This window comes from Amphibalanus amphitrite, unplaced genomic scaffold (assembly GCF_019059575.1).
Source record: "Amphibalanus amphitrite isolate SeventyFive unplaced genomic scaffold, NRLGWU_Aamphi_draft 000237F_arrow, whole genome shotgun sequence".
NCBI lineage: Eukaryota > Metazoa > Arthropoda > Thecostraca > Balanomorpha > Balanidae > Amphibalanus > Amphibalanus amphitrite.
In genome coordinates, this window is record NW_024881732.1 from 445567 (window position 1) to 517655 (window position 72089).

A 72089-nucleotide genomic window follows, 5' to 3' on the forward strand; every position below is an offset into this window, starting at 1 on the left:
TGGACGGGTTACGACAAGAACTGATCACCAGTAACTCGTCGGGGCTTAGGATGAGCGTTTGGACGGGGTACGACAAGAACTGATCACCAGTAACTCGTCGGGCTTAGGATGAGCGTTTGGACGGGTTACGACGAGCACTGATCACCAGTAACTCGTCGGGGCTTAGGATGAGCGTTTGGACGGGTTACGACGAGCACTGATCACCAGTAACTCGTCGGGGCTTTAGGATGAGTGTATGGACGGGGTACGACAAGAACTGATCACCAGTAACTCGTCGGGGTTTTAGGATGAGCGTATGGACGGGGTACGACAAGAACTGATCACCAGTAACTCGTCGGGGCTTTAGGATGAGTGTATGGACGGGGTACGACAAGAACTGATCACCAGTAACTCGTCGGGGCTTAGGATGGGCGTATGAAAGGAATGCAGGGCATATTTTAGTCGTTGATCTCATAAACCAACGAACGGATGTATATCCTAATATCTTTAATCCTACTTCCCGAATCCTATCCTGATATCTATGTGCTTGGACAACCTTCGGAGAATTTACAGAAAACCCTCTACTGATTTCGGAACACCGTAACATTACAATGAAAGAAAATCACTCACCTTTCTGGAACTTCTCCGGGCCAGCTCCTCAGCCTCCAACCAGTGCGCGGATGAGTCAGTGTTCGCAGCTACCGTCTTTCTCTGCTGCCACCCATGTTTCTCCCTTTTCCCGATCGTCGCGATTTACCCTCGTGTTCTCCCTCTTTTTCCGTCCCTTCATTTCGTACTGATAACTTCCTACCCTTCCCCGAAATTTCCCTCAAGACTCTTTATGAAAATAACAGATTGATATATTTGTAAAGCGAGGCAAAGCGAGCAAGCGTTAACAATAAAACAGTTAAGAAATGGTACGTTTCTCCGCCAACGACGATAAGCCAATAGTGAACATTTTCCTTTACAACTGATGTCATATTCTGGTTTGGTAATTGTTACCTAACATTTAATCATTCGAAGATTTCCTAACCAGCAAAGCTAAACAGATCTTATCTTATTACACGTTCCGAAAAATAAGCCAGGTCCAATCATTGGAAACAAAATATTACCTACGCTGTATGTGCCAGTTTTCTCGCCAACCCACTAAGGTCCGGATTCCTACGTAAAGTCCTGCCCTTTCCGTAGCTTCTTCCATAGATTAAATCATTTCCCAAGTTACAACGCATTTTCCGAATAATAACCCATCAGGTAAAATCCACACACAATATTCCTAAATAAGCTTCGGTAACCTGCGTCCAGCCTGTACGGTATTGAAATTTAACTGTATTCGTTACGTTGTTAATTCATAATATAAATTTCTTAAACCCAGTTTAATTTACCCCACCCAGCCGCCAGGATAATTTCAGGGAACTTACATGGTGGGATCGGGCGTGTGTCTCTCGGCCGGAGTCCCCCAGGGATCTGTCCGTCTGCCTCTGGCGGCGAGCACTCCTCTGCCGCTCTGATGCGTCATTACCAACTCTTCTCTGATTGGTCCATTTGCTAGGGTACCATCTGGGATGCAATTTATGTCTTGAAATTTTACTGGTTTCTTGTAGTTCTCTTGTATATTAGCTACGATTTGACGTCCAGTATTTGATGTAACCTTTTACTTGAGTGTTTTCAACGTCCCCTTCCATTTGCTGATGAATTTTGCGACTTCGGTCCTGTGCTGTCCCCTGGTGACCATTTGGGGCTCTTCGGGGAGGGGTTGGTGACGTACCCTCGCGGCTCCGCCCCTGGGTCGTTGGAGACAGTCACTCGGCTCGGATGAGGCTGCTGACTCTGCGTCGACGGCGGCCGGTGCTCGGTCCCGACGGTGCTGGCTCAGCTGTGGTTGAGTCGCAGTGAGGGCAGGCAGGTGCCGACGGGCTGTAGCCACTACGCCCCAGTGGGCTGAGGGCTCAGTCGGGGCTTGTGATGTGCCCCTGTCGCTCCAACATGCGGGGTCGTTGAAGACATTCACCTGTTCTGGATCAGAATGCTGACGCTGCGGCGGCGGCGGCCGACCGGCTCTCTGTCCCGACGGCGCTGACACTGGTGGGGATGAGGTGCTGGGATGGAAGGCTTGTGACCAGAGCGCCACGGTATGATGAATGCTGCTGCTGAGTATGGGGAGGGGAGTATGGCGGGCGGCTGGGTCCCGATCTGAAAAATGTTAAGACGCCCCAAGATGTAGCCTTGCTACAGATTTTTGAAATCTTTGGATTTTGACCCCCAAAAATAAAAAAATAGATTTTTTGACTAAAATAGCCGAAAAATCCAAAGTTTTTTGAATTTCGCAAAAACCGGAACATATATGATAGTTCTTACCGCCTTCTATCCACATACCAAATTTGAGATTGATACCTCTGTTTTTGGCGAAGTTATAGCGAAAAAACGGTTCAAAATTAATGACGTCAAATTTTCAAACTCAATTTTTAGCAATTCTAGACCCTGTAGCGCAAAACAAAGACCACCATTAGACTCCCCGTGACGAGCTGCATCGAATTAATACCCATTTTATGCAAAACTATCAACTTTAAAATTTGACCTTTTTTGACCTGACCTTGACCTGACCTTCACCAGAAAGTGGCCTAAGCCGTACCTGATAGTCTTATAACCAACACCATTCAGTTGGAAATGAAAAATTGGCCATAAAACATGCATCGCACAACCTTAGTACCTTAAGTTAGGTTCATGTGACCTGACCTGTGACCCTTGGTGACCTGACCTGTGACCTGACCTGGTAATGTCAGTGACCTCTTATAGCAACATATGTACTAGGCAACTGACGCCCTATCGCTGATTCTCGACAAAATACGTTTTCTTCGGTGTTATAGCGGATTCCCTAGATGACCCGAGAAAGGTGAAACATTTCTGTATTCTGTATTCTGTATTCTGTATTTATTAGATCGCCAACAGGCCCATCGCCCTTTTACTGACGAAGTCAGTTACACACAAGCAATACACAAGATGACAGTACCTACATAAGAATAAACGTTCGATAAAACAAGATCGATAAAAGTAAAGCACGTGAGTATGATGTAAAAGATCACATGAAAGTGCCTTGCGTAATTGTGAAGCCGATAGCGCGTGTTTTAAATGAGTATGAACTACCAGTAAAGAAGTCGGTGGTCGGGTCATGGAGCAAGAATGAGTTGCATGCAGCTGGGATCCTGACAAACAAACATCGTTGCACAGTGTTCACTCGCGCGCGCGGTGTGTTCCACAGAACCGTGCTCCTCGTCCTCCGTGCCGGTACGGCAAGACCGAACGCACCGACTAACACATCATTGTCCAGCTTCCCACGATGAATGTGGAATAAAAACATGATATCGTACTGTATGAATCTAGACTTGATGGAGCGCACTTTAAAATGTGAGAGTAAAACCAAGTAGTCCAGGTCGTCAGAGCGCCTGTCAGAGTAACGAGCTAACCACATCAGAAACTTGTGCTGCACTCGCTCGAGCCTTGTCAGGTGAGATGCAGCCGCTCCAGCCCATATGACACAGCCATACTCGATGATTGAACGCACATGAGCGTAGTACGTACACAACATGGTTTTGTGATCAAAGGCGGCTCTGCTGTAGCGTCGAGACAGTTGCATACTACGGATAATCAGTCCTAACATCCGGTTTGCCTTGGCAACAGTCTGGTCAACGTGGGCGGCAAACGTAAGCTTGGAGTCGAGGATTACTCCTAGGTCTCGGACTTCGGATCGGCGCTGTAGGGTAGTGCCATCTAGAGTGTATGTGGCTAGGATGGGAGATTTTCGTAGGGAGAAGGAGATGACATGACATTTGGTAGGATTTAATTTTAGACGCCATGCAGCAGACCAGGTGGAGAGACGGTTGAGGTCGGCCTGGAGCAGTTCTGTGTCAGAGTGGGAGGTGATGCGGTGGTAGAGTTTGATGTCGTCTGCGTACATGATACAGTTGGTTTGGATAAGGGTGGGCAGGTCGGCGGTAAGACAGATGAACAAGAGGGGACCACAGACACTCCCTTCCGGCACGCCGGATCTGACAGGAGCCCAGTCAGAGCACACGCCGTCTAGCACCACTCTCTGACGACGGTTGGTTAGGTAGGACCTGATCCAGGATAGAGCGCGCCCAGTGACGTTGAAGGATGTTTGGAGCTTGTGGAGGAGTAGGATGTGGTTGACACTGGTGAAGGCAGAGGAATAATCAGTATAAATGGAGTCAGTTTGAGCACCAGCCTGGATGGAGTCCCAGCTGTGTTTGAGGAACACGCTGAGGTTGGATGAACAGGATCGGTTGGGAAGGAAGCCATGCTGACTGGAAGGTAAGGACGGGAGAACGTGGGCCAGCAGGGTGTCACAGACGACTCTCTCCAGGACCTTGGAGCAGAGGGGGAGAAGGGAGATACCGCGATAGTTATTAGGATTCTTTTTGTCGCCTTTTTGTGGATGGGGATAACGTTGGCGTCTTTCCAGACCTTGGGGAAGACAGCCTGAGAAACGGAGAGCCTGCAAAGAATTTCAAGGGGGACGGCCAACTCTGTGGCGCACTCGTGGATAATACGAGCGCTGAGCCCGTCTGGACCACAGGCCTTGTGCTTACCAATGCTGAGAAGCAGCGAGTGAACTTTGCCAGGTGGAATAATGAATTGGTCTAGGATAGGAGAAGGAAAGACAGGAGCATCAGGTAGGCCGTCTACTTGGGGTTCACTAAACTTGGATCCAAAAGTGTCGTTAAAAATGTTGGCGCAGTCAGATGCTTTGGAGTAGGATTGACCGTTGTGAATCAGGGTAGCTGGGCGATGGGAGGATGACTTGAGAGTTTTGATGAAGGACCAGAAGCGTTTAGGATTATCACGGAAATCACGGACGAGGCTCAGTAGATAGTCGCGATATTTGGAGTCTGCGACACGTTTAAAATCAGATCTGGCTCTGGAGAAGGCAAGGTCATGCTCAGGAGAGGGTTGGGATTTTTTCAGGCGATGGGCATGGTCCTTCTCTCTCAAAGCACAACACACGTCCCTGTCAAACCACGGCGGGAGGCGGCGAGATCGCGTCACGGTTGGCACATAGTCAGCAATAGCAGCGTTCAACAAGTCATAGAAGAGTTCAGCGGCAGAGTCTACGTCTAAATCATTCAAAATAGACCACGGAAGACATCTAAGAGCGGCACGTAACTGGTTAAAATCAGCGGCTCGATAGTTAAATCCAGAGGTTCTGGTGACCCGAGGAACGGCTGACAGTTGCACGATAAATCGAGAGCATGTCTCTAGGTGATCCGATTCAAACACACCCTCACCCACAGTCGTATCGATGTCCCCACCCCACGAGAGCACCAAATCTAGCACAGCATCGTTCCTTGTGGGAGCGTGCACAGATTGAGTAAGTCCGTTGATGTTCAGATTCTCAACGAATTGTACAGCTCGGGCGGATCTCACTCGTATAACAGGATCCTCTCCGGCTGGCCACTGCAGTTCCGGCAGGTTAAAATCGCCACAGACAATGACAGGTCTTGTAGTGGCGCGCAACTTGGCGAGACACTCGAAGATCGCGGTTAAATCGCCGTCCAGGTCGGGAGGCCGATAACAGACTGCCAAATAAGTGGGACGGTTAGTGCCGATCTGTACCACCAGTACTTCTGCGGTGTCAGGCTCCAGGTCGCGTCGCCGGGTCGGGTGCAGCTGGGTTTTGACTGCACAAGCGACGCCTCCGCCGTGTGTAGGGCGGTCCCGTCGTATCCAGGTGTGTTGGTCCCAGCCCAGCTGCAGTTCGGAGTCGGCGACGTCGGCTGATAACCAAGTCTCCGTCATGCAGAACGCGTCCTGGGCGCTCAGATCGGGCGCCATGGCTCGCAGCGTGTGTAGCTTGTTGCGCACACTGCGCACATTCTGACAGAGGACGGTGAGCGCGCGCCGATGCTGCTCGGGCCCAGGGTTCAGCTCGACGTCGCCAGCTAATATCAAGCGGCACGCTTGATATTAGCGACATTTCATCTTTGACCTGACCTGTGACGTCATCGGTGACCCCGAGGTCAACGAAATTTGGTTTCCTTCGACAAATTTGACAGGCCTTTCGAACGCCGTTTGAATTTTGCGGATCCGTCCAGTAGTTTCGGAGATACGAGGGGGGGGGGGCAAAAATAGCCCCCCCCCCACCAGGTCACGTTATAAACAGACCCCACCAGGGCGCGGGTTAAGGGGGGGGGGGTGCGTTTTGGACGGTTCTCCCTTATCCAAAGTAAAAACCCGGGCATTTTGCAAAATGCCTATTGCCTATAGGCAGTTCATGCATTTTGCAAACTGCCTCTCCACTCATGTCACTCATGTCACTCCACATTTGATGACATCCTAAGGGGGCCTCGGGACAATTATGGCGTGTGGTGCGCCGTTGGACCCCCCCCCCCTTGCCTTTTTGCCCCTGATAGAGCCGGAGCTTGGCGGAAAAAACGGACGTGCTGCCCGTGACGAGAGGAAGACGATGATACCTAATTTGAAGGTCATACGGCATTGGTTGACCTTCCAGGTCAGGTCAATGACATAAAAGTCGGAAAAATCGGGACCTGTTGGAACGTCGTTAAGTGTGGTTGCAATGAGGTTTTTTGGGGGTGATGATCACAAATATCATGTTAGTTTTGATCACAGATGATGGCTTTATGCATTCAGGCCAGGTCGGGTCAGCTCAGGTCAGGTCAACCAGTAGGGGTCCTGCCATAGGTGTCGTAGTAGTAGTAGTAGTTTCATTTTTTATTGTAGTACTTTCATAGTGTTTCCAAATTTTCAGGGTAGGTGTAAATTTGACTGACGCGAGGGTACTGAACGTTTCGCCGCGATCGGCCGCTTTTAAAGGGACTATCCCGCCTTCTAAAATGTTGTTAAAACCAGTTAAATTGTGCCCGACTTTATAGATTGGATGACCAGGAACACAGTTCTGGCATTTATTTTTCATTAAACATCTTAGGCTTCCCATATTCCAAACACAAACTTTCAAATATGTGACGTCACAGCCCAAAATTACCTCCTTCCCCAGGCCACATTACTGTCATAAAGCTGATTCTTTTTACTCTGTAGGCACCACAACAAAGTTCAGACCAAGTTTTAAGCGATTTTTCAACGAACAAACCCATTTAAATCAGAATGACTAAACAAGGTGACGTCACACTAACGGTCGCTCCATGTTGAAGATAGGGCCTTGTACAAGGCCCATTTTCAAATGAAGGGAACGAATTTCTTCAACACCTAGAGGCCGCGGGGTTTGCAACCTAGATAGATAGTGGTTTCTGAACCTCGCCGCAAACTTGGCTATCTCAACTCAAACTCCATGTTAAAGGTGGGATAGTCCCTTTAACGTGAGGTATTCGCGAAAAACAGAGGGGTTCCGTTCGACCCCCTCCCCCCCCATACGGGCGAGGGCAGTGGCGCGGCCAGGGTGGGGTCAGAGGACAGCTGACCCCCCAAAAAAATCTGTCAGGGGCCCCCTCTGGTCTGAAACCTTCGGTGAAATAGTATAGAGAGTGAGAGAGTGAGAGTGAGAGTGAGAGTGAGAGTGAGAGTGAGAGTGAGAGTGAGAGACCACATTTACCGATTTTAATGATGAACTTTAGTGGTAATTTATTAGTTGACCAATCGTCGTTTTGAACGAAATTTCCTGTCAGACTAGTTCAGGGCACTGTTGTTCACTGTGCCAACATCATTCTGACATATTGCATCGCTTTTCTGCAAGATAAGCTAGCTGTTTGCAAGCAGCTGCAAGACGTAATTTAACCCGCGCGGGGCTGGGGTCTCCAGCCGAACGCGCGGGGCTGGGGGGGGGGGTAAATTTTATCTCCCCTGTTATCTCCCGAACTAATGGTCCGATTTGGAAAATTCAAACGCCAATCGAAAGCTCTCATCACGAACTACTAAAAACATGTACTTAACTTAAAGTTTGAGGTCAAGGTCAAGGTCAGGTCAAGGGTACAAATTGCAAGTTTCTACAGTATCGGCCTTGCACCGTAGTTGCCGAAGAATGGAGTCATGGACTGAGACTGATCGCCCAAAACGTGTTCTTAGGCTACCAAGACAATATTCGTTGCATACAATATCATTCAGAGGTCAAGGTCAAGGTCAGGTCAGGTCAGGTCACCAAAAAAACAAAATATAGAAAAGGGCATGTGCGACACATGTTTAATGGGTCATTTTACTCATAGAATTCAATAGGCACACTCAATAAGTGATATGGACCACCTCTGGATGAATTTCAGGTCGAGGTCAGGTCAAGGTCAGGTCAAGTGAGGTCAAATTTTGAAGTTGGTTGTTAAGGCCTAAAAAGGTGTCTATCTGATGCAGTTTTTCACGGCGAATCGAATGGTGCTATTTTGGTTTCCGTACGAGGTCTAGAACTTCCAAAAAAGTCATTTTTCAAAAAATTGTGTGTCGTGACGTCATAAAATTTTGAATAACTCCCACATTTTTGAACCGATTCTTCTAAAATTTGGTGTGTAGGTGCACATAGACCACTTCTCTGACATATATTCCGGTTTTTTCGATAGACTCAAAATTTTGGATTTTATAATGATTTTACCAAAAAAGTCATTTAAAAAAAAAAATTAGGCCAAAATCCAAAATTTTCAAAAAACCGAGATAGCCATTTGATAGACAAAGTAAAATTACGTATACCCTTTTTTGTTACGTCTTGATTCCTTTAAAAATGAAGATGTTAGCGGCGTTTGAACTTTTGCCGTTTTTGAGGCGAAAATGGCGAACATGACGTCACTAAAACGTCAATTTCTCAAAAATTTTCCGACGGATTTCGCTCAAATTTTCAGGGAACGTGTCAAATTGATGTAAGAAAAGGTACTGAAAGTTTGGCGGCGCTGCGCGCCGCCGTTTTTGAGATATCGCAAAAATTCGCGAGGGGGGGTAAAATTTACCCCCCCCCCAGCCCCGCGCGGGTTAAAATCATATCCAATTTTTTAATTAGACTTTTATGAAAACGTTATTTCGAGCGGCTAAAAATGAACATTTTATACTAGCCTCTGATTACTCATCTTTTGTTCCATATAGGTGCTTTGCTGCTTTTCCCTGCTACTTTTCGAGGTATGCGCCAGTAAACCACATGATGTAGGGGCAATTGTCACCTCGCCGCTCTACTGAAGGCCCGGCGCTCTTTAAAACGCTGGAAGTTGTGAAAAACAAACGCTTATAATCTAAATAAAATATATGTCCCTGAGCTCCGAATTGATCAACGCACACAATGCTGTCAACATTTCTGGGCCAAACTCAAAAATTCAGTCATTATTAACCCCTAAACACAAGTCAGTGATAATCAACATCAGCTCGCTCTTTAGTCAGACTTTTTGAGAAATGTTATTTCGAGCCGCTAAAAATGGCCATGCCATACAAACCACCAATCATCTTTCTGTCATGCCCTACTCGCAATTTTTGCTAATGCCTGCTACTCTTCGAGGTCACGTGACCTCACCATTAAAAGTGAATGGGGAAATAAGGAAACTGTTGTTTTTGCGCATGAAGTGATTTCAAACTATCTCAAGCACACGGAATCGTGATTTCGTGCACTCCTTGCAAGATCCGATGCTTTACTTTTGCATTGTTGACCTTCCGTGACGTCATTTATGACGTCACACCGGTCATAGGAGTTTCTCGTCAATAACTCACGATCAAATTGAGCCAGCGACTCGGGAAAGCCACCAATGGACTCGGGAAGACCTCCCGAATCGAATGATATGCGATACGACCTCCTTCGATTAAGTTCGTGGCCTGATGGGCTCTGAACTGACCTTGACTCGAGGTCAATACCTTAAGTTGACCTCACCCGAACAAAAAGCATACCATTCGACGCGCCTGAGCCAGGCAAACACGATGGTGCCAAAATCGCTGCTCTGCGGCCATTTTTTTGCGAAATTATTTGCCAAAAACCAAACCCTACCTTGGGCTTTTTGACTTCACCTCAGAGGTTACCGGTTGACCTGGGACCTTAAAATCGGGTATCAATCGTTCCGCCTTGAAACGGCGCACACGCTTGTTTTTTCCGCGAGGCTCTAGCTCCATTAGGGGCGAAACGGCAAAAAGGGGTCGTACGAACCCTCCCCCCTCGGCCGGCCGAGGGGGTGGGGGGTCCGACAATAGGTCCGGCGAGGGTTAAGCAGCCCCACTTCGTTTTTAGCATGTTTGCTTGTCACTGAGATCAACGACTCAATCACAATTAATTTCTAGCACTTTTCCGGACCCCCGGCCCAGTGTGCACCGGCCCGCGGGACAAGGGATACACATACAGAATTATCTATCAGTGAACACTTATTGAGCGGCTATTCACTCAGGAGCGGGATGGGTAGGTACTGAAACGCGCCGATTATAGTCCCAGCCGCCGCCTACAGAAGTACAGAAGTGCGAGAAAAAATCTAGACTGAACAGTCGGCAGAATCAGCAGCTGAACGTCCGTGCCAGCGGATCAGAATGGGGAAGCTGTCGATTTTTTTTATATATATTCAGTCGTGACGTTTGTAACGACCTTCCACAAACTATTCGTGACCTATGTCCGCAAGCATTTAAGAGAGCTGCGGAGCTAAATGCTCAACAGCAGATGGCTGTCGGCAACTCCGGGTCGTGAAGAGCCAATTGTTGTTCAGTGTGGTTGGGCTCGTTCCTGTAGCAGGGTAAGTGTAAATAGATGTTCACGGGTCCTGTTATTTTGTGATTTGTTTCAACTTGACACATTTGCACACGTCACATTGGTACCACAAACTGGTTTGAGAGTCCAGAATATGTTTCGGGACAGTACATCTTGATATACATCAAAACAAACGGAATACACCAACATAATTCATGGGCAATCGCATGCGCCGAGGTACTTTATGGTCACCACAGAAAACCAGCAGCATCGGCTATCCTGCGCGTCACAATCAACATGGTTTGTGAAAGTCTGGCAGTTCGAGAGAGAGAGAGAGAGAGAGAGAGAGAGAGAGAGAGAGAGAGAGAGAGAGAGAGAGAGAGAGAGAGAGAGAGAGGGGGGGATAGGCGAATAGCAAGAATATGATTGATCACTTTCCGAGCGAAGGCCGCGGTCACAAACCACTGACTGAACAGTTTCGGACAAAGTCGCACTGCGGATGTCACTAACTGCAAATCCACCACCACACGCGTTGAGACACCGTACCTTTGTCTAATGTACAAGTCGATATATCAGACCAATGCAAGTCGATAATAATGGCGAAAGAAAAATAGCGCGATACGGCTCTGAAGCGCTTATAAACAAGAACAGATCCATACCGTCCAGTCGTGAGCACTAAGCCACCAGCAGATCAACGGTACTGAGCTGTCAAAAGTGCGCGCGGACTAGAGTGCTGACAAATGACCAAAGTTGACTCAACCGTTTCTAGACGGGCCGCACTGCCACCTCTGATGAAGGCCCTCTGTCACAGTTGGAAGGCGCCGCAGCCCTCATGTCAGCACAACTCACTTGCACTTCAGTGTTCGGCGGTCCGTAGCAGTTGGGGAAGTCAAACTGTCAGTGTTCCGCCCTGCAGTCCGCTCACAATACATGCAAATTACTTCACACACAAAGAGCACAGAACATAAACACATAAAAGACGTCCACAGTTGCAAGGCACTGCGCCAGGCGCGCGGGAGCCGTCACAGCAGGGAGCAGCATCCCCAGCAGTGCCTATCCGGGTAGTCGGGGGCGTGCACCTTGTTCTCGTAGCCGTACACCCAGAACCGGCCAGAGTGGGACTTGTGCGTGTAGTTGACCTCGGCCACTGGAACCACGCGAACTTGATGTCGCTGAAAGGAACGGAGACAAACTGAGGACAAGGGACAAAATAACTATTACTTTACATAAAAAACGCGCGGCTAATATGTTGCTTGTGTGAACGGCGCTAGCCTGGCCTGATTTGATAATCACGTAACAGCCAAGTAAAAATAAAGCTCAACAAGCGCCATCCTTGAGCAGCTAGTGTTTATGTAATTATATTATTGTCCTACAGACAGCTGAAACATATCGTGAATCGGAATCCGTCCACTGTTGTGACAACTTAAAGCCCGAACACAGTTTCATTTCTAACGATCAATTAGGGTGAACCGCATTCATACAAGACACTTAACCGGCCGAGTGTGTGTCACTGTCTGTCGCCGTCCGTCTCGGGAGTACAGCATGGCAGGGTGCCAGCTCTGACCTGCGCCAGCACCCGCTGCTCGCACAGCTTCTGCTGGTGCTCCAGGATCAGCTGGGCCGAGGCCAGGTTGATGGCCGCGTCCGGGTAGTGGGTGAGCGGCGCCACGGCGGCCGCCTCCTCCTCGACGGCCACCTGGCCGCTCACCTCGCGGATCAGCTCCTCGGGCAGCGAGCTGTGCTCCACGATGTGCTCCGAGGTGGTCACCTTCCTGTGCACACATGGACGACGGCGGAGCTCAGCAGTAAGTCAGCTCACAGTTGCGTTTGGTGGTACACATGTAACCAGACAGCTGCGCAACGTAAAATAAATCGACGACATCCGATATCGTCGTAAGCATTCGATCATTATTTCACCGTATCCGAACGTGACAACTAATTCATCAATCTAGCTGGGAGAACATAACATGCGAGATAAGGAGGCTGACCTGTCACAAGGCCCATTTATTTTGCTATTAACACGCGACACACCATAACTTCCTAAAGCGTCTCGTAGGCCAAATACCAACGTCTGACCCGTATGTCACACTTGCCTATCTTGTGTTAGAATTATTTAATTTTCAAGAAATGTCTACCATGCAGCAGGGGACTGTTTAAATAGTACTTTATAGACCCTGGTGACTTTATAGACCTTGTCACCTTTGCACCGGCCTTTAATTAGTGATTGGCTGGCTTCAGCCGGTCGTTACTGACCACGAGATGGTGAGTCGAATGTAGCACCGCACTTGGCCGTAGCTGTCGCACGGTGGGCACGCGACGCGGCCCTTAGCGTTGCATTTGAGGCAGTCCTGCTTTCCGTCGCCATAGGCGGACGCCTGGCAGTAGTAGCACCGCTCCCGGTAGCCGGAACTATCCGCACTCCAGCCGTTGCCATGACAACTGAGGCAGCGAGTCTGAAATCATTAGCGTGGCTCGTTACTGAGATGAACGTTGAACAGATGACGCGCGCTACCGGGGAGGTAACGTGGGGCGAGAAAAACGCCCCGCTTCGCCAACGTCGTAGCGATAAGCTTCAAACTATGTCAGTGCAGCAAAAATGCTGAATTGCTCTACTAACCAGAAACAAATACGTAATAAGTTTTGACCACTGCCAATAAGCCGATGTGTTCATAGTGATATCGTGCACGGATCGCACGGATCTCAACCCTCGCACCGACGGGGGGGGCGGATATCCGCCCCCCCCCCCCTGAGGTTTTTCGCGAATAGCGGGAAAACCGCGGCGCGTAGCGCCGCGAAATTTGGTATGACTATAACCTCATCAATTTTACACATGGTGTGCAAGTTTGAACCTCCTACCTTTTAAGGTCAGGTCACCAGGTCACTTTGAATGACCCAACCTCAAGTCACTTTTTTGCAACTTTGTCACCGTGCCAGAGCTACAGTAGATGTCGGAGGCCTTTGAAAGTCGCAGGATATTATTAGGTCATTAGTAGCTACAATTTGTATATCTCGGAATTTTGATATCGGTGACCTAAGGTCAGGTCAATTTCGCGACCTCCCCATTATAAGTCAATGGGGGAAAATCAACTTCCTGTTTTTACCACTAAAACGGGTCGGAATGGCCCCATATACCATACATGACTTCATATACGATCAACCTTCACTACCTTGAGGTCTGTTTTGCTGTTGGGCAGCTGTGAGGTCATGTGACGTCATCAAAGGTCACCAAAGGTTTTTGGCCAATAACTCCGTACAGGAACAAGATACAGACGCGTGGATGGTCTCATTGTGTTCAGCTCGTCAAGACGCATCGAATGATATACATGATGACCTCGAGGTCACGTGACCTGAGGTCAACCTTTGACCTTGACCTTTCGAGGTCAACATATATATCATTCGATGCGGATTGACGAGAGGATCACGATGATGCCCTTAGTTTGTTCCTATCTTGACTAATTCGAAAGTTATTCGAGAAAAACTCTCCATATCTAGCGCCGTTATTTTGACTTTTTCGACCCCTGTGACGTCATCTTTGACCTGACCTGAAAATGACCTTTGTAAAAATTGTAGATCTTGGCCGTGCGTATCCGATGCCGTTTACCGCTTGTCGCTATCTTGCTTCGTTCTCGAGATCTCAGGGGGGGGGGGGCGGTCATCCGCCCCCCCCCCCCGTCGGTGCGAAGTTGGCGCAGACCCCCGTCGGTGCGCGGGTCAATGGAGCTGCCAGCTGTGATGTTATACACAGTACACACATGACCTGTCGTTCGTCGACTACCGTGTTTTGTAAGAACCAGCCGGTGATGGGGCGGTTTTTGAGCGCACGGCCAGAGGTGCCGGCGCTCTACATTCGATAACAGCATAAGGGCATACTAGGTATAGAATAATAATCGTATTACGTAAGGTTAATGCTATGAACGGCAACGATAAACTGACATTTTTTTCGTCGTTGGGGTCATGAATGAAAAAAAGCACCGTACAGTGCAGTACGCGTACTGCACAGCCGTACCCGAGCCTTACAGAAGCAATGATCGGCCGACCAGCGTCGGTGTTCAATTACCGGTTGTACAGGGCACGGCGGGTCGTGGAAAACACATTCGGGATCATGACGCAAACATAGACTGCCGAGACGATCTTTAACGTCCCCCGTGAAACGCGCGTACCAGCTCAACACCATCTGCGTGCTTCACAACTACCTACGTCGCGGCACTCACGTACTCAAGAGATGGCCAAAATTAACGTTGAGAATTCTGGTATGCGTAAAACCATTGGGAAGAAGAGTATGACAGATACATGAAATTTGAACTTCTAAAGCCAGACAGAGATCCACAGACTAACAAAAATGGAAGCCGAAGATCGGAGTGCCATTCGCATTCGAAACAACCCGACAGTCCAAGTTGTGAGTTGCATTACAATGATTCCATCATAACTGATAGTGTAGCATATGTTAAGTAATTTATTACTGTCGAGTGGTAGTGAGAGTACGAAAATCAACCGGACGAGTGAACCAAGATCCTCTGCAGTCCTTCAGCCTGGTGCAAGGGAAAGAGGAAAAGAATGCCTTCTTCAAGCCTCAGCGAGGCCTCACGCCGATGCTAAGTCTCCGGCTGAGCTTGAACCTGCTGTCGGAGTTGAACCTGCTGTCGGAGCTGGCGTCTTCAGTCTCAGGGCCGCCGCCGCTCCCGCCACCTCGGCAATCAGCGCCGGCATCGGCTCCAACGACCTGGACTCCGGAGACCTGCAGCGAGCAGTCATGGACGATTTCTTGGAGCAGTCCGCAGCAGATCGGGAAGCAAATGAGCTCCATGAGGTGGAGCCTTGGAGGACGACGGTCAGTCTGCCTTTTCGACCCTAGCGTCCACCAGTTCGCCGCTCGACCCCGAAACAGGTCAGACTCTGGTGCAATGGTGATGGCAACTCTTGCCCACTGGAGGAGGTCAATGACCGGGGTTAGTTAGATGAGCAGAGTAAGTGCGAATTACAAACGAACTACCACGGTGAGCTGATAGGAAAATCCGTTCCTGAGAAGCATTTTCTTGCTCATGTAACCCAGGGAAATGACTCTGCGAAACTGGAATCGGTGGCATGGAATCTTTTTTCCTACAGACCGTGAACCAAACCCCTTGACCGGGCGAGGGTGAAATATGTCGTTTTTGTCGCTTATCAGCCTCCTCAGTTGCAATAAAATAATTTATTTTGCTTGCATAGATGTCTGGCTAATTTATAAACCTACCTTTCCAAGTACAACATCCACCGGCAGTGAAATTCAGTCATCTCGAGCAAGAGATGACTGCTCGATCCGGAGCAGTCATCCCTGCTCCGGATCGGAGCGCAGTAACCCAACCAAACTGGCACACGAAGTCTCCGATAAGGTTCTGCACACATCGGGTCTCGAAAAGCTCAATGCCAAGCTGGCTACTGCGAGAATTACTCTCGAATCAGCATTCTCTGCACTCTGCCACTTCGCAGAACATCAGCCGAATTTCGCCGACTCAGACACTGCCGATTAGGCAGTGCCGAGTCATTGGAACTCGTGAGTCGGTGGTTTAACATCTGCAACGTGAAGTCACCGCACATGACCAAGTGGGTGAATGACAACCGTGTGCCGCTACGCAGACAGTGCAATAACCAAGGCCATATATAGTCAATAACTGAGAAGAGTGAACACTGAACAAGCCGCTCCAGTTTGTGGTGGACCTCAGGTCATTCATGCGTATTGCGTAACTGGGTACAACCTACAAATCATTGCCGTGACAGCCAAACTGTAGGACACAGGTATCGCGGTGTACGTACGCCACCTGTAGCGATCCTGACGGTCTCACCAGTCATCTAGAACGCTTCTGATACGTCGTTCAGTACGCCCTTCTCGGCAAAATTCAGTCAAACGCCATTGAAGGTCAGTTTGGTCAGAACCCTGACTGGCAGCAGATCTTGATCCGGTGCGCGCCAGTCTTGGAGGGAGCAACACTCATCGTCGGGGGTCTCAACTGATTGTCGGGAATTTATGTCCCCGATAATTCAGCGAGAAAGGCACTTTCACAGAAAGTCAGCTAAAGCCGACTCAGCACCCGTGCTTAAACTTACATGAATCGGAGAACGGAAGATGCTGAACAAGACCAGCTGCCTGACTCCACAAAGGCAGCAGTGGGGCATCTCGCGGGATATCTGGCTCGCTCAGCACGATATTACATGTATCTACAGATCAGCCGCTTCCAGTTGGTTTCCTTCTCCCCGTGCTCAATTATTCTCTTTTCACGAAAAAAAATTATTGTTGCGAAGAAGCACGGAAATAATTACATCTTTTAGTAAGCACATATTAACTGGAAGCAAACAAGGTGGCTCCGTCTCTACTCTTTCCGCCCTGCCACGGCGCCTGTCGCCCTGAGCGGTAGTGGAGAAGGGAGAAGCTTGGTCGTGGAGACGGGCCTGCACCTACCGATCTCTTGATTTCTGGATCCCAGCTAAGGTCACTCGTCAAGCTTCCATAATTCCAAGAGAGGCCGTGTTTTACCATTAAAAGTTGATGAACCTATAACTCTTGTTATTTTGCTCGAGTTTCATTGTTAAGTGGTTAAAATCATACATTTTGCATTGAAAAATGATAGCCGTTTTTCTATAATGTAAATTTGCATAAATATAGAATACTGGGGTGGTAACTTTCCCCTACTTTTGCCCTGAACCCCCAGCACCAAGCTCTGGTGCATATATGTATGATCTTTTCGATGCCGTAGTGAGGGGGGTATCTGATTTGTCTCTTGGTCGTGGTTTCTTATTGCTTTGTTATTTACCCGAATATTAATATTTAAACTGTTAGGTTGCCTGTTTTTCGTTTATCATTAGAGTACCTTAAGGATATAATGTATATAATAAGGATATAATTCAGGCAGCGAAAGGAGATCACCAGCGGGTCTACCTCGCCGCCCAACTCCTCAGTGAGACCGTCGCTAAATCAATCCCGGAGATCTTCAAAGGGCAAGAAAGGGCAGCTGAGGTCATCAACGTCATCGGCAGCGGCTTTGATGTCCTCAACTCCCGGCGGCGGTACGCCGACAAGCCACTGCGGTGCGGCCTGGGCGTTCACCTGACCGAGCAGGTAGCAGCACTCCGCAAGCTGGAGGAGCTCCTGCTGACGGCGCGGTTTGAGAGCAGGAAGACCCTTCTTCCATTTCAGTAAGCCTTTCCGTTGTCCATTCGCTCCACCCTGGCGCTCTACAAGGAGATGGAGAAGGTGAACGGGTTCCAGTTCCTGCAGACTGCGCTGCTCAACCAGGACGCCCTGGAGTCGCTCTTCAGCTCGATCAGGGCCATGTTCGGTTCAAACATGAACCCAACTCCAACCGAGCTGCTGTACCGCCTCCGCCTTCTGCTGATCGGTGTGTCTCCGGCAGCAGCGCGGCAGATGTCCGTCCGACCAGCCAGTCTGCCTGACGAGCCTCTCAGCGCTGCGCGTGCCGGCCGGGCTCCACAGCGCGCCGCAGAGGACGAGTTTGTGGTGCCGACATTCAGTGCCTACGATGCCACCTTCGTCAGCGGCACCACCATCACTGCTCAGCGTGGCCGCGCCGCCCGAGCCCGTCCATTGACTGCATACACCCGTAGTGAAGGTAGGTCATCAAATATTCATCTAATGGCATATGACCCAAACAAAAAAGCTTTTTTTAGTTAGTTCGACAACAGTTATATGCTAACAAAGTTTTAAGCAATGTTATTTGACATCTCATTCAATGGAATCTTTCAAAACATGCGATTCCCAGTGTGAAGTGTTTCCAGACTGTACAGGCTTTAGAAGCACTGTTCCGTGAAGAAATGGGGCAAATATTTCGCAGTGGACCAGGCGTCAAAGCCCACCTTCAAGCTCGCATTATCTCCGAGTGTCCGGCCTTGGACCGCAAGGTGGTCGCAAAGTACGTATCAACTGGACTATGGCAACGTCTCCGCCTACTAAATACTAGGAAGGCTAGAGAGTCTGGCGTGCGCCGAGCGCAGACCCGCCAGCACGCCTCCTCGGCAAAGTAAGCGATGTTCAGCCGGCAGCCCAAGGCCCTATATACCAGGTAGGGTCGTCCGGCGATTCTACCTTTTCGTGACGTCAGCTCGTGACGTCATTTGGAGTCAAGTCTCGAAGCCCCGTTCAATCCCCATGTAAATGAGCGATTTTCGAAGCACTGTAGAATGAAGTCAGCACAAGATATATCAAATCTAAGTATCTTATCTGAAAGAGCAGACAATTTTCTGCAAGTTATCTATTACGTGTTTTTTTGCTAAATCTTTTGCTTTTTTCACAAAAGTGTAAAATGTCCCCCCATGTCTCCTGCCGCCGGCCGCCGCGCGGTCGCGGTAGTGTAGTGGTTAGCGTGCCCGCGCAGTATTCCAAAGGTCCCGAGTTCGAATCTATGCGGTGCGGAACTTTAATTGCAATTCCAAGCTGAATATACGCACATCCATAATAAATTATTATTCGTATAGCTAAACTGTCACCAAGCTATCCATATAAATTGACTTCAACCAAAATATCGGCAAGATTCTATTAAAACATAAATTCAAATATGGCGGCTTGGACTACCGTGTGCGTTAGGCTCCGCCCAAAGCTCCGCCCACATGCGTGACGTCATTTGTGTTAGTGGACACACGCGGAGATAGGGGACGACATGGGCCTGCGGCAGCCCGTCGGACCGGCCGATCTTCTATGAGTTTAAAAACAGTTCATTGATATTTCGGACGCTGCAGGAAGAGCAAGTTTCTGAATCCAGGGGGGCGCAACTTAAACACCAAGCAGAAATTGATAACGTGACTGCCTGCCCAACCCTATCTATAGGAATCTTGGCCCCGATGTGGCTTCAAGGGAGAAGAACAACGCACAAATGCAAGTGAACGATGAGGACGAGGACTGCATCAAATGCCACAGGACTGCTGGTCATACTAGAAATAAGGCCATAGGCCATCCGGGGATCATCCAGTCCTTCACACATTGTGCAGGATTGTGAGCAACTTATCGTGCAGCCTTCGCTCGCCATAGAGGCCGTGGTGGTTATCATCAGCACCTGGAGAGCACTTACGAGAAAAGGGGTCTCCGGAAGACTATTCACATTTCAGTCCCAGAAAGGTATTTGCAGACGTGAGAGAATCCGAGACACCTGGGACACAAGTCCTCGACCCACGGGACATGGGTGTACCAAGAATTTGGAATGTGTGTCCATGGCCTTCATGGACTTCTCCGCAGGGAGCATGACAAGGGAGAGAATAAACAGCGCGATCCATGACAAACATAGAAGCTGGACAAATGAAGCAACAGATAAGAGGCAGAGGCCGCCCGGCATCAAGAGGAGCTGGAAGTACTAGCACGCTCAGAGGCAGAGTATATAGAACGGGTACGCCAACGACACGGAAAGCGCCTTTTTTTACCTGGACGAGTTACAGGGAAGGTGATATATTTTTTATTTATGGAAAGAATAGAATAGTGGATTATGACGAGGAAAGCCAAATTCATAAAGCAGTTATTTTTTAATTATATGTACCAGAAATAACATACTAACCTTAGTTGTATGTTAGTAGTATGTTAAAGGTTGTAGGGAAAGTTGTAGGCTACCTTTCCCCACAATAAAATTGGAACTTTCGCTTTTGGATTACGTGTGAGGCTCGCTTGAAAAATGTCGATTTAACATGAGAACCCTATGGGCCATGGGGTAGTAGTTTTTGAGCGCCCATTTGGCCTAGTGCTACCAAGTACCAACTGTTACTGGCAGCTGGCTACCCCTGGCTCAGAGGCATATGTGATATCGCATATGGGTTCTGCGACACACAGAATTCAATTACAGCGATTACAGGACCACAGTAAGTGAAGCCAGTCTGAGTATATTGCGATCAATGGGAGCCCAATTGAGCGAATACAGTATCAGCGAAACTGATTTCAACGAAATTGAAATATTTGCCAGCAGGTAGTTTTCCTCCCAAGTTCAAATCTCATGATTTCCAAACTTTCCCTAACGTGTATGAATGTTGTGAATGTGATGAACAAGTGAATGCGTTGATAAACTGGGTGGGCTTTCAGTAATGGCCATGGGAAGTCAGGCCGCGCAAGCTCCTGTCCTCTCCCGCCTGCCTTTGAGCGTTCCCACGCTCTTATTTGCCAGCGTGCCCTTGCGTCTCGAGGGCCCCCCAATGGCGTGTTCTTTGGGGTCTCACGCAGTCTCCTGAGAGCCCCTCACGCCGACCTCTATGGGCCCTATGCACACAGATGTTAGCCTCAAAACGCTTTTCGCAGGCCTATCTACGCAGTCTATTAGTTCTGGAATAGCTTTGTAACTTTCTTAGCATGACCGTTGGCAGGACCTGGCACGGGTGTTTCGACACCAACACATGGGAACAATTTTTTTTTCGGAATGCTTTCTTCTAAAAGTCACTGAGCAAGGTGTACATATCTTACAAATACATGATAAGTACAAAAAGAGATAACTATTTCGGGAGTGTAGTCCATTATCATGTCTGACTTGATCAATAGACTTGATAATGGGCTAGGCCAGAAACAGTTGTTTCGTTTTGTCTCGTATCAATTGACAATATATTCAACTTTATCACGAGGTTACATTTTTTAATTTTTATTTTGGTGTTATGGGTGTTGAGAGTTTGACGTGGGTGTTCATTTATTTGGCGTGGGTGTTGGCTGATCACATGGGTGTTTGGACACCCACAGTTGAATACAATTCTCCACCTATAGTCACCACTGATTACAGTGTTGACTACTTCGTTTTTTTTTATTCCACTAACTTGCATGGCTTTTCTCTCTTCTCCCTTTTTATGTTGTATTTCATTTCCTAGCAGGGAGTGCCGCGACTTGCAATACGCACGCAGAAAATGCAATAGTGTAGCCAGGCCTTTACTGTTCGAAGAAAAAGGCCAGGGGGTGCGCTCCGGGCTTTTTTCCCGCGTACCGACGGGGGAGGCGGATATCCGCCCCCTCCCCTGAGGTTGTTCGCGAATAGCGGGAAAGCGAAATTTGGTACGACTATTCTCATCAATTTTTACACATGATTTGCAAGTTTGAACCTCTTAACTTTTAAGGTCAGGTCACTTTGAATGACCCAACCTCAAGTCACCTTTTTGGCAACTTTGTCACCGTGCCAGAGCTACAGTAGATGTCGGAGGCCTTTGGACGTCGCAGGATGTTATAAGGTCATTAGTAGCTACAATTTGTTTATCTCGAAATTTTGATATCGATGACCTAAGGTCAGGTTAATTTCTCGACCTCCCCATTATAAGTCAATGGGGGAAAAATCAACTCGCTGTTTTTACCACTAAAAGGGGTCGGAATGGCCCCATATACCATACATGAGTTCATATACGATCAACCTTCAGGCTTGAGATCTGTTTTGCTGTTGGGCAGCTGTAAGGTCATGTGACGTCATCAAAGGTCACCAAAGGTTTTTTGCCAATAACTCCGTACAGGAACAAGATACAGTCACGCGGATGGTCTCATTGTGTTCAGCTCGTCAAGGCGCATCGAATGATATACATGATGACCTCGAAGTCATGTGACCTGAGGTCAACCTTTGACCTTGACCTTTCGAGGTCAACATATATATCATTTGATGCGGATCGACGAGAGGATCACGATTATGCACTTTGTTTGTTCCTATCTTGACTAATTCGAAAGTTATTCGAGAAAAACTCGCCATATCTAGCGCCGCCATTTGGACTTTTTGGCCCCTGTGACGTCATCTTTGACTTGACCTAAAAATGACCTTTGTAAAAATTGTAGACCTTGTCCGTGCGTATCCGATGCCGTTTACCGCTTGTCGCTATCTTGCTTCGTTCTCAAGATCTCAGGGGGGGGGGGCGGTCATCCGCCCACCCCCGTCGGTACGAAGTTGGCGCAGACCCCCGTCGCGTCGGTGCGCGGGTTAACATCACGAAAAGTGAAGACCTCCGCTAGCGCTGTCAGCACCGTAAACATTCTAAACAACAACTGCAGTAATCCCACCCAATCAGCGTACGGGAATACTCGACGCTCATTGGCTGAAAGCCAGTGACGATTTTGGGGGCCTGAGCGTTAGAGGAAACCTATAGCAGCACGAGCCGTTCAGTTTAGGACTTGATCTTGATATTATTTAGGCTAGTCTGATAAAAACTCGGGTTGGTTACGAAAACTACAATTCATTCTTGTAGTGTTCTAACAAGTCCTTATGCTTTTTTCTAAAACAATTCGTTGAAAAATGAGTTATTAGATGCGTACTCATGCCAAACTTGCCCCGTTACCATGGCAACCTGAGTTTGTTTGGTCCCCAGAGTCGCGGTTACTAAATTCATTCTTGTCCCCAGTTTTTCGTCGGGAGCGTTCTACCTGGTTTACATAGTCTTGGAAAAGGCTAACATAGCGCAATTCTACTTCGAAACCAGATCAGTTGTTTTGACACAGGCGCTTTTGGGCTCATTTGTAAGTTGGAACTGCGCCTTCCAGGAACACTATCCTTCCTCTAACTGGATAATATATCCGAGTAGGAAAAGTTAGCAACCTCCAGAAGTCGTTTTCGGGAAGAAGAGTGGATCAGAACGGCAGGAAAAAAATCGAACAATCTGCGCGCTCGATAAAAATGACTCACAAAAAGTCCACCGACGTCTCGGGCAAGAAGCAGGGTGCAGCAGCTCCACAGCGCAAAGGATCCTCAAAAAGGAACTTCAGCTATACCCATACACGCTTGCTGTGACGACGGAAGCAAGGAAGCGTGTAGAAGCAAACAAGCTGACGGAAGCCGACAAGATCGCTCGTTCTGCATTCTGCGAATGTTCTTTTTTACAGAAGTGCAGAGAAACAGGGGGATTTCTGGAGCGCGTTTTGTTTGCAGACAAAGCCCATTTTTACCTTGACGGCAGGGTCAACTCCCGGAACAACCGGATCTGGAGAGATAAGGCCCAAGACGAGATCGCCTAACGTCAGCTGCACCCACCCCAATGCACTGCGTGGTGCATGTGAGCAGCACGGGCATTATCGGCCCAATCTGAATCGAAGATGACGCGAGCGAGGTCCTCACAGTGCCGCGGAGCGATATCTGCAGGTGCTCAAGGAGTTCTGACTGCGCTCCAGAGGAAGTGTGTGGACACCATCAACGAGCAGTGCTGCAGGAGGATGGTGCCCCAGCTCATGCTGCCAGGCCCATGTCACTCCACTTTTGATGACATCATATGGGGGCCTCAGGACAATAATGGCGCGGCGCGCCACAATCGCTTCAAAGCTACTTGCCAACAGTTGCCATTTTTGAAAATATTATTTTGAAATAAAGTTCCAAGTAATAAAAATATTGTAATGAAGTTGTTGAATAAATCGATACCATATCTAAAAACTTACTGAAAAATGATTTATTCATAGTAAAAATATAAGCTCGATGCGTTTTTACGTTGCTTTCCTGCAACTGCAGAGGGTTTTAAATCGTCTATATTTTCAAAACCGGCCATTTCTTAGCATATTGCTGCTCTTTTTTATCGCTAGAAAATTAGTTGGACTGTCCAATGACATCAATGGTTGAGCGATGTGTGTAAAGTGTCACCAACAATCTTCAAATGAAGTTAGTCATTTTTACGTTGTAAAGGAATGGAGTACCCTTTCGAGCATCAGGGGTGACGTCACTCAGGATCTGTCTCTGATTGGTCGGCGGGGGAGTGACTGTACCTTCTATAGATGGCCTTGCATGCAGCCACTGTGACCCTACAGTGGCTGCAGGAGCGCCTCGGGGGGGGGGGGGGCGGCTCATCTCCCGAGGCACCCCCACCAGGTGGCCACCGAGGTCTTCGGACCTCACGCCGGCGGACATGTCATGTCAAGGATGACCCCAGAGGTCATCCTTGACACAACCTCTGGGGTCATGTCAAGGAAAGAGCCTACAAGAATGAACCCCGAGACATCCCCGAGCTGAAGTGGTGGTCACTTCGAGCACCAGCTCTAGGTTCCCGGAAGGGGGTCAAATAGTGATCATTGGCGATGGATGCGAATTTTCAATGGTGACTAGTTACAGCCTATGAAGACGTGTGTGCGTCAATAAACACGAAAGGTATAGGAGAAATGAATTTGTCAGTGTTTTCAGAAACACCCTGTATGCGCCGTGATGGGAGGAGGAGTGCAGAGCTGCGGATTCAAAGGATTTTTTTGTGACTTCGACTTCGACTGAGACTCCGGCTCCGGCTTCGGACATTGCTCTTTAAGTTCACATGATGAAAGTTAAGTTCATATTGGATGTCTATCTGGCCTAAAATGACTGCGCGTTCCAATGCCTTGCATTGCAAATATTCTTTTCAAATAACTTTCGCCCCAGTGTGGGGGGGGCATATGTTACCACCCTGTCGCGTTTTTTGCGTGTGAATAAAAAACCGCGGCGCGTAGCGCCGCGCCGCTTGGGGTTGCTTTTGGTACATTAATTTTGGACAATGTGTGAAATTTTTTACCCCAGGTCATGTCAGGTCAGGTCACCAGGTCAAGTTAACTGACCAAGCCTAAAAAAGTTTGCAATCATGTCCACTCCAGCCTGCAGTGTTTGTCAGAAAGGTTTTAAATTTGGTGGATTGCATGTTGTTATGGGCGCCTACAATTTGTATGTATATCCGTGACCTAAAGTCAGGTCAGTGGCGTGACCTTTCCATTACAAGTCAATGGAGAAAAATGAAAATGCCTCTAGATCCGTGTGTATGCATAGGAACAGTCCAAATATTTCAGAATCACAATGTTTTGGACCACCCGTGATGACTTAGGTGTCATTTTAGCTGATAGCCTCTAGAAAGGTCATCCGAGGTCATTTGAGGCTACAAACAGATTTTTGCCAATAACTCGCGATTGGAAAGAGATAGAACGCTGGGGATGGTCTCATTGTGTTTGTCTTGTTGAGACGCATCGACTGATATACAACATGACCTTTTCCGGTCAGGTCATGACCTTGACCCGAGGTCAAATTTTCAAGTTGACCTTTCAATGTCAAATTATAATTCATTCGACGCGTCTTTGCGAGAGGAACACGACTCTGGCAATAGAAATGTCGTAGCTTTTTGTAGTCGAAAGTTATTGTCGAAAAACACTTTTCGTAAAAACAGCTATTTTTGGAGTTTTTTCCTTCTGAAGCCTATACCGTTGACCTGAGGTCAATTTTGATTATGACCTTATCAAAAGAAGAGTTCAAAAGCTATCGATTGCTTTTCCATGCGTTTTTCTAGCTATCATAGTTCCTGAGATAACGGCATGTTTTCTGAAAAATCTAATGACAATTGGCAAATTTTGACCTTTGATGACCTCTGGTGACCCCAATATTGCTCTAAGATGAAAAATGACCGAAATACTTCCAAACGTACCTACGCATAAGAGCTATCGACTGCTTTTTACCGCGTCTTTCTAGCCCTCTTAGTTTTTGAGTTAGAGGTTGGTGGTAACATATGCCCCCCCCCCCCCCCCCACACACTAGGGCGAAGCTGGCTGCGACCGCCACTGGGGCGCGGGATAATATGCAGAGCTAAAAGTAGGTTCTGGCGCAGAAGATAACGTCTGCCTTTTGTCAATCAAAAATATCGTCCAAAGTAGAGGTATGCGTCGACAAAATGTGATTTTGAAAGGATATAAAACCTTAGGGGGGGGGGGGGGGCTCGCATCGACCCCCCATGCCAGGGCGAGGATTAATCATTTCAATTATAATTCCTGACGTGTCGTCTATCCCCGTAGAGTTATAAACATATGCAGATACGAGCTGCGAGTCTGGGAAATAGGATACAGGCAGAAATAATTTTGATAAAGCATCGTCTGTGAAATAAATGTGCGACAACTGCAGTTTTCTCAGAAATTCAGACAGCAATTCTCGTGCTGTGTTCAAAGTGACGTTAACAGTGAGGGTCGAACTGAAAAAAAAACGAACAATAATCGCTATATTTGATAATCGCTGAAATGACAGCAGCCGAAAATGGTTCGCTCAAGTGACATGGGCCTGACGATGCCTATATAATACGATACCTAAGATCCCATGGCACTCACCCATCCTTTCCCGTGGCATTCTGCACAGCTGAGGCTGCCCTGGCCCTTGCACCGATGACAGTCCTTGGCCGAGGCGGTGTGAGGTACTTCCATGACCTTCACCTCGTCATGGAACAACTGGGCTGGAACACATTGGACATGGTAAGTGAGCAGGTTCGTAAGTAAATGGTAAGTCCTCCAATATCGTATGGAAGAAATGGGAGAGTGTACATAAATATGTGTACATTCAAAAGTGTACAAATGTATACATTCAATATGTATATTCAAAAGAAGTTGTTCAATCACTGCAACAACGCATGTCAATGATAGGCGGTCAAGAATCGTCATACGGAACGATTGTATCACTCAAATTTCAACGAATTCCAATTGCAAAAACTTTCAGTTGTATACTCAGGCAGCTTTTGCCAAATTGTCAGGGACCTCAGATTTGTTTTAAAATAGAAAAACACAATTCTAACGAATAGTATTTTAACTATTGACAACGAACCTTCTTCGGTTATCGATGGAAAAACAATTCTAACGGATAGTGCTCGTCTTTTCAAACAGCCTGCGGTTATGTCCTTAAATGCAAATTGAGCAAAACAAAGCGGTTAACTTTATGTATAATTGGTTGCATGTGATGGGCGTGTGCGCCCGGTCTGGTGGCTCACCGGGCTCGGCAGGCACGCTCCACGGCTCGGGCGCCTCTCCGCAGCTGGGGCTGTCCACCTCGCCGCCAGAGTACGGCACGAACGTCCACGACGTCTCACGCTTCTCGGTGAACGTCTGCAGCTCGTACTGAAACCGGCGCCGACGGCGGGCGCGTCACTGTGCGCCACTGAGGTCGGCCGGGCGCCAGCCGCCCAGCCGGGTGTGGGGAGAGGCGATTTCTGAACTAAATCAGCTATGAAGTTTTAACTTGTTTCGATGCATTAATTAACGAAGTCCTGAGATGCGTTAAGTGGATTATAACTGCAAGGCAATTGTAACTTTAACGGTTATCATCAAACACATGCACTTGCAATGCATTACGCTGCTGTAATGGTAAGCTTAATTTATCGCAGACCACTTATTAATTTTAACTCATTCTTATCTGCACGGATAAGTATAATTACGAGTATACGATCCTAAATTTAAGGAAAATGTGCTTAGAATGACGGCAATCAGTAACGCAGAAAGCAAATCAAACTATTTCCGACATGCAATCATTTAAATGAGTTTATGTAACATATGGGTACATTTGTTTAACACGCGCAGTGGAAGGGTTGCGAGTACTACGCCCAGTGGAAGGGGGGGGGGGCGGATGTCGCCCCCCCTAAGATCTCAGCTCCCAGTGGAGCTAGAAGGACGAAATTTGGAGGGTAGGTGGGGGCCATGGGGAACTCTGTTGTGTGTGAATTTCATGACCCTAGGTCAATATCTTCAAGGTCAAATGAGGTCAAATGTGGTCAAATCTGCCATATTAGCGACTTTTTTGCGTTTACACGCCGATAACTCAAAAAGTTACCGGCCGATTTTTTTAAATCTTTCACTATACGAAAGACAAAACATTTGTGAGTATGTATGGTGAATTTCTAGATAATCCAACAATAAATATGGCAGTTAGAAGCCTGCTAAGGGTAAGATGTCGCCGGCTGAAGCGGCATCGGCCGACGCGGGAAACGCGGCAATCACAATTTTGTGTTTACACACTCATAACTCAAGTTGTTACCGGCCGATTTTCAAAATTCTTTAACCATATGATTGCCTGTACATTTCTCAGTCTTCTCACTGAATTTGACGCGAATCTAATTTAATCAGCGGTAAGGAGCGCGATGTAAAGACGGAACCGTCCCGCCCCGGCACAGTCTACAATTCAGGCGGCGCGTAACGGCTAGCGCCGGCCGCCGCGCTGCCGCGCCGCCGCGGCGGCAGGATGTTTGACTTTACACCGCTATTACTAGAAAAGTTGTGAACCGATTTTCTTACTTCTTGTACGAGAAGATCCGCAATTCAATTCTGGACAGGTAGCCAAAATTTCACATTGATATTATGCTTGCGGCGCGAGTTATTGGCGAAAAACAGGAGGGGTGGGCGAAATCCGCCCCCCCTTCCACTGCGCGTGTTAAAAATGCTGGGTGTGAATAACAGCCAGCGAGACTCCTGCCAACAAGCAACACAGCCAACATTAACTGCAGTCGTTGCATGCGACATAGAATGTGTGCTAACTGCTAGGAAATTAGTTGTTATTGTTACTGTGTCCGCTACATCAGGAAAACACAAACACTGAGACAAAGCTTTTTAATGTGGCCTGGCCTGGCACACAGACTCCATGCCGATGCGTGTTTCAGGAGGGGACGCCGCGCCGCCGCGCTGTATGTCGCTCTCACGTGGTGGGCCGAGCTGTAGTTGATTTTGGCGATGTTCATGTGTCGCGCCGCGCCGCGGCCGTAGCAGCAGTGGTCGGTCACGTGACAGAGCAGCGCGGCGCGCGCCTGCTGCTCGCTCAGCTCGCCGCCCACGTGCACCGGGTCACGTGGTGGCGGCCCGCTCGGCTCCGACCAGGTGGCCTCGGGCGGCGGCGGCGGCACGCACACTGGCCGGCACACAGCGGGCGTCACACACACAGCCGACCCAAACACCAAACGGCGGCGGCACGCACACTGGCCGGCACACAGCGGGTGTCACATACACAGCCGACCAGTCAGCCGACCCAAACACCAAACGGCGGCCGGTCAGGCTCTATCCACTGGGCTCGTAGTCGCACTGCTCTTACGGTACCAGGGTCTTACTTGATTTGTCTACATGAAGTTGAGATCAGCTTTTTATCAGAAAGATCAGTTTTTCAGATGCAGGTAACGTCCGCTCTTGGCGGGGCCGCGTTCAGAGAGCGCATCTCGGGAACGAGAACAAAACGTTGCCAACTTAACCCTAGAACGCCTAGGGGGGGGGGGGTTGTATCAACCCCCCCCCCTGAGGTTTTTTCGAAGTGCACGCTAAACGGCTTGTTGTAGCGGGCTGAAATTTTCAATACCCTCTGGGGCAACCTTTGCGCATCTTTTGCCGAAAAAAAATTGATCGGGTCATGTCAGGTCACGGAGTTATGACGTCATAAGAGGTACAGCCTCCGGCCGGATTTTCACAAACTGAGTGCCAACGCCCGAGGTTTCCTGCCGGTGGTACGGACATCGGTTGATGGATCGTGATGAAACTTCCCATGCATGTTGGGGCAAGTATTGGCTATCATATGGTATAAGAAATTTGACCGGGTCAGGTCAGGTCACGGAGCTATGACGTCACAAGAGGAACAGCGTCCGGTACTATTTTTGAAAAGCGCCCGAACCACTATTTTGCTAATTCTTGTCACCTCAATGGGAATATGCAGCAATATTAGCTTCTATAGGGAGCAAATGGACCTCCCAAATCCAAAAATACAATCAGATTTCAAAAATTTAAATTTTGATTTTTCGAATTTCTGCCGCCGACTGTGACCTTGCCGACTTCCGGCGCTCCCAACGCGCCATTTTTAGAGCTAGGGAAACGAAATACATACCAAACGATAGAGAATTGATCAAGGAACACGATAGTGAAGGTTTCAAGTCGATATCTCCCACCGTTTTGCCGCAATCGCCGCCGAAAGTTGAAAAAAAAGTCTATTTTTCCGAAAATTTGACCTTTGACCGGTCAAAAGTAGGTCAAATGTTGACCTAGGACCAAAAAATATACCACCAATCGCGAGATCTCGTTGAGAGCAATCCGTTGGTTTTTTCCGCTAAGCTCTACGACCTTCCGTTTCGAAACGCCAGGGGGGGTCGTAACAACCCCCCCCCCCCTGGTCGTTCGTGTTATGAGAAATGGCCTGGTCGTGCGAGGGTTAAACGTTGTTCATTGAGAGAGTAACTAAATGTCAGAATAGTTGCGCACAACGGGTCTAGCGACACAACATGTAATGCACACGCACATGTGCATGTGTTTTCCACTAGTCATACACATAAGAAGGAAAAGGAATAAGAAATGGCATTGGAATACCACTATGAAAATGAGCAGTGAGCACATTGTGTGAGGAACATAAACGTGCGGGATGACGACTACACTGACAGAGCTGCATACAGGGAATACCTCGTATATTCCACGTGATACCTGCAACAAAATAGAGGCTTTAAGTTTACCGCCATCACCTTACTGGCAGGTGCCTTCCATTGACCACTAATCAATGACCATTCCTTTCGTTGCCCGACTGGACAAAGTGCCGATTAATGTCCCAGAGTCTCCTTCATTGCATTAAAACTATATGATCAGAGCAAATTTTAGTCAACGGGTCATAAGTCAGGGTTCAAACCATCCTAGAATAACAAAAGCTCGTAAGTTGCAACATAATCCAGCAGCATTCCATGCATCACATATTACAAATAAACTATATTTATCCAGTTTAACTTTATTGGCAGTATAACCCATGAACAACCAATGTCACGTAGCCTGAGTATGTGATATGGCCAATCCACATATTACGCTTGATACGCATGTTCGAAAATAGCAGACTTGTGATGCAAGCTTGCATAAAAATTTGGTCCAAGGATCTGTGACCTTTGGTACCGCCAGATTATCTACAGAGTACAGAGCATGCAGTGGGCCATTACAAATGTCCCTCCCCCCTCATACAAACATTTATCCAAATACTGACATCCAATTAGGTATTCCAATTAAATACATTAAATCATTAACTGTAAATTTGCATTTACTTTTATAATTAGCCCCTAAGTAATTAACATATAAACCTATTGAGCAATATCCCTATTAACTGCAAATGAGCGTGAGTGATGAGACCCTCTGTTACAGCCAGATAGCTTAGTGACGTCCTTATCTCAAACATCTGCGCTGGGATGCCAGAAATGGCAGCCAAGCTCGTATTTTGTCCGCCTCATTAGAAGTGACTCACCAGCGTCGAACCCCAACGACTCATATCCGGGCACGGAGTCGAGAATGTCCAGCGGGGGAGCAGTCGGTACCGGCTCATCCTCCCCGTCAAAATTGGTGTGCGCTGAAACACGTGAAGGATTAAATTGGTCAGTCGTGATCGAGACTGGGAAAAAAGTCACCACGAGGGAACTTGAACTTTTACGTAGTATGGCTTCTTGATCACAGCTAGCTTTTTCACAATTCGACTCCGTAACAGTGAGAAGCACATGATCTAGCAATCACCTTGGAATGTCATCGTAATTATTGCTTTTTCCAACCTAACCAGTATCACCGTCAAATAAATAAAGAACATCCACTCCTTCAATCTAGTGCAATGAATATATGGTGCAGTGCCATATTTACTCTACATGCATAACAAAAAATGGACCATGGACCGCACGCGGAAATTGGGGCGCATTTTACTCACTGAACCTACCCTGTTCAGTTCCGGCGTTTCCAGAATGATCGCCAAATTGGTGAATGTCGCCGCTCATTGTGAGGCATTACGCGGTAAGCGCTCAAAAAAACAATTTAGAATGCTGCAAAGAGTTGTCAAACTTACTACCTTATTTTAAAAATTGTTAACCTGAGATCTCGAGTTAGACCCCTTTCCCACATTACTCCAGAGTCCAAAAGTCCAAAGGCTGCTGCGCCATGGCCTTTGCTGCGCCATTTCAGACGGCACATTGCATGTTTGTCATGATTAACTTCGTCCCGTGCCTTTTTGGCATAGCCATCTTCTGATTGAAAATGTTACCGCAACACTTCAGGAAAGGACCAACCTGGCACAAACATGGCTCAATGCGAATTGACCGCACGCTTACTTAACCTGAAGTACTTTAATTATGTCTACTAATCTTCCTAAGTCAAATCCGAAAACTGTAACCTTCGTACAACTTCTACAGTCTTTTGGTACCCTCGGCTGTAACTAGATAATACTGAAGCTCATCGTTAAGCCAAATCACGTTCCCATGAAATTATCACGCCTCTTGCAGCTAGCAGTCCGGCGCACAATTTGTACAACTCCAGCGCGCAATCTGTGTCGGACGTCGGCCGAAAATATCCCGTGCGGACGGAGAGCTCAATGTGCAGAACACGTGCAGGCTCAATGGGCATGCCGTGCACGTTGTGCGCACGCGTGATTACTAAAGCCTAAGCTACACTAGCATGAATTCCGACGTTTTTTCGGTTTCTGCGGGATTTCGGTTCGCGTCGTCAAGTTCGCCTCATAGCGAATGCATTCCGCAAGCTACACTGCCAGTCTGGCGTCCCGTGGAACGAAAACCCGCAAAAACCGACGAGTCGGAACCGAAAAAAAGTTCAGAGCTGTGAACTTTTCTTCGGTTTCTGCGGGATTTCGTTTTAGTGATGAATGATTAGAAGTGATTGTTGCTAATAATATTGTGACGATGGAACAGTTTCAAATGTAAATAATGAAAATGGTGTAATTCATGATTAAAGGAGACAAGATGTGTTTCAAAACTCATCATTCTACTTCAAATAAGATAATTGTAATTAATCTGACAAATGATTATGATCAATAATATATTCTTGTTAGTTATAAAATCTTTAAAACAATTACTTAATTATAATTTTGTTAAAACACGATAATATTTAACATGAATAATTGATTAATTTGATCACTTATCCATCACTATGCTATAAACAACACCATCCACGCGGCGGCCGTCCGGAACGAAAAAACGCAGAAACCGTAAAAACGCGGAAACCGAAATCACGCAGAAACCGAAAAAACGCTGATAGTGTAGCCTGAGCTTAAGAGTGTGAGTGAATCATGGAGGACGCAATTGGTGTTGGGGAGCGGCGGCCGTTCGTATCGGCCGCCGGCAGCGTGCGCCGGCGCTGCAGCCTGCAGTCTCGGCCGGCCAGTGACGTAGGTGACGTGGCGGCCGCTGATTGGTCGGCGGGCGCCCAGCCCCCCTATATAATGCGGCGCATCGCCGGCGGCGGCAGGCGCTGAGCGGGTTGCTCGGCGAGAGGGGCTCGGGGCTGAGCGGTTGGCTCGCCAAGGGGAGCTCAGGGATGAGCTGGCGGAGAGTTGGTCCGGCCTGATGGGCAGTCAGTGTATTAGCGTGTAATGAGCCGATGTACATAGATTAATACATTAGTTAACTGAGCCGTGGTGTTTACCCAGAATGCGTGTTCCGAACAACTGGCGCGGTCGGTAGGACGGTTCGGACACTAGCGGGCACGCATTCGTTGGGTTGCACCATTTAAAGTAAATTTTTACTTTTATTTTATTTTGAATCGGCTCAGTAGAGTAACGCAACATGGAGAAAGAACTTTTATTTTTAGCTAACTTTGAAAATTTCACGGGGGTAAATAATCAATCATGGGGTCAGTGGTACCGGCGGTTCCGGGCGAAGACGGTCACGTTCTCGGAGGAGAGTCGGCAGCGGGGCCTGGTCAGCCTGCTTCAAGATGGCGCCCTGGACTACTTCGCCTCGCTGTCGGAGGATATTCAAGGCAACCTCCAGCAAACTGTGGCCGCATTGGAAGCCCGTTTCGGCACAGCGAAGAAGGCGATACAGGCGCACGCCGAGCTGGCGAGTATCCGGCAGCAGCCCGGTGAAGCAACGCGCGACTTCGCCGACAGGGTGCGTCAGGTAGGCCAGGAGGCGTACCCAGGAGCGGAAGCCGGCGACCCGGCCGTGGAAGCGACCGTCGTCAGCCGCTTCGTGTGCGGCCTCCATGAGGAAGAGCTGCAGACGCGGGTGCTTAGAAAAGACCCGTCCAGCCTCACCGAAGCCATGAGGATCGCGGATAAATTCCAGCAGCAGCAGGACGCACTCCGGGTCATGCGTCGGCCCATCGGGGGCGAGGTATTGGCGGTCCGGGACCGGGACGCGCCCGACACCGCTCGGCTTGACGCTCTGGAGAGGGTGATTGGAGAGTTGCAGCGCACCCTTCATCGCATTGAGACGATGGAAAGGCGGGACGCGTACCGCACGGGACACGGGACGGGAGCCAGGAACCCCCGGCGAGGGCCACGGAAGGCGAACAGGCGGGGTAACGGGCGCCGCTGTTTCCGTTGTAACAGCCCTGACCACTTGATCCGTGACTGTCCGGCGCGGCGCGCACAGGCAAACGAGCAGGCGGGGCGGTCCTTCCCACGCGCTCATCAGCAGGCGGGCCTGGAGTGGGCGGAGCGCCCCCGTGGTCCGTCTGAGGAGGCCGGCGGATGGACGCCTTTCTGTCCCGGGTGCAGCCGTGGGGGTCAGCGATGGGCGGGACGCCCGCCTGCCCCGGCGACTACGGCCGTGGGCATGCCTGCCAGCCCGACAATGGGGGGCCCCACTGCGCACGCAGGCCCCTGGCAGCGGGGGGACACACCGGCAGCGGAGTGCGGCCGTGAGTGGCAGCGGAGGGTGGCTGACCCACCTGCTCTCAACGGTACCCCTACGGCAGGGCAGCCCACACAATCGAGGGATTGTAGCGCGACAGGACAGGGGCAAGGGTGCCCTCCTACACCGTCGTTCGTGTGCACGATACGGTCAGAGCCGGCGGGCAGCGAGGCTCCGCCCGCATCCCGACCTCAGCTCGGCAAGCTCGGGCATCGCGAGCGATCGGGGGCCTTGAACACTGGCGTGGCAAGGCAGTGCGCACAGGTTTGCGCGCGGGCAGTGGCCCTGGTGACTTGCACCGCTCGGGCCGTCTTCAAGTCAGCAGGACTGGACCGATGGCGACACAGGCCAACCTCAGTGACCCCATGCGGGGACCCGGTCGAGCCGTCCAGGACGAGCCGTTGCGGGGGCGGGAAGCCCAGCAGCAGCTGCGTCGAGGTCACAGTGACCTCGAATGGGTCGGAGGCGGAGAACGCGAGCCACTGCGAGGGCGGGTCGCGAGTTCCCTAAGTGTGGAACTACAAGTCGATTCTAGGGCTCTGATTGGTGACTTTGGTCGGGGGATGACGCTTATAGCATGACGTCACTCGCGTACTTGGCCGGACCAACGGCGCGGCGCAGGCGCGCCGAGCCAACCCAGAGGCTCTCAAACTCAATTGTACAGATCCCGCGCATTGAATGGCGAAACTTCGGCGAGTTCGCTTGAGTTTGGAAGCCCCTGCCACAGAACTGGAGACGGCCGGATTATTTGCTGGATAGTGGGCAGCGCAGATGGCGATTGACGGTGCCAAAAAGATGATAGGGAAAAAGGGGTTGAGACTTGAGCAGTGAATTATAAGCCTGTTGCATAGCTGAGTGGCAAATTGTAAAATACTTAGGTTTGAAGAGATGCAGTGTAGTTTAGCCGACTCAGGGGCATTCTGCCGAGTTATGTAAGGCGGAAGGGTCGCAACTCGCAAGTCGTTTGTTTACATGATTGCCTGATTAAAATGTAAAGCGTACCTAATGTTTAGTTGATAATACAGCGAGGTTGGGCATCTGCTCAATCCATTTCTTCTCTGCAATAGTGCATTCGCCACTGTAATTCATTGTAAGAGGCACTGGGCTGCGCCGCCTGTTGATTATTCCGAAACCACCAGTGAATTGTCACAGTCACTCACAACAATACGAATCGTTCAGTCGTGTGCTGGGGGTCCGCCAAGTTTGAGTGTGCTGCAGAATGCAGACTGGACCGCCGAGAATATAACACTTCCGTCTCCCTGGGCGAGCGGCGCATTGGAGCCGAAGGAAACTGCTTCTTCAGTTTTTTTTTTTTTGTGGGGAAGATACCCATGTTTGAAAATTATGTTCTGGAATGATGCGATAAGGAAAAGGACGGTTTCTTGAATTGAGGGCTGTGGAGAAGAAGCAGATTTTCTCATTTGCTACCCGATACAACGCGAAAAGACGCAAATGTTGCACATTGGGCTTAATAAGTCTAATAAAAGATAAGGGACTTCGTGAATCATGCCTAACTGACCGCGACCCAGTTATTTGCCACTGCAGGTAGGTACTAGGTAGGTAGATACTCATTTGTAAACAGAGCGTTCCACCAACCCTCGCCAGAAATTCAATCAGCTTATCTTAAAACGTTTGAGTGCACCTAACAACCTTTAAAAATGACGTCCTCCCTTTCAATGGTTCGTTCGAAGACACAAAGCCAGAATCAGCCAAGCAATATCGGAATCCATTGCGCAGTGTGTCGACTGTCGGATGTGCCCATCCACATAGCATAGCACACACTGCTAAATGCAGGTACGCTCACCTACACATTAGGTATTCGAAGGACTTGATAGCTCATACACATGGAAGAAACGCATGAAATGTGATTAATAGCTGCAGCAGAAGTTTGGCGTCCGATGCCTCTTCGCCAAGTTAAGACCATGCCAATCTCGGCCAGTCTGCCGCCGCGCCGGCACTGGCCGTGGTGTGACGTCATCCAGCCGGCTCGGCGCTGGGTAGTTCCACACTTAGGTAACTCGCGGGCGGGTCGCCCAGCATTGGCAGCGCAGGCCAAACTGACCGGCAGACCGTCCTGGCCAGCAGTGAGGTCAGCTTGGCCAGCGAAGCACTTCTGGTGGCGGGCAGACACGCACAGGCCAGCAGCCGTCCAGGAGTCGACGGCGACGCAGGCGACGCCAGTCCGGTGGAGTGGAGCGGCAAGCAGAAGGCGCAAGAAGAAAGGCCCACCCCACCTCCAGGGGCCCCGATGCAGAAGAAGCCGGCCACACGCCCCTTCGAACGCGAAGCTGGTGACGAGCGCGACTGCCGAGCAGCAACTGGAGGGCAGCCAGAGTTCGGCCTGCGGCACAAGGGCCCGTGGGGCCACGGAAGAAAAGAACAAAGAGGGGCCACCTACCGAGTGCGGAACAGCGCCGGTAAAGCCAAGATGTGGCAACACGAATGCCTGAAGACGTATGGTGGACGAACGTGCAGTTTGCCGCGGGAGGTGACCGCCGTATGGTGCGCACGGCACCACCCGGATCGCGGCGCGGGACTCGAACCGCCTCCAGCCGCCCTCAGACCACCGGCGCCGTACCGAATGCGGCACGGGTGGCTCAACCGTCGTCTTGCACGGTACCAGGCGGGAGGCTCGTGAGCTGCGGAGATTGTAGACACCGAAGCGTTCGGTGGACCCGATCATTGTGCGCTCGAGAACGTGTTTAAAGTTTCCTTTGTGTGTGTGTGTACGCGGGTCATGTCGTTGTAGTGATTGTAGTATATGTTTTTGTTAAATGTTGTACATACTTGTAAAATGTGAGTTGCCGTACACCTCTCTTGTGTAGGGGGGGTGTGTGTTGGGGAGCGGCGGCCGTTCGTATCGGCCGCCGGCAGCGTGCGCCGGCGCTGCAGCCTGCAGTCTCGGCCGGCCAGTGACGTAGGTGACGTGGCGGCCGCTGATTGGTCGGCGGGCGCCCAGCCCCCCTATATAATGCGGCGCATCGCCGGCGGCGGCAGGCGCTGAGCGGGTTGCTCGGCGAGAGGGGCTCGGGGCTGAGCGGTTGGCTCGCCAAGGGGAGCTCAGGGATGAGCTGGCGGACAGTTGGTCCGGCCTGATGGGCAGTCAGTGTATTAGCGTGTAATGAGCCGATGTACATAGATTAATACATTAGTTAATTGAGCCGTGGTGTTTACCCAGAATGCGTGTTCCGAACATTGGCCCTGGTCAGGAGCAGAACAATACATGTGTGCCGGCGAAACTGCTGAGGAATACGGAGATGGGATACATTTCCTTCGCTAATTAGGAAATTGCGAGTCAGTTACTGCCGTGAATGTTTCAAACAGAAAACAAACTTGTCAGTTTCAGTCACTGGTGGAATTTCGAGGGTGGTGCCCAATGCACAATGCGCTGACAATTTACAGATACCGTTGCCGAAGTTGCACGTAGCATTCGAGCCAGGTGATTCGAATCGGGCAGAGGAATCTCAATATCGCGGTAGGCGCGGCGGCTGGAAAGAGTTCAATTTTCAATTTTCAAACCCTGCAGGCCGGCAACCCTTCTGCTCCTGCGGCCGTTAGCATGAGATTGCAGACGCATTGCATCCACACCTCAGGGCCAGTGATACAAACAGCTCACAGTCACTGCACAGATTAGAATGAAGTGAAATTGAGGTGCATCACTTAATCTTCTGAACATAGCAATGGGTGTGTGTGAAGGTGCTGACGAAAATCAGTGCGAATTTCGTGCAGGTGGAACATGTTGAATCCATACAGAGAGGACCGTCGGCTTTATTCTCCCAGATGGTATTGCGGTACTTCCAGGTGTGCCTCTTTGCGTCCCTTTTGCAATAAGCTGAAACAGTATCAGGAACATTTCAGGCTGAATTAAGGCATAGGTAGTAGGGGTTTTTACTTGACAATGGGTAAACATGTGAGTAATAAAAGGCAGGAAAAGCGCAGAAAAAATAGGTCCCACACAATCTAGGAGACCTTTATCGACTGGAAGAAAAACAAACACATTTACGAACACATTTTTGAAACACATTTTTTTTACAAAGGTATCAAAAACTGAAAATGGGTCTGACCTCTGTAAGAAGTAAGATCAAAACACCATTATCACCCCATGTTTCGTATTATTTCTCAAGGATGTGTAGTGCCCGTTAGGTGGAGGTGGTGTTTTTATCTTTCATTCTTATGGATTATCCTATCCCATTAATTTTATGACTTCTATAACCTATAACCACTACACTTATCATTATACTATAACAATTATACTGATTTTCATGATTTATAAGAGCTTCATTATGCTCCCGGGTGAGGCCATCGTTATCGAAAACCTTCAGATGGGCCCAATTCCCTTTACTTGTGAGTGTAGAGGCTCCTTCAGCGCGTGACGGACAGATACCGTGTCCTCGGAGGGCCGTCAGCTATCGGTGGCCGTGCATCCCGGCCGGCACGGCTAGGATGCGCGTGAGGCGAACCGGAGGGCACGGCTAGGATGCGCGTGCGGCGGACCGGCCGGCCCGGATACGAGACACGTCCGGCGATAGCGGCGAACACGAAACGTGAGCGGAACGAGCCCGGCGAGGGAGCGGCCCGTGGTGGCTAGCGGGTCAATGGAGGACGCGGGCGCATCTTTTAGAGAGACGTGCAAATGGCCTGAGTTCCAGGTCGCTCTTCTGATAATTAAGGTAAATATTTTTTCGGAAAATGTGATTGTTTTTAACCCGCGCCCTGCTGGGGGGGTGTTTGAACACCCCCCCTTGTGGTTTTTCGCTAATATCTCAAAAACGGCGGCGCGGAGCGCCGCCGTTTTTGGTACACCTTATCATACATCAATTCTACACATGTTGTGAAAATTTCAGACCAAGGTCATTCAAGGTCAGGTCACCAGGTCACTTGAAGTGACCTCACCTCATAAAAACTTTCAATGTCTGTCATAGCTACACCGAGTGACCGATCGCTTTGAAACTTTCAGAGATTGCTAAGAGCAATAGCATGTACAAAATGTATATCTCAGAATTTTGATATCGATGACCTAAGGTCAGGTCAATTTTGCGACCTCCCCATTATAAGTCAATGGGAGAAAATTGAAATGCGCCTCTTTTGGATGAAAGACATTATAAACACTCCCAAACACCGAATTACAAGTGGTTTAGACACACTGAACTTGAAAATGGTGTCCGTGACCCTTGTTTATGCCCTGAGGTCATCTTAGGTCACGAATGGTATCTAACAGTTTTTCGCAAATAACTTTTGATAGAGGCATGCTAGAGCGATGAAAACGCCTTAGATGTGTTCAGCTCGACGATACGGATCGACTGATATGCAACATGACCCTTTCCGGTCAGGTCATGACCTTGACCTGAGGTCAAATTTTCAAGTTGACCTTTCAAGGTCATGTCATAGTTCATTCGATGCGTCTTGACGAGAGGAACACGATGCCGGTAAAAGTAAGCTCTTACAAGGCTTGGGTTAAAAGTTATTGCAGAAAAACTGTTTTCGAAAAAATCGGCTATTTTTGCAGTTTTTGCCCCCTGCAGGCAAAACCGTTGACGTTAGGTCAAATCTGAGAGAATTACTCAGAAAGGGCGTTAATAGGGCTATCGAATGCGCTTTTCCGCGGCGCTGTAGCTCTATTGGTTCCCGAGTTATGCGTTGGCTTCTTGGAAATTTTCGACATTCGACCTGGAAATCGGCGAAATTTTGCCTTCAATGATCTCTGGTGACCTGACCTTTGACCTGACCAAAAAATTGACCGAAGTGATTTCGTCATTATTTTTGACGCTCTTTCGAACGCCGCCTTCCGCGTATCGCTACGTGGCCCAGGAGCCGAGTTACAAGGGGGGGTGTTCAAACACCCCCCCCCCCCCCAGCAGGGCGTGGAAATCCAGGACCCCCAGCAGGGCGCGGGTTAACATACCTTATTAGCTAATAAAGCGAAGAATGTGTAATGAGGTTATCGGTGGAGCCAACAAATAACTAAATGCACATACTTTTATTTGTTGGCTCCACCGATAACCTCATAACACAAATATGTCTCTAAATAACCAAAACGAAGAATGACAATGCTGGTAAAATCGCATTTCGGTCCCTTCAGATGACGGCTCGTGGCTATACCAGCTTAGAAAGGTTAGCAGCAGTTGCAGTAATATGGGTGCCCCGACGTCTTGTGTCACGACCACCTATGAGTGAATGTCGTTCTTCCTTCTCATCATTCAACGTTATGCACAATGGCGCAGTTACGCAGACCGCAAATGACACCGACCAAACAACAGGCAGACAGGAAAGCGGGGACGACGCGACAGAGGGCGAACATGAAAGGAAAGAAAGAGCGGTGGGGCGAGGAGGGAGAGGGACGGAGCTGGCGGCGGGTTACTAATGCACCGTTGCGGGAGGAGCGAGGGTAGTGGAGATCGATTGGTGTGGCCGACAGCCTGCTAAGGGGGAGAGGGCACGGGGCCGTCTGCTGCGAGTAAACGGAGAGAGAGAGAGAGAGAGAGAGAGAGAGAGAGAGAGAGAGAGAGAGAGAGAGAGAGAGAGAGAGAGAGAGAGAGAGAGAGAGAGAGAGAGAGAGAGAGAGATGGGAGAGAGAGAGAGAGAGAGAGAGAGAGAGAGAGAGAGACAGAGAGAGAGAGAGAGAGAGAGAGAGAGAGAGAGAGAGAGAGAGAGAGAGAGAGAGAGAGAGAGAGAGAGAGAGAGAGAGAGAGAGAGAGAGAGAGAGAGAGAGAGATGGGGGAGGGAAGAAGGGAGGGAGAGAGAGACAAGAGACGAGAGACGGGAGGCGAGAGTTGGATAGAGTTCGAAATACAGGAAGATAAGGTAAGACATTTCAAAGGATGTACGTACATACATAAGAACCTTCCTATAAATACCCATGTACAGGTCTCGCGAGATTAAGCGGTAGGTTTTGCACTTTTACATTTCCGGTTATATCTCAGAAACTAATCGATCTACGATGAAGCCATTTTACACGATCATGGCCGGCTTGTTACCCAACAAGTCGATCGCATCTTCAACATTTAAAAGCTTAAAGGGACTATCCCACCTTCTAAAATGTTGTTAAAACCAGTTAAATTGTGCCCGACTTTATAGATCGTTAGGCGGCACGGGCGGACATCGATAGCAGCGCCTCTATCGGTCACTAGGGAAAGCTTGGCTGTAGGCGACGAAATACCGGCTGAGTTGTCACACGTTGAATAGGTTTATAGACATCCGTCTTGTGAAAAAGTTGAACTTTTGCCTTCAATATTTCTACAGGCAATTTTAGAAGTGTCTTCACATACATTACAAAACCATTTAGATTATTCTATTCACTTCAAGCCTTTCCTATTGCTCTTGACGAGATGCGGGAACTATTTCTAATTAGTGTTTCTAGCTTAGTAAAAGAACATATTATGCAAACGATGAAAAAAGCATAAATGGAATATTTCACATGCAATTTTCTCTAACAATTAATGGTAAATTATCTACATATCAAGGAAAAGATGCATGCTAACTGATAATTTAAAGTTCTTGGGGCCAATTGTTTTCCTCTTTTCTAACGTAGCCCCAATGGCCGCGAATACACTAGTGATAACGCCTATCGTTGGATGACCAGGAACACGGTTCTGGCATTTATTTTTCATTAAACATCTTAGGCTTCCCATATTCCAAACACAAACTTTCAAATATGTGACGTCACAGCCCAAAATTACCTCCTTCCCCAGGCAAATTACTGTCATAAAGCTGATGCTTTTTACTCTGTAGGCACCACAACAAAGTTCAGACCAAGTTTTAAGCGATTTTTCAACGAACAAACCCATTTAAATCAGAATGACTAAACGAGGTGACGTCACACTAACGGTCGCTCCATGTTGAAGATAGGGCCTTGTACAAGGCCCATTTTCAAATGAAGAGAACGAATTTCTTCAACACCAAGAGGCCGCGGGAGTTGCAACCTAGATAGATAGTGGTTTCTGAACCTCGCCGCAAACTTGGCTATCTCAACTCAAACCCCATGTTAATGGTGGGATAGTCCCTTTAAGACGACGAAGATATAGCCTGAAGTACACTAAATTTTCTAGGTGCAAAACCTACCGCTAAAACCCGCGAGACCTGTACAGTAGGTCTACTAAAAAAGTCCCCCGCTCCAGAGGCGGCCGGCCGGCCGAACCCCCGGATTCCAGCCCCGACTCTATTGCGCAGGCCGCGGCAGTGACACGGGTCAGGTCGCGGCGCCCGGCGAGTGGGTCAGTTGGCGGCGGCCGGCCGTGGAGTGAGGACGCCGTGTGTGGGGCGCAGCGATGCCGCAGTGCAGAGGAGGGGAAGATAGTGACTGCACGATGCCGGAAATGATGCCTTTGTGATCTAAATTAAACACCTGCACTGCAGTGCATATCCTCACTTGCCCCATTCCTATTATGTATATCATAATCCTTCAATAATCCGTAATGACCATTCAACGCAAGCAAGCAAACAAAACAACCCGTTGAGCGGCGACATCAGCTCGGATAAAAAAGCGACAGTGATGATTAGAATTGACTTAGCGCGAGGGCAAATCGAGGGGTATATATGTATCATATGCCGAATATTTGAGAATTTTGCATCCCGGTTGCACTAAGGCATACCGGGGAGGTTAGGGCCGAATATTTTATTCCCATCTAGCAAATTAGGATTGGGGATCTTGTCCAACAAGTCAGCGGCCGTTCTAGACACAGATAAATACTTTGTTTTCGGTCGCATCATTATCTGCAATAATTCGAAGCGAGGTTTAACCCTCGCCGGCCGAGAAAAAGGGGTGGATGCCGCCACCTTGTATTTTTTTTTTTTGTGGTAGCTCAAAGCACACTGATGATAGAAGGCTGACATTTCATATGCCTTACATTTGATTTAAGCCGGATCATTTGAAATCAACCACGTTTTCATGTCAGGTCACTTAACTATGACGTCTTAACCCTATTAGTGGCAGGCTCCTGGCTACCCCATATTAGTGGCAGGGGGGGGGGCTGTTTACGACCCCCCCTTGATATCTCGAGATCTAACCGGCCGATTTTCAAAATTCAAACGGCATTCGATTTGGCTCAACGAGATCTACATTTCTAAAAAAATAAAATTAAAAAATGTCAATAGGGGGGTAGAGGGGGGTAAAAACGGGCAAATTGCAGATACATTTTAGACTGTTTATCACGGCCAGGTTTATGAACCAATCTTAACGCAACTTTTGCCGATCGATAGAGAATGAACCAGGAATTCACATGGATCCTAAAAATATGCATTTTCAAAAATCATAGGCGGATACAGATCATTGAGATTGGGGGTACACAAAAAGTATAGTAAATAAGGTTTTTGTTGGTACTGTTTCTAAAAAGCGTGGCAATGGTCTTGTTATGTTACAATTTTCTTATGAGAGAACGACTAAAATTGTATTGGTCATGCATAGGCGGTGTCAGGGCACCTATGTTGGGAGGTAAAAAATAACCCCCCTTTTTGGACGCCTGGATCCGCCTATTATAGCAAAAACGTGTCAAAAGAGGATGCACAATAACTTTGTATATGTTATCACATGATACCTTTCATTCACTGTTCGTAAAACTGGTGCAGCATCGTGATCTTCGCCCAAATGACTCGCTTCACGAATAGGACCCCCAATTCCCAGTGCTCTGGAGCCGCCCCTGTTAAAGTTATGAACTTGAAATTTTCAGGGAATGTGCCCAATTTAGTTTTAGGAAAAGTCAGAAAATTTCAGCATCGTAGCTTCAGCGGTTTCGGAGATATTCCCGAAAAACCTGAGGGGTGGATAAAAACAACCCCCCCTGCCACTAATAGGGTTAACTAAACCTCTGCAGACTGCACGGTTGTCGGTTATAAAATGATGCAAATCCGTAATGCACTTAGTCTCATATAAGCATAATGGGAAAATATGGAAACTGGTTATTTGGCGTCGGAAATGACCTAAAACTATACCTCAAGCACATGAAATCGTGACTTCATACATTCTTGGCAACGTTTACTGCTTCACTTTTGCATTGTTCACCTTGCGTGACGGAGTGCTCGTCAATAGGAGTGCTCGTCAATAGGAGTGCTTCGTCAATAACTCCCGATCAAAATGAGCTAGCCAGTCGGGACAGCCATCAATGGACTCTGCAAGACTTGCCGAATCAAATGTTATGCAACATGTCCTCCTTTCAACAGCTTCGTGACCTGTGTTGCCCTAACATGACATTGACCTAAACATCCTAAGTTGCTTCACCTAAGCAAAAAAGCATATAAATCGACGCGTCTGAGAACAGAAAACACGATTGTATTAAAATGGCGATAATGCGACCATTTTTTGCGAAGTTTTTCACCAAAAACCGATCCCATGCCGTGGGGCCCTTGACCTGCCCTAAGAGGTCACTGATATTTTAAAATGGGGTAACAGTCGCTGCGTCACGTAGCGACGCAAACGCTCGTTTTTTCCGCGAGGCTCTAGCAGTTAGCTCAATTATAGGAGCTTAACATGGGGTTGGGGAATCGCTCCCTTCTCACTCACTATTTGGCCGGGATAGTGTTCGCAATTATTGTTAAAATCTTAACATTTAAGATTTCAAATGACCCATTTGTTTCCGCCCAAGTTTTTCAATTGAAGGTCATAACACCAGGTCATGTCAAGTGACCTTACCTCAAGGAAAGTTCCTGTGCTCATCATATCTAAATGCATCGACTAACCGATCGCTTTAGAACCTTCAGCGATTTCAATGGGCAACAGTACTACTGTTTTTTTTTCAATTACATTCAATTCAATTACAATTTTTCAAATACATATGATATGTATTTGAAACGTTTACTTTGCAAGTTTGACATTGCTGACAGAAAGGTCGAGTCAATTTTGAGATCGCTAAAGTCAATGGGAGAAAGTTGAACTGCGCTTTTTTTTGGACGGAACGCATAATAAACACTCTGAAGTCTGAAAACATGTGGTGCCTGATGAGATACAATACTGAATGAGAAAATTGTTTGTTTTGTTGGGAGCCATCTTTTTCGGTCTGAGAAGGCCCTTGCAGAGCTATGACATAACTATGCTCTGGTGTAGTAATTGGGTTGTGCGATCCAGCGATAGTGATCTGCGGAAGCGAGACTGTTCCCGTGGGACGATTGCCCTGTCGGGACGGTCCAGTCGTCTCCCCAACGGTCACCCGGAGAGGATTATGTGTCCTGGAATGGAACCGACATCAACTACAGGTTGGCTGGTGGGGTGACCTCCAGTCCAGAGAGGGAAGCATGAAGACTAGGGGCGATGCGGATTGGTTTTTCCTGAGGATAGCGAGGACGGAAGGAATCTAGCACCCTTGACCCTTTCTTATACTGAATGTATCTCAGGCTGTTAAATCTCCTAAGCGTTTTTTTTTTCTCGACATCGTCAAGGTGTCATTAATAAAAATATGAAATCCGGGAGGATAAATTAAATATAGAAATTGTGGCCAACAGAACATTATCAGTTGCGTTCAACATACTCGTAAGCATGATCACACACCCAGCTTACACGTGAGCCATGTAATAAATATTTTTGATAGACATGCTTAAGTTATGAAATCATCTAAAGTGTTTGTAAAGTTCCACGATACGGATCTAATATCCTGCTATGCATCATGACCATTTCTGGTCAGGTCATGTCTTTGAACATCGCGTCGGCCAAATTCTTCAAATGGCCTTTAAAGATCAACTTTTGATTCATTCGAAGCGTTTTGATAAGAGGAACACGACGCTGGTTAAATTAATTTCATGCAAGTTTAGCTTAAAACTTTTAGTGTTTGTGGAAAAGCAATTGGTTTTCTCATAATACCGATGATGGCAGTTGCTGTTATTTACGTGCTTAGCCGTTGACCTTAATTAAATCTGACAATATTATTCAGACATAGCGGTAAACGAGCTGCTTGTTGTGTTAGGTTAGGCTCTTTCGGTCAATTTCAGAGTGGTAAGGATGACAGGAATTAGGGGGAGACAGGGGGCCTGGGCGGGAGTCCTGGGCCTCATGCTCCGCTGGGGCCGAGCCCATCAAGTGGGTTGGATTGCCCTGACACATGGATAGCCGTGGGCGGTGTTTCACGGCCCCGCGCTGCAGCACGCTGCGCTGCGCTGCCATGCATTGTTGCGGCGGTTGATATGAATTCGGCTCCACACTAGCGTTACGAGCTTCCGAGTCTGTTGATGCATCCATGGAAATTCAAATTGGAAACCCAATGCACCGGTGCGCGCAACGCACCCTGTCCAAGCAAAATTTTATCATCGATGACCTCTGGTGACATGATCTTTTGCTCTGACCCGATCTAAAATTGGCTGAAGTATATTTTCTTCTTTTTGCTACTTTTGACGCTACTTCGAATACCACTTAAATGCCCAAAGCTGAGTTATAAGAATGATGCTCAATCCCCATTTCCACTCCAACAGGGCTTGAGAGTCTAGGCATTCCTGTGGGGCACGGGCTAACAATGACTATCTCATAATCATTGTGGCCATGAACATCTACTGCCATTCATTAACACCGGTTTCGCTGCGCTGAGCGGTGGCCGTCCCGTTTGTTGGATTCTACAGCTGGCTGGCGGAAAGCGTTACCGGCCGCCCGTCCACCGCCCGCGGGCCGGACCGAGCGGTCCCGCTGACCCTACCTGACCTGAGCCCGGCGCGATATGGGACGGGCAGACGGGGGTTCGGCTCAGCGAAGGCAGCGCCCACTGGTGCTGGGGACTTTTTTAATAGACCTACTGTACATGTGAGCCAAATCGCCTCAAGGACAAGACAAGACAGAAAATCGATCGTTGACGTTCAAAGTCACGAGTCATTCCGATGCCCCAAAGTTCGAGTGTCTTGATCTATGGTGTCATAACTCAGAAGTTCACAGTGCCAAATAAAGTAAGCCGTTCTGAGGCACAATATCTCTCAGACATGATCTATTTGATCCCTGGAGCGCAGAACTTTGGGGTCCATGTCCCAACAGCCTAATCCACTCCGGATAGGCCTTCCCTAAAGGGCTGAGACGTCTACTTGCCACTTCGTTGTGGTTGTATTTCTGTCATTTCTTGCCATCAAATTCATAACTCTGGAAAGCGAGGTCGACGACGGATGTCGATAATGTGAAGTCAACCTTAAAGTGGACACTGGCTAGGCAAGGGTGGTTAATTAATTCAATACTGATGGCTCTGTAAATATTTCGTCACATATCCACTTCAGTCTTCAAGTAAGGTGGTGAAAGCAGCTTGCAATTAGGAACGTATGATTGTTGGGTGATTTGTTTTATTTCATGAAGCGTGAATTCATTGCGGTGCCAATTTTTTTTTACATTATGCTGTTTTAAATTATGCTGGGACACCAACGTCCAAACGCTGCAACAGTAACTTCCATTGTATAAACGAAATAGTAATTTTTTGGCGAACATGCGTCACTCTTCCTCTCAAAAGTCACTCATGAATATCAAACGATCTCCTCACTGCTGGCCACACTTTTTCATAAACGCCCCCTTATAACCGCCACTCCATTTCATGAATGTATTCCTGTCAGCTCCAGCCAGCCTTCGCCGCCCGTGAAGAACGACCCCCACATCATCACTCACCACTTGACGAACAGTATCCGAAGTGTTCCAGCCGGCCGTTTCGCGCCAGGCTCGTGTTACGATACTTCTTCAGTTTGAGGCGCGCGTGCCGCTCGCGTCCCGCCAGACTGAGCATGTGCCTGTGTCTGCGGCTCGGCACCGCCGGCCGCTCCGGGTCAGCGCGCTCGTCGATGCCGACGGGTGTCGACGCACAGCGGTCGTCGGCGCCGTGTGCGGCGTGCTCGGACGATATGATAACTGGAGCGGCGGACGCGGGCGCCGCGCGCGGCCCATCAAAGTCGAACGCCGCCGCCGGTCGATACTGCGCACAGCACGGGGAGCAGCCGGGCCCGTCGGACCGCCACCGGGCCCACCACTGTTGCTGCCGCGCGGTATACGGGCCGCGCCTCGGGACGCGTCGGCCCAACGGCTCCGCGCCGTTTGTGTCATAGCTGTTCTGACGCGTGCAATTAGCATACGTCATTACATGGTTTGAGGAGGGGAGTTTGATTAGACCACCCATTATTGCAAAGTATTGGAATATTCACACATTTACGCCTGTTTGGTCAAACGGTACGTGTATATTGTATATGATACATGTATAATCATGATAAGTGCGGTATGAAGGACGCGCAGTTATGGTCAACTGAGTTTAACAGGCTTTGAAAGTTTGACGTCATCAATTTTGAGCAGCTTTTTCGCCATAACTTAGCAAAAAAGTAAGCATCAATCTCAAATTTGGTATGTCGATCTCGATTGAAGACATCAAGGTCGTTAACCATCGCACTTATCGGGAGGGGTCGAACGGATCCCCCTCGGTTTTTCGAGAAAAACTCACGCAAAAAGCGGCTGATCACGACGAAACTTTCAGTGCCCTCGAGTTGATCAATTTCACACCTACCTGGAAAATTTCATGACCCTGGTCCCAGGTCTAAAGGACCTTTGCCCTGTAACCTATTCTTAAAGATCATGTTTGGCCGGAATCGCGATTCGGCGCATGTCGCCTCACATTATCCGCACGTTTTCAGTCTTTTCGTGGTTTTACACGTTCGAAAACGTGAAAAGATGTTGGTCCCATGCATCATGGTGGGTGTCAAGGTCATGTATAGGTCATGCCAGGTCACTGACCTTTAATAACCTCGTTTCACTTTTTTAATTTTACATATTTCTAGGCTACTTTTTTCAGCTGACTTCGAATTTAGCAACCATTTAAACATTTGCGCAGTAGTTTCGGTGCCTCTGCATTTGTAATATGTTCAGTAGTGATTGACACATGCTATAATTACCCGGCAGGACGCCTGCTGGATGACCTGACCTGACCTGACCCGACGTTGGCTAAATGTAAAGACATTATCTGTGATAAAAACCAACATGAAACTCGTGATCAGCACAAAAAAGGTCCACGACAGCCTCACGTTACGAAGTTCTGACATGTCCCGATTTTCTCGACTTTTGGGTCATTGACCTGAATTGGAAGGTCATCCAATGACCCAGGACCATAAAATTGGGAATCATCTACTACCTCTCGTCACGGGCAACACGCGCGTTTTTTTCCGCGAAGCGCGAAGCTCTGGCTCGATCAGGGGCCGAACGGGGTCCGACGGACCCACCCCTTAAAAGTTCGCGGATCGCAAAACACCAATACGGGCGAGGAGGGATCCGGTTGTTTTCGAAATTCTGATAATTTTCGGGATCTTGAGGATATTATATAAGAAAATACTTGTATTCTAGGAGTCAACACCCAAAAATTAAAAAAATCTGTGGCAATGGTTTTGTAGCCAATCTAATTCTACATATTTTGTGTCCTGACTATTTTTCGGTATCTTCAAAGCTGTAAGCGTGACAGCTCTTCCCACAAAGCCTTTTTTGTCGAAAATGGCAGATTGTAACGTCATCCTGACGTAGTTTGTGGCTCACCCATCATAGTCTTTAGGAAAAATATTCGAAAATTATGTGTAAAATTGATGCCCGGAGGGCCCTGAAAGTCATGAGGCAAAATCTGCAGTCCTTTAGGAGATATCGACAGAAAAGGAGAGGCGCCGGATAAAAGCGGGAAAAGGAGTGTTTTACAGTATGTTTTTCCCCTGGGTCCCTGGAAGATTGGTTGCGATGTCGCCATTACCATTGAAGATATCTAGGGAGGTATCTTCCCCGGGTTTATGGCACGTTAATTGTCGATGTAAATATTCATCTGAGTGAGATAGGCGTAACTAATATGAGAAGGTAAGATTCTAAGGAATGGCTAAAGACTTGCCATATAAGGTCGGAACTCACATACATGGACCGGTTTTGTTCTTACATTCAAGAAGCATATGCTGTCTTTGCAAGAGGTTGCGAATGGTATTAACCCGCGCCCCAGTGGCGATCTCAGCCAACATCGCCTTAGGGGGGGGGGGGCATATGTTACCACCCACCTCTAACTCAAAAACTAAGAGGGCTAGAAAGACGCGGTAAAAAGCAGTCGATAGCTCTCAAAGCGTACGTTTGAAAGCAATTCAGTCATTTTTCATCTTAGAGCAATATTGGGGTCACCAGAGGTCATCAAAGGTGAAAATTTGCCAATGGTCATAATATTTTTTTTCAGAAAACATGCCATTATCTCAGGAACTATGGTATAGTTCGTTTTTCTTAAGTTTGCCCCTCACTGTAAACGTCTTTTTGAACACAGCACGAGAATTGCTAGCTGAATTACTTAGAAAACTGGTTGGCGCACATTGATTTGACCAGATTTGACAGACGACCAATTTGATCAAATTTATTTACTTTTTCACAGACTCGTAGCTCGTATTTGCCAATACCTACAGCCCCACAGGGATAGACAACTTCTCAGGAATTATGTCTGAACTAATAAATAAATTGCACGGCGCTTAACATAACGTTAAATCATCGGTGTTCAAAGCTTGTTTTGAAAATACTATTCATATCTACAATACAATGTGCGCCAACCAGTTTTCTCAGTAATTCAGCTAGCAATTCTCGTGCTGTGTTCAAAAAGACGTTTACAGTGAGGGGCAAACTTAAGAAAAACGAACTATAGCTAGAAAAACGCATGGAAAGCAATCGATAGCTTTTGAACTCTTCTTTTGATAAGGTCATTTCAAAATTGACCTCAGGTCAACGGTTTAGCCTCCAGAGGGCAAAAACTCCAAAAATAGTAGTTTTCACGAAGTGTTTTTCGACAATAACTTTCGACTACAAAAATACACGACATTTCTATTGCCAGAATCGTGTTCCTCTCGCCGAGACGCGTCGAATGAGCTAAATTTGACCTTGAAAGGTCAACTTAAAAATTTGACCTCAGGTCAAGGTCATGACCTGACCGGAAAAGGTCATGTTGCATAACAGTCGATGCGTCTCAACACGACAAACACAATGAGACCATCCCCACCGTTCTATCTGTTTCCAATCGCGAGTTATTGGCAAAAATCTGTTTGTAGCCTCAAATGACCTCGGATGACCTTTCTAGAGGCTATCAGCAAAAATGACACATTGGTCATCACGGGTGGTCCAAATCATTGTGATTCTGAAATATTTGGACTGTTCCTATGCGTACACACGGATCTAGAGGCATTTTCATTTTTCTCCATTGACTTGTAATGGAAAGGTCACGCCACTGACCTGACACGTCTATAAGTCTGAAAGGTCACGTCTATAAAAAAATCCGAGATATACAAATTGTAGGCGCCCATAACATCATGCAATCCACCAAGTACCTTTCTGACAAACACTGCAGGCTGGACATGATTGCAAACTTTTTTAGGCTTGGTCAGTTAACTTGACTTAGTGGCCTGACCTGACATGACCTGGGGTCAAAAATTTCACACATTGTCCAATTGATGTACCAAAAGGTAACCCAAGCGGCGCGGTGCTACGCGCCGCGGTTTTTTATTCACACGCAAAAAAAACGCGCCGGGGTGGTAACATATGCCCCGCCCCCCCCCCCCCACTGGGGCGAAGGTTAATTGTGAGTCATTTTTATGTCAAAGTTCTGCAAAGTGATTTCGATTTACCATGGGCTTACAATAAAATCCAAATTGTGCGCAGCGTTACGGAGAAAGGTAAAACACATGCCGTATACCCTCGCGTCCGGACGTCAACACTTTAAATGAATAATGACACGAACCAGCTGCAACGACGCGCAATCGTTCTCGAGTAGACGCGCAACAACACGGGACTGCCTTTTGCTCGTAAGGAGGTCGCCTATTTCGGGATGAATTCTCAGAACTGATAACCAGCTACGACACAACAAGTTTCCGATTAAACCGTTAAAAACACATCCATCCAGGAGCGGAGCATGTCACTGTCCTGAGGAATCGCATACTAGGCGCGCCGCTGACAGAGTCAGGGCAGCCAGTCTGCGCACACTGGTCGGAAACGCCCTCACGAGAGGCCACGGGCGATTCCGGAGTTTCGGATTATTTTTTATATAGATCGATTTGAAATTGATCAAATTATTATACTTAGGCCAAAAAAACTAATCTGGGTGACCAAAAATAGCTGTAATCAGCCCCCGAAGATGGGGTATCCCAGAACTCGGAAATTGACGCGGAGCAAGAGGTTTCTTGAGCCGGATATTCAGAGTCTTATTGCTGATAGACACCAAATTGAAATCCCACATATTATGCATCAAAATGTTCGTTATGAAGTTGCCGACTGGTCAGTGCAAAATTTTTGGTATACTTTTTCCCTAACTAAGATGTACTATAGCTTTTTTATGAAGGCTCTCCTACAGTGATTCTGGAATATAACTGCAAAGTTTAGGTAAGGAAACAACAGGTAGTCCCATCTAGTTCCACTCTGATTTTTTGTGAGATGAAGTAGGATTTAAATTTACACCAGGGCAACATAAAAGCTAACTGCGCATATTTGCGCAAAATTTGCAGGAGCCGCTCTTCCTACCCAACTACCGCCCGCCCCGCCCCAGTTTCGGCTCGGCCGCCGCGCCCGGCTTACGCTGACCTGTGTGGCCTGCACGCATCCATGCGTAGTTGACTGGTCATTAAAACAGATGCGCTTGAGTTTATGAATTTTGTGAAAAGCGCGTTTTATGTATGCATTTATGTATGTATTGACATCAAAAGCCTTCCACATATTGCGTGGCGATTACGGCTTGCATTTAGAGAGCCTTGCAATTGACAACCATCACTCGGCTGAACAAAGTGGAAATTGAAACCTTCGTGAATATAAGACGCTGCAAATATAGGACACCTGTCACTGACGTCGGGTTACCTTGGGCCGTCTTTTTACATTAGATCACAATTCCGGTATTTAACCCTGGCCGGACCGATTGGTTTTCTACATTGACCGGGGAGGGTTGGTACAACTCCCTCGCCGTTTCGCCTCTAATTGAGCTAGAGCCTCGCGGAAAAAAACAAGCTTGTGTGCCGTTATAAGACGCAAAAATTAGGTACTACCCGATTTTAAGGTCTTAGGTCAGCCAGTGACCTCTTAGGTCAGGTAAGTGCCACAAGGCACGGGCTCGGTTTTAGGTTAATTACTTTGTCAAAAATGGTCGCACTGCCGCGATTTTGGCATAATCGTGTTTGTCTAGCTCAGGCGCGTTGAATGCTATACTTGGTGTTCGGGTGAAGTCAACTTAACCCTCGCCGGCACAGGCCATTTTGCGTCCTTCGACGGCACAAGGGGGGGGGGTTGGTACGACCCCCCCTCGCGTTTGGCCCCTGATCGAGCTAGAGCTTCGCGGAAAAAAACGAGCGTGTTGCACGTCACGAGAGAAAGCCGATGATACCCAATTTTAAGGTCCTAGGTCATCGGGTGACCTTCCAGGTCAGGTCAATGACCCGAAAACCGGGAAAATCGGGACCTGTTAGAAAGTCGTAAATTGTGGCTGCTATGTGGTTTTCCGGGGTGCTGATCACGAATATCGTATTAGTTTTGATCAGAGATAATGTCTTTAAGCATTTAGACCAGGTCGAGTCAGGTCAGGTCAACCGGTAGGGGTTGTGACAGGTATTCGTAATACGTGTCAACCGCCTCTGACAGCTTCGTAACATGTTACGAAGGCGCCAAAACTACTTCGTAAATGTTCAAAAACTTCAAATGGTTGCTAAATTGAATTCAGCTCCAAAAACTAGCCTAGAAACATGTAAAACTCGAAAAAGTGAACCGAGGTCACCCGAGGTCACCAAAGGTCAATGACCTGACCTGACCTTCAGGTGACCTTGACACCCATCCTTATGTATGGGAGCAACATCAAATCACATGTTTGAACGTTTGAAACCACGAAAAGCTTGCAAACGCGCGGCTAATGCGAGCCGACATACGCCGAATCGCGATTTCGGCCAAACATGGTCACGGAAAAGAGGTCACAGGTCAAAGGTCATTAGGGTCAGGGTCATGAAATTTTCAGGGTAGGTGTAAAATTGATCAATGCAAGGGTACTGAAAGTTTCGTCGCGATCGGCCGCTTTTTACGCGAGTTATTCGCGAAAACCCTTAGGGGGGGTTGCATCAACCCCCCCCCCCTTGTGCCGGCGAGGGTTAAGGTGTTAACCTCGGGTCAAGGTCAGGTCGGAGCCCCTCAGGTCACGAAAATGGTTGAAGGAGGTCATATTGCATATCATTCGATTCGGCAGGTCTTCCTGAGTCCAATGGTGGCTTTCCCGACTCTCTAGCTCCATCTGATCAGGAGTTATTGACGAAAAACTTACATGGCCTTAGTGACGTCATAAATGACGTCACGCAAAGTCAACAATGCTAAAGTCAAGCACTGGACCTTGCAAGGAGTGCATGAAACCATTCCCGGTGCCCGAATAGCAGCTCCCAATTTCCCTTGTTGACTTAAAGTGGTGCTAGATCCTGTATTATACTCAATTATGACGTCATAACTTAACAGATTCACGTCATATATTTAGTGCTTGACATCCAAATGATAGCTTACATATGACAGAGAAGGTATGCAAAGTTTTATGATGTTTGCTTCACTAGTTGTGGAATAACAAGCAAAAAACTTTTGCGGAAAGGCCGCTGGCCTCTCGCTGGAGCGTTTCCGACCAGTGTGCAGCGGCGCGACCTGCCCCGACTGACGAGTGCAGGGACGACTGGGCGCTGTTTACCTGTCTCCCTGTCAGTTTACCGGACCGCGCTGCGCGGCTGCCGCCGCCGCGCACGCCAAACTCGCCCCAACGGCGGCGGCACGGGGCGCGCTGACGTCGAGAACGCCGTGCACGCGGCCGGCCGACCGGAATGCAGGTTTATCTGGTGCCAAACATTGGGAGCGGGCATGGCCTGTGTTCGTCCGCAGACGGCACAGGTGAGAGAGCCAGCGCCGCCGCCACTGGGCTGTTCATCGTTAGCGCTTCCGGCGATTATTTTTCCGGGGCCCGAGACGTCTGGTAAGTATGCACAACTGAAGTCTGTATCTTGAAATACCACATGAACCGGAATGCCATGCCGTAAGGATCACAAGGATATTTACAAACAATCAAGGTTGGCAAGATTTTGGTGACCAACTGTTCTGGGCCGAATGGTTTGTTGTGTTTTAATAACCCAGCCCGCCCCGCCCAAATAGGTACACAAATGCATAATTTTTATTCAACAAAATGTATGCGAAATTCGAAATCCAGACCTCTCATCATCTCTAAAAGCCCCACTTCAAGAACCAGCAACTCTTGATTTTCTTGAATTTTAGGTCATTGACCTGCCCTATAGGTAAACGAATGATAAACGCAAGTTGGGCCATTACGACGCGTTTTAGTGGAAAACAGGGAGTTGATTCCCCCCCCCCCCCCCCATTGACTTTTAATGGGGAGGTCACGAAATTTACCTGACCTTATGTCATTGATATCAAAATACCGAGACACATAAATTGTACCTACTTATGACCTCATTACATCCTGCAATGTTCAAAGGCCTCCGTCATCAACTGTAGCTCTGACACGGTGACAAAGTTGCAAAAAAGTGACTTGAGGATGGGTCATTCGAAGTGATTTGGTGACCTGACCTTGAAAGGTAGGAGGTTCAAACTTGCACACCATGTGTAAAATTAATGGGGTAGAAGTCATGCCAAATTTCGCGGCGCTACAAGGCGCGGTTTTTGCGCTATTCACGAAAACCCTCAGGATAACCGCCCCCTCGTCGGTGCGCGGGTTATTCCACTGACGCTGACGGCAGAACATTTTGTGGGTCCACAACGCCAAGTACTGCAGCCTCACTCACCGGCTTTATCTTGAATTTGAAACAATTTCCACTGACCAGAAAACAGCTTAATCTTCAATTTTATGTGGCAAATAGTCGGCGCCAAGCCGGCGAACAGAACATGGGATCTTGGCCCAATCTTACCAAAGACCAAAGCAATGCCGTGAGTCAGGAGTCAAGAGTAGGTCAGCAGTCACACACCTGATTAATGGTCATTTACTCCATTAGATAGAACAAACGTTCAAGAGAGCCGTGCCCATGGTTTCGCCAAAGAAAAAGAAATAAAAGCTGGATTTCATCCAAGTACTCAATTAGATATCTATCCGGAAGTCTCCAGTCTTGACAATGTTAATAGTTAAAAATAGTATTTCCTAAGGGATTTATAGTTCCAGTTCCTAAGGCATGTCCTAAGATGAAGAGGTCGCCTTATTGACATGACCTTAGGTCACTGAGATATCTAAAATCCAAGACGATTGATGCACCCATCAGTCGCTGAAAGCTATAAAGCAATCATTCAGTCCTGCTCAAAAGCCTGCAATTAGCAATCGGCCGGCGTCAACAGGAATGAAGAATGAATGTTATTAATAATACGCAAACGCGTGGCAAAAACTTCCTGCTCTGGGCGAGGCCGCGACACGGGTATGAGTGGAGGCAGACAACGGTTGCTTGTTTGTATACCTCCCATAAGACCCTTTCGGTCGTCAATTTCAGAGCCAGAAAGATAAGAGGAATTAAGGGCAGACATTGGTCTGGGCGTGAGCGTCCACCGTGATGTTCCGCCGGAGCTGTCGCTGAGTCAGTTACATTGACAGCCCCCCCCCCCCCCACGCTAACGATCACCCAATTGCACGTGAGCTGAGCCTGCTCCTGAGGAGCTATTCGCCCGGAGACGACCGCGCAGCGCGGCCCGGGGGATTGGGGATGTTGTGGAGAAGCCGCTTGTTTGCCCTGATAATAAATCAGAGAGATCGCAGGGCAGATCGTGCGTTGTTTTGCTTTACCCAGTGGGTAAAACTGAACGCTCCTCACAGCGCTGCTAACTGTGGTACGGGTGTCAGGTCAGAAGCCGGCACACGGACGGCCGTGATGACAGTGGGGCTGTCGTCTGTCGAGGGGCCGTTAGGATTAGGAAGCCCGCCAGAGCAAGGCTTCAGTGACATGTTGGCCGTCACCAATCGAACTAATCGTACTAATCGCACCAATCGTACGGTATTCAATCTGACACACGTGGTTGAAGAAATTAGAAAAAGTGAACCTTCTGCAATATTTTATGCTTGGCCACCCGTGTCAGTGTTTTGCTCATATCATAGACCCTCGTATAAAATGTCACTTGAGATTAGGCTGTACGAGCTGCACGAAGCTCATAGCTGCCAAGGCAAATATTGGTATTTTAAGCCAGAGTCAATCTCAGCGAAGCTGAAGCCATGAGTCTTTGTATGCTCAAGGGATTTACAATGTTTTGATGTTATTTCTCTTGCAATGTTATTGTTTCACTTTTATAAAACACGCCTGCTCCACATAAATTGAAGTGGATGGCTTCGCAAGGTGCACACAAATGTGGAGTACCTCGCGACCCTCGTAGCGCCATTAGGTATGTGCAATGTGCATATAATCAGAATTAGCTACAGCTGTCACGCGCATGGGAGATACGTCCGTCTACATTCCACAAATTCACAGTGAACGTTCATTGTTTATCATTGGATAACGATTTTGTATGAAAGAAATGGTCGGAGGATTAACCTCGCCGTTTAGCTATCACCACATGTCACATCATTAATATGCACGTTAAATGTTTTCAACGCCCCATTCAATAAACAGATGGTGGATTTAGTTTGTGTAGGCCTGGACGGACATTGAGCTCCATCAGTTTACGTAACGTAGATCCCAATAAACTATCGGAATGTTGATATACGTGATGCGGCAATGCGGAGACCACGTGCAAATGACACAACCGGATCCCCTATATGGGTAGTAGGGGCCCGTTACCGCGGCGCCGTCCCGTCCTCATACATGTGCCTCCGTCAGGGTACTCACTGCAAGACGCCTTCCTGCCGTAGAGCATGTAAGAGGTGGTGCGCCGGTAGGGCACGCGGCTGGAGCTGCTGGCCATGGTGAGTAACCGGCAGCTGGATCACATCGCTCGTCACCGGCTGGCTCCACTCAGCAGCCGATCTAATCGGGCCGCGCCCGGTGGTCCGATCAGCGACACGATCGGCTCGGAGTCGACCTGCAGCACGCCGCCCGCGCCTGTCACACACTGCCGACGCAGCCGGCGCCGCCGTCGTCGCCGCTACCGCCGCCAAAATACCTGCCGCTTCGACCGGGCGGGCCGCCCCTCCCCGCCCTCGGCCGAGCCCAGTCGATACCGGCCGGTCGGTGACGGACACGCGAGCGGGTACTGCACGACACCGCCCGACCCCAACTCCGCGCTGACCCCGGGTCACGTGACGGGCAGTGACCGGCAGTGACCTGTGACCTGGGCGCCGGCGGCGGTCGGGCCGGTGACCGGCCGCACCGGTTGGCGGCGCGCCAGGTAGTTAGCTGGCCCGGTCGGCAGCGGCACAGGAGAGCCAGACAACGGCCGGGCAGGAGGCGGAGCGGCCCGTGACAGGACACAAGAGACGGACGGGGGGGGGGAGTCGGGCAGCCGGTCATCCGACGAACGACTCGCTGGGTCAACAAAGGCCGTTCGTTGGACGTTGGAGATTCCAGGAAACAAAGCGGATAGACTCCCATGGTATGTGTTGCATCCTCTGTCGCAGCCGCCGACACAACTGCTCCGGTTCGTGCCTGTATTCACTCGCCCCGGTCCGACACAGACTGGCAGCATTCGCTCGGCCCGACTCCGAGTCCCCCTCCAGCGTGGCCTGCCCCGAGGGCATACACCGGGCCGGGCCGGTGCATGTCGGCTCAGTCTACCAGTCGCCGGTCCGCGGCAATACGGAGATTTGCGCTGCCGCCCGCGCGCGGCGTGAAATTCTCGCCCTTATTGACACCGGCTGGTCGGCGCAAGATTACTTTACTACTCAGGTTGGTTCACTAGGGAAATAAAGGCGCCGTGGTGACGTCACGGATTTGGTAGCAATCTGGTAGCAATTTTTGCAGACATCAATGGCGCACGTGTTGTTTGATCGTCGCCAATACTATTTTACAGCACTATTTTGTTATTTCACTGCAATGTATTTTACATTACATTTGAAAATTAAAATAAAGAAATATTCGTAACCCAGCAAGTCAGTTATTCTTTGAGGCAGCACTCTGTCAGCATTGAGCCTTCAGAATATGTTATTTGATAGACTTTCCCACATTTTCTACTCTTGTGGAAAACTTTCATAGTCATCAAAAATGTATGCACATATGAATAATTAGAACTTCATTTTCAAAGTTTTATAGAAACAAGATTTCACATTACATTATCATAAGGCTACCTATCCATTTCGTCCAACCAATTAAATATTCATCCAGCAGAAGGCAGGTACCTCTGAGAAGGTACTGATATCTCTTATCTACTGTACACCAATATTTCAGGAAAATGACAGAGACTGAGAAGCTATTAAAACTTCAGCGTATGAAAGGGATGTTATGGCTTATGTACATTGAAAAACATCAGATAATGCTTTTGAACCATCTCATTCACCAGCACACATCAATCCGGCTCCTGGCTTCTGTCAAGGAAACATTCCAAAATAATGCATTATTTTATTTCATTGACCACCTTGCAAAAGACAAACAGCAAACACATCACCACCAAAAACAAAAATAGTCAACAGGTAGGTACCAGCTGATCTAGCCGTGCTGTGTCATGTGCCTTTGAAAAACTTGAGCAGTCAGGGTTGAATAAACACCCCAAACTTAGCCATTCATGCATAAACAAGTGCAAATTCTGGTCGAGCATTTAAATAAAAATGAAACTAACAGCATTGTAGGTTACAATTATAAAAAAGGCAATTACAAAAAACAGCAGAGCTTACCCTACAAGGCATAACCATTAATTTTATAACTGACATCCAAATTCGCATCTCCGAAGTTTAACCCACCTACCAGCCACCTGCACATTTCTGCGCACATGTGCTGCGCAGTGTGCACAGTCACTACACATTACACAATTATGAGAATTAAAATAGTTTTAAACAATCAAGCAAGTCAGGACTGGTATGCAGATTCACAAGTTCTCTCAACATCTTCAATTACCAACAATCAAGAGCACCTTGTGATCTCAGTAACTCCGCAGATCCATCTTCTGTTTTCCATTTTCAGTTTTTAATTGAAATATAAGTTCCATCTGGGAGACACATGTTGCATCATTATCTTTAAACAATTATTATGCTTGGACTTTTGATTTTTCATGTGAACTTCACTTCAAAAGTTGATTCAATTTTTAAAGTTGATATAGGTAATTTGTATAATGCTACGATCACGGCGCACCAAATCACAGATAACTTGAAAATAACCAAGCAAAAGCCACATTCTTCAGCAAACTATGAGAGCTATCTGATCCATGCTGCGTTGAAATAATTGAAAATCGCCAAAATCAGTCGAAATATGACAATTAAATTAATATAAACTTCACAAAACTCTGATTTGTGAGGCAATGCGCAACAGAAATGCGAGGGAATATGGTAGTAATCTGGTAGCAATTATGAAGGATTTCCCCTGTAGCTGATAAAAATCACAAGAAACAATTTTTTGAACGCAGAGGAAATCCTTCATTATGAGTTGCAAGGACCATTTGATAGGCCCATTTTAGTCAAATATAGGCCGATTTTTTCGATTTCAACCCCATTTATCGTAATGAGACGAATCCAATGGCTTAGTGGTACGTCTTTTGAACACATGTAGGCCTTAGATTTCTCCTTAGCCCGCCTGAAACACACCATGCTTTGCATGCATTCCTATGGGTGAAGGAAAATTCATGCGCCGTGATGACGTCACGGTAAAGGAATTCTGAAGCTCGTGAACGGGGGCTGGGTCGGCGGACGTAACATTTTCTTTTAACCCTCGCCGGACCTATTGGTTTTCTACATACGCGCCGGCCGAGGGGGGGGGGGGGCGGGTACGACCCCCTCGCCGTTTCGCCCCTGGTGGAGCTAGCGCGTCGCGGAAAAAAACGAGCGTGTGCGCCGTTACGAGACGCAGAGATTAGTACCCGATTTTAAGGTCCTAGGTCAACCGGTGACCTCCGAGGTCAGGCCAAGTGCCCCAAGGTACGGTGAATAACTTCGCAGAAAACGGCCGCAGAGCCGCGATTTTGGCAGCATCGTGTTCGCCTCGCTCAGGCGCGTTGAATGATAAACTTTTTGTTTGGGTCAGGTCAACTACACTTCCCTGATGTTGCGAAGGGTATCGATTCACACTGTCATGGTGTTTGAAGGGTGTCATTCAAACTGCCCTGGTGTTAAAGGGCGTCGATTCGCACTGCCCTGGTGCTTGCGAAGAGTGTCGATTCATACTGCCCTGGTGTTTGAAGGGTATCGATTCACACTGCCCTGGTGTTTGAAGGGTGTCGATTCACACAATTCCTTGGTGTTTGCGAAGGGTGTCGATTCACGCTGCACTGGTGTTCGAAGGGTGTCGATTCACACTGCCCTGGTGTTGGAAACCGGCCTCACGAACCGGCCTCTGTCCGCACCGGCCTCACGAACCGGCCTCTGTCCGCACCGGCCTCACGAACCGGCCTCTGTCCGCACCGGCCTCTGTCCGAACCGGCCTCTGCCAGGCCTCGTACCGAACTGACCTAACATTCCCAGGTCAGTCGCCGAACATGATACATACAGCCAACGACACTGCACACAGCACGTGGTTACGATGCAGATACCGGCGGACCGGACCCACCTGCCATTCCAACGGTGCCGGGTCCGTAGTGTTGCGCGGAGTCCATGGTCCGCGTCCCGCTCTGGCTCTCACCACCGTACCGTGCACGATAGAGGCTGCGTGATGCCAGCACACGCACGCTATCCTACCACACACGCGCAATCACGCCACCAGACGCGCCACTCGCGGCCCGCCTCTGTTGTCACCGTCGTCCCCTCTCACTGACTGACGTCTGTCCTCTCGTCTCCTCCCTCGCCCTCGCCCCTACCCACGGACTGCCGCTCCCCAACCCACCTCCGACCCAGCTGGTCTTCACACTCCAGAGGGGCCACTAAACTTTGTTAGGGGACCCTAATACCGATTATGTGTGCTTGAGATAGTTGGAGATCGTTCCCGGTGCCAGAATAGCAGTTTGAATTTTCCCCATTGACTTATAGGTAATATTGAGGTCACGAAAATGACCTGACCTCATATGAGCTTTATGAAAAATCCGAGATGTGCAAGTTGTGAGACTCATAATGGATAATAGATCCTGCAAGTTTCATTTCCCTGTGACATCTCCTCTGGCAGTGAGGGCGTTGCGAAGTTGCGACATCTGAAGACCGTGCAGAGGTTCACTTATGACGTCATAGGTCAGTGTCCTGACCTGACCCAAAAATGTGGTTGGTGTCAAAAGATCCGGCTTAAATCACAGGTCAGGTATGTCAAGTTTCAGCTCTCTATCGCCAGCGTGTTCGGAGCTATCGCGAAAAAACCCTATGGAGGGGGCGGCACCCGCCTCCCCCCTCGGCCGGCGAGGGTTAAGCCGCTGGAAGAGCACCTAGCACTTAGCATCTATACTTTTCGGAAAAGGGGCAGCATGGGACTCAGAAAAGTAAACCGCACCAAATGAGCCAGAGCCCGTATATTTTTACAAAATTCGGTTGTTTTGAACAACCCTAATGATCAGTCCTGACAAGAATCACATACATACGTGTATATGGCCACGGCAAACATTGAAAATACCTATTTCTTAAAAAAGTGCATTTTGCTCATCTTCTTTTCCAACAAATTTATAGTTACAACCAACCAGTCAACAATACAAAAAAAAAAACGTGATATGAATGTGATATGATATGAATACCAATGTGATATCATCTAGATTTCTCTTGCATGTTAGAATAAACCAATGACGCAGTAGCCATTTTTCCACCAATCGTGAGCGCAACTTTCGAACCAAGAGTGTCTTGACCGATGACATCATCCGATTCCACCGCTCTCGTTGCTCAAGCGTCATGAGCCATTCATTGGATGCATCTAATCGTACCATGGTCTGTTCATGATTCGTATTGTGTTTCGAATGGAACGCTTCTTTGCGCGCGGATCAGGCTGCCAAATTTAACTGGTTGGCAGTTTTTCAAGTTTATCCCAAGGTCACTCAATCATCAAAGCAATATTGCAGTTTTTAGCATAACAACTTAGAAAATGCTAATTTTTCAGCTTTCTAGACTGGTCTTTGGGAGGCCAAAACATAATATGTACCCCTTTGACCGTCTTGGGGGGGGGGGCATGGCCCAGTTGCCCCTTTCCCCCTCCCTGGATTCGACCTTGGATCTGCCGAATTCCGGAGGGGGGGGGATGGTGACTAGTCGGGGAAACTGTGGTCAAATCTTCCATTTTTGGAAGCCTTCCATTTTTGGAAGGATTTTCCATATATGGGTACTTGTAAACATTGTTATTTAGCTGGGACGGTTGCATAGTTATAGAAGACATAATTGAACACCAGCTATTACTTTATTTAATGGGAGCTTTCGAAAGCTATGCAGCTTTCTTCGTCAGCCTTGGTACAAAACACTAAAACAGATCCATATAAAATTGAACAGTTACATTAGACATCACAAAAAGCGAAAATGGCGCATCTGGATATTTTTTGAAAAAGTTCTCGCTGTTTCTTTTCGATCGCGCTACCATCAAGCACGTCACACAATAACAATACACGCACATGACAAAATACCATACATTTCAGTCTAACACACGGTAGACATTTGCGCCTGGAACACAAAATTTGTTATTTTTTTTACTTTTTTCCGTTTTTTTTGTGTTACTTTGTATCGACTGGAGCATGAATCTTCAATCAATATGAGGAATAGTGAGTTTAATTTAAACCATCCTCTGTCAGGGCTATAGCCGTGTTCCTCCTGGTTAGCAGCAGCGAATATAGCAACGAATAGCAACGAATAGCTACGTAGCAACGTATAACAACGAACCACAACGGATTTTTAGGATAGTAAATGGACTGAATACTAATGTACAACACTCGTTTTTTAACAGAATTGATGTACGAAATGAATTGACTGATGAGAACCGATGTGTACCTAATATTTAATATTATCATTATTTTTTTTTCTATTTCACACCACTTACGCCTCTGAACGAAGAGATATACATTAGGTAATGGCGGAGGTAGGTTGGTAGTCACTAAAAGGTATTGCAGCTGTAAAATCTTACATATTGTCTCATGTGCATATTGTGTATACGTCTTGTTTCATTCGGACACCTGCATGCCATTTTGTACAATGATGTTTACATGTGATAGAATGTATTTTTTCTTGCTAAATTTCATGGGAGGGACGTATAGCACGGTTTTCACGCAAAGCTTTAAAAATATTAACTGACTGTGACATTTACGGCTCAGCAACTGAAAGATGCCTAATTTGTGCCAATTGCTTGTCTGATGATGCCCTGTGGGCGAAAATTCGCTTAAATACATCATTTTCGACATTTAAACTTTCTATTTTCGAGGAAAAGGTCATCCATTTTGAGTTATTACAGCTGTTTTCTCTTCTAAATTACTATGAGTAGAAAAAGAGCAGTGCACAAGGACACCATGCTGTCACTATGCATTTACATTGACATAGCATGCCTGTATTAGCAACACTAGCACTGCTGCTTGAACTCCTTATATCAATGATCATAAATGGCAAAATCAACTATTAATGTTACACATTTAAAAAGGCCGTAACTTAAATCAAAGGATGGGAATCACAGTTGGGAGCACTGAAATTAGGCCTTCCAATTATGGAAGCCTTCCATTTTTGGAAAATGCATACCCATTAATGGAAGGTCCTTCCAAAAATGGAAGATTTGACCACCGTTTCCCCCACTGTGACTGAACAGTGAACAATGGAGTTGAGCAGCTTTGGGCTTCGTCTGGCTCTGATAGGTGGCGACATCTGTCGGCCCGACGTGCAGCTGTAGTACACGATCGGGCGGAGACAGGCGGCAGCCGCGTCGGCGGCAGGAGCGCGGACAAAGTAGGGTAAGGGCGGGTAAGAGTACGCGGGCGATAAGAGTACGCATCAGCTGTAGTAGATTGCCCCACCCCTGGCTGCGCCAGTGGCTCATGTGACGCTGTACCTGGCGCCGCCCCTGACTCGGCCCGCGGCGCACGGCCTGAGCCGAGGCCGCGGTTCAATAAACCAGTACAGAACGGACCACCGTGGTGTAACATTGGCGACGAGGACGCGCGGCTCGCGTGGAACTAGCCAAGGATGGCTGGTGTGGGGAGAATGGCGGAGTTCGACCCACAGGCCGAAAGTTTTGGGACCTATTCACGGCGCATGGAACAATTTTTCATCGCTAATGGTGTAAAGGAAGAGGAAGAAGTGCGTCGACGAGCAATCTTCTTGAGTGTGGTGGGCAGTGACGTGTTTAGCCTACTCGAGGACCTGATCGCGCCGGCCACGGTGAGCTCACTTAGCTACAAGGAGATCATCAAACTCCTGCTAGGACATTTTGAGCCGGCATCCTCAGCAATCGTGGCACGGTTCAGCTTTAATCGCGCCGTGAGAGAAGACGGAGAGTCTGTCTCGGCATTTGTGGCTCGTTTGCGTCGGTTGGCCAAGCCCTGTCATTTTCTGAGTGAAACACTGGAGGAAATGCTGAGGGACAGGTTTGTGTGCGGCCTTCAAAATGCACATATTCAAGCCAAGCTGCTGAAGGAGCAACATCTCTCTCTGGCGTCGGCTATTGACATCGCCCAACTCAGCGAGGCGGCGGACGCAGACGCTTCGCTGTTGAGCGGAGCGGTCGCGGCGGATGACGTCATCCACGCGGTCAGCTGGCACGGTGCCAGGAGGGGCGGCGCTGGAGGTCGAGGCGGCGGCCGCGGCCGCGGTCGCGGTGGCTGGATCAGCAGCGGCCAGCAGCGGAATCTGCAGCAGCCCAGTACCAGGACGGGTGGCGAGGCTGCAATCTTCACTGGATCTTCACCAGGACGGGTACGAGGCGGTGGCGACAGCGGACGGCGTCGTGGTGTCGCGCTCCGCCAGCCGCAGTGCCCGTACTGTCTGCGACAGCAGCACGCGGAGACGGAGGACTGTCCGGCGCGGCGGCTGCGCTGCTATCGGTGCCACGCTGTGGGGCACGTGCGAGCCGCCTGTCGTGCCGGCTGGTCTCCGCGGGTGTATCATCTCGACGACGATGGTCTGGAGGCATTCCGAGACGGCGGCGGGCCCGGACCGTGGACTGAGAACCACGGCTCCGGGGTGATGGACACGCGCCAGTCGTCGGGAGCGGCCGCTGCCGGGGAGTGCCGCGCAGCTGCAGAGGAATCGGGTCCTGCTTACTTGGAAGGTACGGTCTCAGGTGACGTGTCTGGTGGTGAGCCTGGGGAAGTAAGGCAGGGGCCGGACGATGATGTGTATTTTCTGTTCAAATCTCGTGAGATTGGTGGGACCGAGCGAAAACCACCATTGTGTGTTGATGTGTTTGTGGATGGGAAACCGGTACGAATGGAGGTAGACACTGGGGCAGCGCTATCGGTTTGTTCAGAGCAGGGGTACCGAAAGATTTGGCCTAAAGGGGGACCGGTGATTCAGCCATGTACCAAAGTGCTGAAAACGTACAGTGGCGAGATATTGCCGAGCGTGGGACAGGTGCAGGTACAGGTCAGATATGAGGGTCAGGCTGCTGATTTGTCTCTGATTATCCTGGAGGGTTCAGGTCCGTTTTTGTTGGGAAGGGACTGGCTGGCCAAGCTCCGACTAGACTGGCCAGCTATTTGTCGGCTGTCTACCGAAGCGTCGATTGAGGGTCTCGTGGCTGAGTTTGATGATGTTTTCAGCCCACAACTAGGACGCTACGCGGGCGATCCGGTGAGCATTGAGGTGGATGCCGGAGTTCAGCCGCGCTTTTTCAAGGCTCGCCCGGTGCCCCTGGCGTACCGGGAGCAGGTGGAGCACCAGTTGCAGGCCGAGATCGATCGGGGCTTGTGGGAGCCCGTGAAATCGAGTAAGTGGGCGGCACCGCTAGTGCTAGTGCCGAAATCTGACGGGTCAGTGAGGATTTGTGGGGACTACCGCCTGACCATTAATAAAGCGGCTCCGGTGGAGCAGTATCCTTTACCGCGTTTTGAAGAGCTCTCAGCAAAGCTCCAGGGGAGTACGGTGTACTCAAAGGTTGATCTCAAATCGGCCTATAATCAGCTCCCTCTAGACGAAAAATCGCGAGAATATCTTACCGTCAACACTCTAAAAGGCTTACTGAAGCCCACGAGACTCGGGTTTGGGTATTCATCCGCACCAGCACTTTTCCAAAGAACGATGGAGGTGCTCTTAGCGGGCATCCCAGGGACATGCGTCTTTCTGGATGATGTCGTAGTCTCGGGTAAGACGCTGCAGGAGCATAATGTCGCACTGCGAGCGGTGTTGACGCGTATCCGTGAGGCCGGACTGCGGCTTAACAAGGACAAGTGCGTTTTCGGAGCTCACAGGGTGGTGTACCTGGGTCATCAGATCAGTGGTGAGGGTGTCGAACCGACAGATGACAAAGTGGAGGCGATCACAGCGGCCCCGGAGCCGGAAAATGTGTCCCAGCTGCGCTGCTGGCTGGGACTGGTTAACTTCTACGGGAAGTTTCTGCGTGGTCTGGCCACTACGCTGTCACCACTGTACGCTCTTTTGCGAAAGGATGCTGTTTGGAAATGGGCGGACGCGGAAAAGGAGGCATTTCAGGATGCCAAGCGCCTGTTACGGAACCCTCCCGTTCTGGCACACTTTGATCCTCAGTTACCGATCACGCTGGCATGTGACGCCAGTCCGGTGGGGATCGGTTGTGTCCTCAGTCAAAAGACGCCGTCCGGCGAGCGCCCAGTAGCGTATTATTCGCGCACGCTCAATGAGACGGAACGGCGTTACTCGCAAACTGACAGAGAGGGCTTAGCGGTGGTGGCAGGGGTCAAACATTTTCACTTTTATTTAGCTGGCAAGACGTTCGTTATCCAAACGGATCATAAGCCCCTGCTGGGTTTAATTGGCGAGATGAAACCCCTCCCGCTTATGGCTTCGCCGAGAGTGATCCGTTGGGCGATTATGTTAGGGTCATATGACTATCATCTGGAGTATATACCGGGCGCGAGACAGGTTCATTGTGACGCTCTGAGCCGTTTGCCGGTGCCGGGGGACGTGACGTCAGTGAGTCCCGTGCCGGCGGAGACCATTCATTTGCTGGAATTTCTGGATGATTCGCCGGTTTCTGTGGCTCAGATCCGCAGTTGGACAGAGCGAGACCCAGTGCTCTCGGCGGTTTTACACTTTGTTAGAGATGGTTGGCCACAGCAGTCGGCGCCGCTGGGCCCCGAGTTCCAGCCGTTCAAAAGTCGGGCGGCAGAGCTCAGTGTGCAGGATGGGTGCATCTTGTGGGGCTCCCGAGTCATCGTTCCGACTCAGGGGAGGAAACGGGTACTAGCCATGTTACATGAGGGGCATCACGGTGAGTCACGCACAAAAGCTTTTGCGCGCATGTACGTATGGTGGCCCAATTTGGATGAACATATTGTCGCGATGACGAACCAGTGTGACACATGTCAGATGTATCGTGCCAATGTGCCGGACACGCCTGTTCATCCCTGGGCGTGGCCGTCTCGTCCGTGGGAGCGCATACACTTGGATTACTGTGGACCGATGTCGGGCTGGATGTTTTTAGTCATTGTGGATGCGCACTCAAAGTGGGTTGACGTGTACCCGTCGCGCAGCACGAGCACATCCGCAACATTGGAGCACCTACGCCAGTCATTTGCTTGTTGGGGGATGCCACACACGATAGTGACGGACAACGCACAGTGTTTCCTGTCGGAGGAATTCAAAGCGTTCTGTAAGCGGAACGGCGTGGTACATTTAACGACGCCTGCGAGGTCGCCTAAATCGAATGGCTTAGCTGAAAAGTGTGTGGGAACTTTTAAACTCAGTTTCAAGAAGCAGCAGTCAGGATCTGTGCACACAAAAGTTTCGAGATTTTTGTTTCATTACCGAGCTACTCCCCATACCACGACTCGCGCTACACCGGCGGAGTTGTTTTTGGGGCGGCGTATGCGAACACCGCTGAACGCTCTAGTGCCTGATTTAGGTGCGACAGTGCGGCAGACTCAAGCGAAACAGAAATTGTATCGCGATCGGCACACGGTTGGTCGTCAGGTGGCCGTGGGCGATGCTGTGTTTGTGTCTGCAGTGGACCAGCTCAGCGGTGGCGGGGGAAGGACGTGGCTGCCCGGTGTCCTGGTGGGGAGAGAGGGTGTGAAACTGTCAGTGCGACTCAGAGATGGGCGTGTGATCCATAGACACCTCGACCGTGTGCGGACGTCTGGCCAAAATGTTTGCAATGCTGCCCATCGCAATGTCAGCATTCCCAGTGTTGGATATCCTCCCTCATGTGTGCGTGAGCCGTCCTCACGGGCCGCTGAGACGTCGCCCTCGGCGACGGAGGCCGAGGGAGACGGCCCGGGGGACGGGGGACGTTACGCTTTGCGAGACCGTGCGCGGCTCCGTCCGCCTGAGAGACTGTCATATGTGTAAAGTGTTAGTGGCGACTGTTCAAAAGTGTCATGTTTTGTCCTGAGGTGGAGGGATGTAGTAGATTGCCCCACCCCTGGCTGCGCCAGTGGCTCATGTGACGCTGTACCTGGCGCCGCCCCTGACTCGGCCCGCGGCGCACGGCCTGAGCCGAGGCCGCGGTTCAATAAACCAGTACAGAACGGACCACCGTGGTGTAACATCAGCTGTTTCGGTTGCTTAGCAACGCGGGTTTTTCGAGTTCATGAAGTGACATGAAGCCGCCAGTGCGTGCTTGTCACCAACGGAACGTGGGCGTTGAGCGGCGACGCTGTTGAGTTTAAGGCGATGAATATTATTTTCGAGCGTTGTGATATTATTATGGTATGGTAAAATAATTTTGATACTTGGCAGTTGAGATAAGGTACATTTCCGTGATTGTTGTGGGAAACTTGTGAGGTTATCTGGGGAAATACTGTGCAGTGCAATATTCTGTTTGCGAAGTTTTGCACAACGTTTCGGGGTTGTTTTGTGCGCGAATCGCATGTGCGGTAAGAGGACGCACTGTTCAGGAGGGTAAGAGTACGCAGAATTATACATTATGTCGAATATACAGAAATATGAAATTATTAATCTATCGCTCAATGACGTTCGTTTTGTAGGTATATCATCAATGGAGCACTGTGATGCAGATGCGTACCCGAAATTCTTCCAAATACGAGTTATTCTCCCTTTTGATTGTGCTTTTTTTTTAAAGAAACACACGACATGATTATTTCCTGATTTATAGACTTGAAAGATTTATTTTATGTTTTTCTTTTTGGATACTAGAATAAACTTAAATGCCTTCTAAGTTTGAAGTTAAGCATTTGGACAGTACAAGCTGCATGGTGTGTGTTCATATGCTTGCGTACTCCACCCACCTGGCGTGCGTACTCTTACACACCCCATATGGTAAGAGTACGCAACTGCAGCGGTTCAGAAAATGTCAGTTTTAGACCACTTCCATTTACGCTGAGGGATCGTTGCCCCATGGGTTGATGGCTAATTCAATGAACTTTAATATTTCCTATTTGCGATTTCTTTCTTTCAAATATTAAACAAATGAGAGCAAGAAATCCACTAAGTGCGTACTCTTATACGACTTCACCCTACAGGGCTTGGGCTCGTACCTCACTATGTGGCCTTTTTTATGAAACCGATAAAGTCTTTGATTAAGTTCAGCGTTATGAGGAAAATCATAGTTAATACTGTATGAGTCATTTGACCTTATCCTCAATACTTTAAAGGGACCCTCCCACCTTCAAAAAAGTTAATGAATTGGCATAAAAGTGATGTAGCGTGAATCACAAAGAGCGAAAATGAACATCTACCAAATTTTACCGGAAAATATTCACCCGTTTTCGAGATATAAGACTTTTATTTTTGTTTACTTTTTGGGAAATCCGCTGTTTCTATGACGTCACATAAAGGTTTTCTTTACGTCGGCATTTGGAAGCAATAGTTTGGTATCAAAGTGCGACAAATATTGCGCGAATGATGCGTTTATCTTATCAAGGTCAATATATGATGGCCAATAAAGGATTCCAGGACAATTCTTATGGCATTTCTTCGTATCGCAATTCTTCGTCTGCAAATCTTCGTCAGGGCATTTATTCGTACCTATCGCATTACTTTGTCTCGCACCAGGGTATATGAAAATCGGCTCGCATTTCTTCTTCAACGCAAATATATGCAAGAGTAAGCATTGAGGGACAAATAAATGCACCGACGAAGATTTGTAGACGAAGAAATGCGGACGAAAAATTGTGCTACGAAGAAATGTCATGAGAGGATTCGTTCGGGTACCATGACATTTATGTGATTTCAAAGTCAAGGTTCACAGCTGATCTGCTAAATCAAGCCAAGAATCCAAACTATCAAAAAACTATAAATAT

General features: G+C 48.5%; 1 protein-coding gene across 1 annotated transcript; it reads right to left on the reverse strand.

The window, feature by feature from the left end:
* Window positions 1-10651: 10651 nt before the first annotated feature.
* LOC122386000 (protein SSUH2 homolog) lies at window positions 10652-58646 on the reverse strand. The gene is made up of 9 exons (XM_043374764.1): window positions 58571-58646; window positions 48402-48638; window positions 31471-31572; window positions 28925-29130; window positions 27227-27353; window positions 26577-26698; window positions 12839-13038; window positions 12150-12357; window positions 10652-11757 (listed from the first exon to the last, which is right to left on the reverse strand). The coding sequence occupies exons 1-9, from the start codon at window positions 58644-58646 to the stop codon at window positions 11608-11610; spliced, it is 1428 nt and encodes a 475-aa protein (XP_043230699.1). The 3' UTR covers window positions 10652-11607.
* Window positions 58647-72089: the final 13443 nt, after the last annotated feature.

What these genes read in the sequence shown, in the direction of transcription:
- LOC122386000 (XM_043374764.1), bottom strand. Translation starts at nt 58,646, where the DNA reads ATGGCCAGCAGCTCCAGCCGCGTGCCCTACCGGCGCACCACCTCTTAC. An exon ending in GAGCGTGCCTGCCGAGCCCG is followed by an intron (nt 26,699 to 27,226) that starts GTGAGCCACCAG and finishes AATGTGTTCCAG; the next exon opens with CCCAGTTGTTCCATGACGAG. An exon ending in AATGCCACGGGAAAGGATGG is followed by an intron (nt 13,039 to 26,576) that starts GTGAGTGCCATG and finishes TAATGATTTCAG; the next exon opens with ACTCGCTGCCTCAGTTGTCA.